The 60,948-nt window shown below is 39.7% G+C and overlaps 2 protein-coding genes across 11 annotated transcripts; both read left to right on the top strand.

Annotated features, from left to right (window-relative positions):
• Positions 1-16,358: 16,358 nt before the first annotated feature.
• On the top strand, positions 16,359-51,968 carry LOC126920782 (zwei Ig domain protein zig-8-like). 10 transcript variants are annotated; one of them, XM_050731530.1, is made up of 7 exons: positions 16,359-16,756; positions 17,510-17,700; positions 35,900-36,010; positions 41,149-41,291; positions 49,000-49,155; positions 49,224-49,557; positions 49,796-51,968. In XM_050731530.1, the coding sequence occupies exons 3-7, from the start codon at positions 35,935-35,937 to the stop codon at positions 49,939-49,941; spliced, it is 855 nt and encodes a 284-aa protein (XP_050587487.1). In that variant the 5' UTR covers positions 16,359-16,756; positions 17,510-17,700; positions 35,900-35,934; the 3' UTR covers positions 49,942-51,968. The 10 variants fall into 10 exon arrangements, with proteins under 10 accessions (XP_050587487.1, XP_050587488.1, XP_050587489.1 ...); XM_050731531.1 differs by having other exon boundaries at positions 16,359-16,754; positions 17,533-17,700; XM_050731532.1 differs by having other exon boundaries at positions 16,359-16,737.
• Positions 51,969-57,737: 5,769 nt separating this feature from the next.
• Positions 57,738-60,112, top strand: LOC126920425 (2',5'-phosphodiesterase 12-like). Its single transcript, XM_050730762.1, has 6 exons — positions 57,738-58,743; positions 58,811-58,950; positions 59,029-59,315; positions 59,391-59,543; positions 59,624-59,744; positions 59,819-60,112. Exons 1-6 carry the CDS (start codon positions 57,914-57,916, stop codon positions 60,079-60,081), a joined length of 1,794 nt encoding a protein of 597 aa, XP_050586719.1. The 5' UTR covers positions 57,738-57,913; the 3' UTR covers positions 60,082-60,112.
• Positions 60,113-60,948: the final 836 nt, after the last annotated feature.

Here is a 60,948-nt window from a genome sequence, read left to right on the forward strand (position 1 = left end):
CATTATAAATATCGTAGAAAAGAAATTTTGTAATAATATATTCTTCTGTTTGACGGATAATCACAATTACATGGATAATGTCTACGTCATCAACAAAATAAGGATTCTACTTCGCGGTGTTACTTCTAGCAAGCTACATTACAAATTATTCATTTATTCCGAGTGATCCGATAGTTTGTCGACCGACGTCGATAAAAATATACCGAATTTCCCTCGTGTAAGATTTGGTACGGTTTCAAACATCGATCGGATAGTATCTCGGCCGCGGTAAATCGTTACCTGCAAGAACGAATGCAGTGTAATTTTTCTTGAATCCGCAATTCTCGAGGATTTCCCGCAAGATCGTTATATTATTCGACGAGAGATTACGATATAATTCCCCGTCATGAGTGGCCGAGTTGGCAAACAGCAACATTCCCGATTACCTGTAATCTGCGTGTCGGTGTGGCCACTCCGTGTATTCGGAAATGAGACGAGCCGATTATCCCGAATAATTACAGCCGTTACGTGCATCCGTTTTATTAAGGTAATACGTACACGTACACGTACACGTACACGTTCACGTATATCGATACGTTTAATTTTCTTGATATTTGACGTAATGAATATTCATTAAGCGATATGAGTTAGAAACTATTCCAACGAGTAATCGCACGTTTTAAAACTATTCGAGTCACGAAAAACTATTTTAATTGAATTTAGAATAACCAAAAAAGAGTTTACATGATAAGTAGATTAAGTACTGATCGCAAGAGGCAACCACAAGTCAACCTTAAGCTACAGAGGAGCTTAGCAAGAGGATTACGAATAATAAATAAAATAAGTAATTTAATTTAATTTAATGCAGGTAGAGAAAATAGGAAATTCGTGTAAAGAACTTTTACCGATCTTCTGTTGGTTCTTAAAATGTGGAAAAATTTAGCGAGTAAAGAGTTGGACCGTGCACATTGACCGCGAATCATAGTGTAAATCAAGGGAAGGCATTAAACGTGATCAGACAGAGGTGCTTGTTCGAGGTGCTATAAGAATCGCCGTAAGTTGCAGGGCGGTGCGATAAGGGGGTCGTAAAAGCGTTCATGGAACGAAAGAGCGGTTATCGGGCACGAATTTTATCACGTCACTCTTGACGCTTTCAAGAGGAACGAAATTCTAGCTGCTACCACGAAAGTAGCTGCCACTTAAAGCGTCGACAAGTACTGACCAAAACGTCTCTGATACAATAGCATCCTTGATCGTCTCTTCTGTTCGTCGGCTTTCCGTAATTTGACGATAGCAATTAATTCCAACACCGACGGAAAATCCCGGAATAACACGTGAAATTGGTGGTGCCGCGGATAATTGATCAGCGCAGGTCGACACACATTAGTCGGAAGCTCGTAACACTTTCCGGCAAACTCGTAGCCAAGAATCTCACGCAACTTAACGTTATCGCGTTTCAGCGTTTCGGGTCCTCCAATTAGAAGGCTCGTAATTAATCGGTAACATTCGTAGACCGTGTCGAGAGAATACTTTGCCACAAGTTTCTCGTAAACAAGACAGATACGTGTTCGCCCAACGAGGTACAAGGATCGGGGCAAGTGCCGAATTAATTGAAAAGGTATAAAAATAGACAATCGAAAATGATCGTCGATACGGCAAAGATACTACGCGTTTGCACGAATTCGAATTTACGAACCGATGTTACAGCTTTATATGAAATCCACAACACAGGTGGATTCTTTGAACAGCATGTTTCCTGCTGATCATGAATATAATATGACCATTAGCGAACAGCGTTAATTTCGACGAGAGCAAATTGTAAAATGTAGCAACCAAGGTCTATTAAGCGATTAAACGAACGTTTCGTTTGCTCTCGTTCTGAAATAACGATTAATGTGATATAAATTTCTGTACAAATTGCGCTATCAGAGCACTTTAATATTTCTAACGATTACGCGTGGTTGATGACCGCGCGATACGACGTATGGATCCGGCTTTACATTTTCATTTACCCCGTTTTCATTTGATTTCCAGCGACCTCGAAACCGTGTCACTATCGTCGTTAACATTGCATTTCTTTCGGCTCTAATTAACATCAATGCGTTCCCGTTATCCTGCTACGAGGCGAAACGAACCCCGTACTATTATGAATCGCGCGCGCCTGCAACAACGGTTTTATTATTCTACAAATAAACAAATATTGGCAAAACGCAGCTGTTCTTTCAGTAGTTCGGTGTATCTCGTGATTTCGCATTAAACAAACCAGTGTTTCGTTTACTCGTTTAGGGAAACTCTGAAAACAGGTTCGTATGGTTGATAAACCGATGCGCCGCGAGAATCACGATACGACCTCGACCAAGTCTTTTCCCTTCAAAAGTTCACGATAACTGAACGATCGAGTTTCGGTTGGTTAGGCGAACGCGAGATAGAGTCGCAGATTGTCGCGTCACAAGTACCGTTCGACCACTTGCACATTTATCGGGTGTATTGAAACGACGACCAACTCGAGAGCGATAGATCGATCGAATCGTTCAGAAAATATCGTGTACACGGGGTTGCGAAGGTCATTGCTAAGGGACAAAGGGCTTTTCCCGGTGTTCGGGCTAACCGGCAGCGACACAAAAGGACTGCACACTCGTGGCCTGTGATTTATGATCCATTGGTGCGAAATAAATGCTTCGCGATACAATATTCCAGTGTGCGAAGACCGTGTCTATTCTACCTGTACAACACGTAAAAGAAACGATAAGCCGAGTTTGCAATTTTTCTCAATTTTTTGTCACGGTTATTATAGGAAGTACACGAACCGTGAACGATCTTTCATTATTTTCTCTGTTTGCTTTCGAACGCATTGTTGTCGCGCCACCAACCGTTACAGTTTCGTAAATGAAGAAGAAAAGGAAGAAAATTTATTCCTTCGAGCATCGATGAAAAAGCCGATGTTTTTTTCCAACGGTGTCTCGCCAGCGCAACGATGCCGCTAACACGCTGAAAATTACCATAAGCTTGCCGGAAGGGAAAGCATAGTAAACCGCGAGAGAAATCGATAAACCGCTACCATGAGATGGACGAGCGAAAATGATCGAACGACGACCGTTCTAGCTTTACAGGAAGAGACGATAGGATAAACTCTTAGGAGATCAAGGGATAGGAACAATTTCCTGAGGGGCTTCACGAGTCGGAAGTAGCGCCGGAGTCTTGATTCTCCCTCTTCGCCGAAGCACCGTCGAAAACTAACCGCACACCGAGCCTTTCTAACTTTCCTTATCTTTCCGTTTTATTCGCCTTTTAAAGAACACGCAGAAGAATATATTAAATCAATTCTGTAATTAATACAAATGTTTCTTTCCTCTTGTTTCCACCTATTTCCTCTTCTCTTTCTCTCTCCCTCTATCTATCTCTCTCTTCGACAGCTCACTGCCTCCGCGTTTAAACATTTTGCTTTTGGAGTTACAAACGTTCGACGAACGAGATTAGATACGATTTCCAGAATAAACAACATACTGACACACTTCGTCTTATTCGCCTAGTCTCTGAATTCTGCTTGCGAACTTCTTTGCGATTGTTGGCACAAAATTATTTACCGTCCGAACAAACGGTCTCGTTAATCTTTGGGACAACATTGGGAAAATTGCAATAAGAAGCATATACGAGAAACGTGTACCACCCCATTTCTCTCGACTGTTCCACGCAATTATCGTATTTACATAAATAACGATGCTGTGTTTGTTCGTATCGATGTGTCGTAACGGATTTCTATCCGCACGTCCGCAGTTATTTTCGTATTATTGGAATATCAAACCCGATCGGACAACAAACGATCAATTCGATTTCATGAAAAATCTCGAGCAACCACGCCGCGGCTACTTTACACGAACGTGTTACATATTTTAATGTTGATATTTCGACGTAACACGCTGATCTGTGGATACGAGTTTTAACGAAGGGGGAGAGAGAGACTGTCGTTTACGCAGTGATAAAGTTGAAACAGGCAATGAAATTTCTAAATGCATTTCATCCGAGAGACGTAAGTACGCGTAGTAAAAATTTTGCTGCAACAGTTCACGACTCGACTGCGTAACGATAAACCTACCGGAACGTTAGCCCCATCGATTCCGGAACAACGTTACGTACATACGTCTATGTTCGTGAAATCGTTGCCCACTTCGTTGCTCGATTTCGGAACTGTTTGATCCACTCCGATCAATCGATGGGACGACGGAGAAATTGGACGAGAATCAATTAATCAGCATTCATTACGACTATGATGGGCTGATGCGAAGACAAAGAGAACACATTCGGGCAACACAAGAGAAATTACTAAGATTCGAGCTAGATCGAAATTGTTCCGTTATCACGGGAGGGTCTACGAACTGCGGCGTCGGAAGGTCCTAGCATGATCCTCGGAATCTAAGCAAACGCGTTACATTCGATGCATATGCATCGACCACTTTCGGCTGACCTGGCTGCATAAATTCTAATTGGATCGACCTCGATATACGGAAACGGCTTGTAAACCGTCCAAGAGACCGAACCTTTCCACGACTAAATCGTAGAATCCTTCGCCCCAACCACCACCGTCCCGTATCTTCAGAATGTTCCTTCCTGCAGCTAGCTGTCTGCCTTTCCATTTACTCGTACTACTGCGTTTGACTTGTTAGCGCGATTGCTTGATTTACACTCATGCCAATTCAATTTCATTTCGCGTTCATCGACGATTCAACCCCGAGCCGAGCCTTTCTTTTTCGCAGCCAGTATTTTTAGCCAAAGGGAACGATAACGCATCAGAGAGGAAGAGAAACAGAAAGTAAAATCGCAAAGTTTATCTTACGAGTTTATGCGCGTTGAAAATTTCAAACGATAAAATTCAAACGAACATACCGTACTATCCCTGTTACTTTTCTTTTTCTATACTTGCGAAAGGTGGTCGCCTGTGCATTGTACATATTCACAATAACACCTAACAATGCTTTTGTTGTTCAACAAATAGTTTAATAAAAGTTCGCGATATCTGGCCGACTAGCCTTGCTCGGTTCGTTATCTCGCGTCAGTCATTCCCAATCGTCAGTTTTGTTGCAAAACTGACGATTGTTCAAGCTCCAAAAACGTTGATACAATGAATGAAAAGCTTGCGTTATCCCCATCCAGATATTGTTTCTTTTTTCTCCTTTTTTTTTTTTTTTGTACAAGATTGCTTTTGACAAACTCTACACTGCAATATAGATAGACTACGAATGAAATTATTCGTATAATTGATGAAGTTACTTCGATATAAAATAACGTTGCAGCAGCGTGTTAACTATTTCGACGAAAAATGAACAAGCGTTTCGTTTGCCTTACATTTTCGACGACGGACAACGTGGTAAGAGAAAGAAAGAGGAAATGAATCAGGATGGCAATTTATCAAGGTTGTACGTCATCGGGCATTAATTAGCCGAGGAAACGCGAGCTCCTTTTTATGACGTGCTTGGTATCAGTTTCCAGTTTCTTTTTTCGGTTCTCGCTTTCATCAGCGACCGTTCTTTTGCATCACGCTTGCTGTTTTGTGCGACCAAATTTATAGACTATCGACGTTCCCGGTTAATATTAACGGCCACCAACTTCTATTCCGATATATATTCACTTATACTACATATAAATGCATGCAACGAGACTGTAGCGAGTGTAGCCGCTCCTTTGCATCAAGGATTTCTCGCTGTTCAGCTACGATTTAGATTCAAGCGTAATCTGACGCAGCAACCAGAGCGAAGGCAAACCTGAAATCTGTTTCCAGAAAATCTGAAACAGAGGAACGCAGACGAAACTACGAAATCATACTTTGCAACTTTATTCGTGGCTTTCTACGTATCGCGTTACCACGGCCGCGTTTCCTTATAGCTCCGTTAATGTGGCGTTTAACCCTCGACAGGATATTGCATTTTTTTGATAAAAACTTTTGATCGCCTACTTAGTAAATTTAAGACACGATGGCGCAGTGGTAAACGACAGTTTTTATTTCAACGGAAACTTTGTACCACTGGTAGCGGTAATCGACCCTCGAATATTGCCAGAAGGAGGTAGGAAATTCAAACGAGATTAATAATCGAGCGGTACAGAGAACGATGAACGGTGAAACTTATAAAAGTTATTAAGACCAAGGAGCAGAGGAAGAGGAGAAAGTAGAGAATTTGTAAACCGGTTGAATTTTCAGCTCGGGGACGAAATGCCGTAACGGCGATCCGCGAGGACTTCCCCGTAATTAAAAACTTCTGAGAAAGTATTTCTCTCAGCAGACAAGCAACGATTTCTTCGACCTGTCGTAGGCTAACGTTCGTTTGTACTGCACCGTCAATCGAATGGTAGGTTAGCGGTCCTGCGCAGTCGAGTCATGTAACCGTGAAATTCTATTTACACGAGATGCAACGATTGCTCGACGACTCGACGGTTCTTGTATCGTAAACACCCGCGCCTTTGCAACGAGCACAGCTTTACAAGATTATTCGCTCCTCTAACATGTTGTTCATCTTACCAAGAATACAGGTGTCTCGTAGCGATAAAATTACCCTTTTCTCTAACGCAGAAAAATCGCGAGTATGATTAAAAAGTCGACGAATACATACATACACGTATATATGTCGGAGATGAAAGGGACCTTTCTTTTGGAATTTTTGGGAAGATCCCCAATGCTTTAATCTAGACTATTTATTATAGCTGTACTTAAATAATGACACTTAGAAGTAGTTGTTATGATTCAATCCGATTATGTTTGCCCGAGATTTGTGACAGTGACGCAACTGGTCGCTGAACATAGCCACGGTCACGGGATGGGCGTTTTTACCTAACAGAGTTAGTAAGTGCCAATGTTATGGGACACACGTTGTTTTAGCAATCAAACCCCGGGCAGGAGCAATGTCGCCGCTAAGCGGGTCTGCCTAGCAACGGCGGCTAGAATTTTCTTGGTATCCCCGACCAATATGCAACGAACAAACGCGATCGTAAAGAGAGGAACGTTTCCATCAGTCTTTTATTCTTGCGATCATCTTGGAGAGTTTTCACATCGTCTTTACATTCAGTATTATACCGAGCGTCACAGCAAACGTTACTTTGTGCTTCAAAATATATGCTACGTTTAACAAAGAGTTACCCCGTTGACCGTGGATTCGTTATCGAACCTAAGAACATTGCCATTAACATCTCGAGTGTCTAATCACCACGGTTATTTGTCAAACTCTGTAAAAATCATATTTATACCAGTAAATATAATCTCTGTCATACAACAACGATAGCTAGTCCGAATGAAGATTCGTTACACGCCCCTAAATCTAACGCTAATCCGACATATATATGTACGTGGATCAACAGTCTATGTCTCCAATCAACAGTACCGTCTTTCTACGAAACCGTGCAATCTGACGAAATCGATGGTTGCTACAAAGAATCAGCGGTAACAGCCTGTCAAATGATGTCAAATGACCGTCTAGCTCGTAATAAGAAGACCGAACGACTCGACAGTTGATAGCGAAGGAAATACAAGAGAAGAAAGAATAAGCCAGTTAAAAATTCTGACGACAATTCGAGCTAGCAAGAGAGTTAAAAAGGAGCTAAAAGACGAAAAGGGAGAAGGATTAACAGCGAAAACGTGGGTTCGTTTGAGACTAGATGGTTCGCAAGAAAAATGAGGACGCAGTTTAGACAAAGAAGAAAATATTGATCGCAGAATCCGTCCAGAGAGGAAGAAGGAAGATTCGTTGATGTTGAAGATAGAGTAAGTCGGTACGTGAACCGAATAAAAGTCAACGTTGAAAATATGCTTCGCTCTCAAATACAGTCCTACCCCGTCGACCCGACCTATCCAGTTCTGATGTGGGATCTTTATTTCATGTTTTCACGATCATACTCCGATCTACTCGCTATCTAACTTCGATAACGTATGCCAACAGACACCGCGTTAAGATCGATACGCTTACCAAATCGATATTTTAGGCAAAATTTATACGATGCCAAAATTATACCCGATGAGAAAAATATTTTCCTACAAGGTGACTGTCGTTGACGAAAGTTGCGTCCGCAAATGTCTGAAAACGGTCGGGTTGAACGTAACGAAGCGATTCTTCCTCGGAACGGCACAACGCGACGTTCTTTCCAGAATAGGGTAATCTCGTCGACAACTGGCAAAGGCACGGCCAAGGATGCAAGAGAAGGGCTTGTGTGGAGCACGAATTTTTACCTGCTATGTATGTATCTGTTATCGTTGCGACAAGAGTCGGTAAAAGGCTCTACAATGCTCGACGGAAGAGAGAGAAGAAGACGGGTAGAGTAGAAATGGAAGAACGAAGAAAAGAAAACGAACTATTCAAGGAATAAACGAGTGAAATCTGACGCGATGGCCAGAGAATCGAAAGAGAGACTGTGGCTTTGAGAAAGGCGTCGAATCGAGTTCAGTGGATACACACCGCTAGTGTCGGACCCATTCGACAGGATCTGTATCAACGTTATCAGATATATTGTTTCGCGCCTGACGAAAGAACCGGTACGAAAGAAGAATATATATATACAATATAGAGTAACTTTTACGGTAGCGATTCATCCTGAGAGCAACACAGGAAGATGGAACAAAAACCGAGCTACCAGATTTCGTCGTGCCTCTCGTCTTTTTACGATAAACGACTCCGAGAGAAGGATGAGCGTGAATAGCGACCAAGAATAATACGAAAATACATGGTGAAAAGTGGGTATATATACACGAAAACAAGATACACGGAAATAACAAAGAATTCCCCATGGATGGATAAGAAACTGCGCGACATTAACGATGCATAAAGCGCAAACGTTTTCTGAATAAAAGTCAGAGGAGGGACCTTAAGGTGAGGTGAAAAGCTTCGTATTGGGGTGCATGCTAAATTTACAAGTCGTTACGTCGTTGAGAAGCACGTGCGACGATTTGCATGAATCGGAATGGAATCTGTTTCTCACGATGCCAACGAAGAACGTCTGTGGAGCGCGCGTGATCCAGCAGCTATGTCCTTAGGAATTTTCTAGTTGCGAAACAACCGACCTGACAAAGCTAGACACACGGAATAAAGAAGGAGGAAACAAGAAGGAAAGAAGGAGAAAAGAAGGGAAGAGTTCGACCGAGGAAACGGCGAGGAATCGTATAACTGGATGATTCGTGTTACTGGCAAAGCACAGTCCTCATATATCCTTCGTACAATCAGTCAACGTTGCGCGATTCCGCTTTCGACCGCAACTTCTCATTACGAGAACACGCGCTTCGAAAAATCGCGCCTGCGTAATTCGATCCAATTTGTCAGCAACTCGTTTTTCCCTTTGAACATTTTAACTTCAATAACGATTTAACGCTATGAAAGTAATAGGAGGAAACGATGCACGTGGAACGCGTGAGAAGAGACAAATCTTTCCCATATACGTAATTGCAAAAAAGAAATAGAAATCCGTGGAAAGCGAATGCGTCTCCTTGATGTAGGATATATCTCGCTAATCGTCGTTTCAACGCGTAAGAATCAGAAGCGAAAATCAAAAGGGGAAATAAGTCGTTGAAACACTGAACGTTTAATGTTAAGAAATGTGACGACTCGTGATTTCGTTAAATTTCCACGTGGTGTTTCACCTTCTGCTGTCAGCCCCAAATACGCATAGTATGCGCGAAAAATTCCACGGCCTATTTAATATGTAGGTAACGTATAAAACAAACGAGGTCGACGGATAGGCCCGATGGCAGCAAAAGATCTAATGAACTTGATACATCAACTTTCGGAGAAAGAAAAATACAAGATTAAAAATATCTATTTCACGAGTCAGTTCATCAGGAAAACTGATTATTCATCGTCCGACTTTCCTATTTCTAACTCCTCGACCAACCGTCACACGTTCCGGCGTGGTATCCTCTACCTTTCAGCATTTATCGTCCACGCTCGTTTGTCGCCATAAAAAGCATCATTAACGCGGACTGTTTCTTTCCTTTATTCTTCTTTTCCACTTCTCACCGCTTAACGTTTTCCAACTCCGACTCCGCCTATCCTGTTTGACCAGCCATTGTTCCGATTTTTTCGCTAGCTCTTCTTTGTGACGAGTTTTCGTAAGTTCGTTTTGTCGTGGTAGTGCAGAACCGCTTGGAACCCGCGGATATAAATTTTGCGAAGAAAAACGTCGCTACGCCGACAACGGCGTCAGAGAAATATTAGAACGCGACTCCATTTTATTGCTACTGCGCGATGAAAGCCGGTGCTGGCTCTTGCTGCTGTGTAATATGAATCTAGTCACCCCACAACCGGACAACTCGTAATTTTACGATACGCTTATTTCGCACCATTCGCCGTGCCGGTCTTCCGATTATCGATTTGAATTTATTGTTCCACTGGTTCCAACGCTTCCGGCCAGACAATCTTTCTCTTTCGACCCTCGCTCTTCTACGTTCGCTTCTGCTCTAACCGATATATAAGCTTAATATTGCGTATAAAAAAAAGTATACTTCATTGTCTCCCTTCCGATATCAAGAAAAGTTATAAGTTTCCGATATCCGAGATCAAGAAATCTGGCACGTGAAAGAAATACCTATGGAATTAATAGAAACCTGAAAACGTAAGAGCTCGAAACTGTAATTACAGCTACGTGAAATATACTTTTACCTTGATCCTGCCTCTCTTCGAAATCGTACACAAATTACACGATAGATATCATTTGCAATTCCGCAGGGTCAGTACGTGCGAAAAAACAAATAAGGCAAATCGGTCAACGGATACTTAACTTTACGCTTGTTAAAATGTTTTATTCGAGATATTCTATTTCCTGAAAAGTGTTATACGAAAATTCTGTTAAAGAAAGAAAAACTTAACAGAATAAAAGATTAAAAGATATAAGAATAGAATCGATAGGAAGCATCGCAGGTATTGACAGATTGTTCGAGTCCGCTTCGACATTCAACGTTCCCATCGAACAACTGTCCAATTAGCAACTCGCCGCAGAGAGAAGCTCTATCGATCGGCTAACAAAAAATTAATTTCCACAACAAAGGGTACGGGATTTGCTTTGCAGGGAACTTGGGCGTAAACAGCCGAGCGCGAACCATGAGAGGATGAGGCTCGAACGCAACGGTCAAAGGAGATCTCGGGATTAGAATCACATTTTATGCTAATAGAAACGCGACGAGCCTTGTCATTGCCGACTATTTTACGCAACTTAAGCAAATATAATTGTTATCGTTAACTAGCGCAAATAAGCTAACAATAACAATGATAATTCACCAACTGCATCGCTAATTGACATGCAATACGTCTATACGTAGGTCATTCATAGGTTTCACGTATGTGGCGATGGTGCAGAATTTATCCGCGCAATATGCGCACTCAGTATACCACCGCATATTAGAGCAATACACGACGCACAGTCCTAGTTCCTATCAAACAAATGATTGTAATTTCAAAACTACTTTTATGATTCTTCTACCTGGCGAGCCATGTCTGGGGGACCTTTTTTCTCAAAATTTTCGACTCGAACGTAGGAAACGCGAAATCTCCAGCTTCGCCTACCTTTCTCTACGTGACACGTTTGTAAGTACGCGTGGTAGATGCAAGTCAGCCAAGAGGTTCGCGCGAGGAAGCATTTCCGAAATTGCTAAGCTGGCATTTGCTAAGGGCGCGAGGCGATTCTTCTCTTGCGTACAAATCGCGATGAAATCCCGATAGAAAACACCATAGAAATCTCGAGAAACGGAAACACAGAAGGAAAGATGAAAAACTTGCGAACGAGCCAACAATACAATAGAAAAGGAAAAAATCAATCAAAGAGACTCAACGATCGTCAGATATAGAAAAAGCATCGAGTATCACGATATTTACAGGATTCTTAGAAAAAGAATCAAGCGAAAATTTGAGAAGTCGGATACGTTGGTAATAATTTGATAAAGCAGTTGACACGGAGTTGAAGCAAAGGTAATTTGATATCGAAAACGAGAGCTAACTGCGAAGAATGGAAACACGAGAAACTCTTCGAATAAATAGTCTCCGCATGACGATTACGATTATCTATCTGTGTATATACGTGTAACCATTTTCATCGTAAAAAACGCCATTATGCAACATGTGTCGTCTTCCAACGCGATCATCTTCCACCGTCATCCATCTACAGTCAACATTCGTACACATACGTTTAATCCTTGAATTGCATCGGTTCTCAAGGGACGTTCTTATGCCGCGAAGATGCATCGTCTCCCACGAGAGACTAGTTTTTCATAGACAAAACTGGAGTTAGCGGTATATCTCGATGAACTGTTCCGAGACACTTGTGACACATAATTTATCACGATTAACGTTCGTTCCTGGCATCGTATCTATGGTAATATTTCGTATCGTTGCCGTACGCACAATATCGACGCAAATACTTTTACAAGTTTGCAGCGTGTGTATTCCTTGGAAACTTAAGAAAACGCACGATCCCAGTGGAATTTCACGTTTCACAAACCCGCAGAAAGTTTCACGATCAACCCATGTATACTTGGATCTTTTCGTTCGTTAGCCAAGTTCGCTCTCTCGCGTCCAATTCACAGTTTCTTCGCTCGACCGAAAAACTTTACGCCTCCAACGTTGGTTTTCTCTTCGCCAACGAGAAACTACCTTCGTACGAAAATATGAAAAGAGGATCGAGCAGTTTTATGACTTCACGATCTAAGCATCGAACAATATTGTACCGCGTGCTCGTATCAATCGGTTTACGAAAAACACTCAAGACGGAAAGATCATTTGCGATTTTCATTTCCTTTGCCAATGCCACATCTAGCCCTTTCGGTTTCTCCTTTTATCAGGATTTCCAATACGGGACCTTTCGGTACATTTCATCGGTGGAACAACTTCGTTATTCACCCGCATTCTTCATTCGTAGAGTAACCAAAGAAATTCACCTTTGGAACGACTATCCGGACCAAAAGGCGTACTTTAAACGAGTCGCTTAGGATTCGTTTCTCTATTCCTTTCTTCATTTTTTTTTAAACTCCTGTCTTTATGCTCGAAAGAGGTTGTTCGAAAGATTCATCGAAAAGCGGTTTGTTAACAAATGACTGAAACGGACCACTTTTCCTTTGCTGTAGTATGACAATTTCGTCGTAGGTAACCATGGGAAATAAGTGTAGCGATAATAAAAATTCATTAAATATTCATTGATCAATTGTTACACGATTTCGGGTATCGTTTAAAGAGGTGTCGTCTTCATCAAGAATGACGTTCAACCAAATCGAAAAGGATTAGTCGCGTTAAACCGATAACCGACACAATCATATTTTCCATCACGATGTTTGCCCTTCCCTTGTTAAACGGTTGTAGACAATCCAGAGGATTTAATCAAATTACAAGGGATACTCGACGCGCAAACAACGGCATAAACTAACACAGACGATCCTGCCAACATCGATCGATACGATTATATATCACCGTTTCTGTAACCAGAAGAAATATGTAGGTACACGTACATATACATACAGACACATATATACTACTTGATGCGATCAGAGAGGCGTAAGTTTGGTTGGTCGACAATTGCCGTCTGGCACGACTGTTAATTTATAACTGTCTGCAAGAGGAATCGTATTCGAACGGAAAGATAAAAGAAGAACCTGTTACGCGCACGTTGAAACGTACATATGTCACCGCATCAGCAGCAATATCGAGTTACGAATGATTTCCAATTTATTCGTTAGCTAATAAATACTTCCAGACACGATCAATCTCGTAAGAAATTTACGAGCTTTCGTGTAACCTTGAACATCCAATTCCCATACGTTGAAAGACATCGAAAAACAATCGAAGAAACTACGTATACTTCTCTAACAAGATTTCGACGTTTTCTTCGAGATTACAAAAATCCCTCCGATACTTAACGTCTAAGCGATTCGATCGTTGAAATGGCCGCTCTACAGATTTCGAAGCTTCGAGGAAGATCGTATTGTGTTTCTCTCGTTTCGAAAAAGAGGGTTCGAAAAACATCGGGATGCATACAATTTCCCTTGGAAGGCGTTTCAATGTGGCAACTTGGCTGCCTGCGATTCAATCGTAACGTTGATAGAACGTGATCTACATTCCTAGAGACGATCAACGAAATGTACTTTCGATAATGTGCGCGAGTCCTGCAAATGCATGCGACGAGTTGCAAAACTTTAGTTCGCCGGCGCATACGTCGGGCAGAAGTTACGACTGCCGCTTTGAGGAGACTCCACACTTTCAATCGTTTCACTGAGTACTTAGGAGTAACGAACGCATTTTCATAACCACGTCATCGACTCAGGACGGCAAGAAGCAGCGAAGCGACAAACGTAAATTGGAAGGTACATAAAACGTTCTTTTATCGAACATGCGTGCAAACGTGGATTTTCACTCGCGTTAAACGAATTAGCTTATAACGTTTTTACGATAAATAGAAAAGCTATCATTTTAATAACGTTCGAGGTCCTCTGTAAGTTTGTTATCAAGTAACAAAATACGCCACACGTAGATTAAACTTTGCAAATCATTTTCGTCGCCAGCGAGATCTACCACTTTAACGTAAAGCGATTATTACTTTTAATGCGTTGTTTCACTACAGCGTAAAAGTAGTACGAACTTCGTAACGAAGTTAACAGTGTACCTATTATTGAGAGTAAACGTTCGAAAAGCTAATTCGTTTACGGTCTTTTATCAACTGTGTTTCTACTATTAAGTTACTTTGCCTGGCTATTCCGCTCTTTGTTTAATCTTATTCGTGTTATATTGCCTCAATCGCGCGACTGCTACTCATAGTGCTTGCATAAAACAGTTTATCCCGTTAATCTAAGTAAATAAACTAAATTAAACGAAAATTAAATTAACTTTTTATCATTTTTACGTAACATGTGTACGTGAAAGCGTCCGTGTAAAAATCAATGTTCGACAGGATATCGATTGCGTGCTTCAATGACGTTTCACTTTTTACAAATTCGTTAATTGTTATATGTTTTCTCGCGATGCTTATCCACGTACAACCGCAACGGTGATAAAATAAATAAAGTGCGTAGGTATACGCATAAATCAATAACTGCGAAAGTTGTAAAAAAATGGCTGCTCGTTGAAAATAACGGTCACCGTAAGCGAGACGTCGAAAGCGAAAAACGTGGAATCGTAAGACGTAAAATTCCGACAGCAATTCGCTGGCACGTTGGAAACATTATCCGTAGAGAACGAGCAGAATAATAAGCGAGGCCGAAAATGGGGGTGCGATAGGTAGGCGTCGACAGGCCGCAAACATAAGACGTTCAGAGTTGGTGAAAATGGGAAAGTCGGTATGCTCTCGATAAACTGCATCCTACAGAAATTTCCGAATCTTAATTGCGAGTAAATGGTGTGTAACGACGTGAAATATTGGCCAGAAAAAGATGCTGACTCTTATTACGGTCGGACGAGGAGCGAACCGCTTAATCCGGTAACTTCTCTCTTTGCGTTTCCACACCTGGCGGAAAACGCTGACCCGTCATTTTCACTGCCAATCTGTCACACGCGGATCCAGCACCTAATAAGACTAAGAAAAGAAATATGTATCTTTGCCTATAGTCGCCTTTTCCATCTCCATTTGCGTTCTTTATTAATAGATATGCCGCGTTCCCTCCGTATTTTATCTTCTAAATTTCGTTCGTCCGTGCTCTTCGTTTTGATTTTTCTTCCATCACCGTAGGCACATCGTATCTACATCGTGTCCACTCGAAGACATTCAAGGCGAATACTGTGAAATTACTAACGACGACTGATTGAACTTGGATATTATTAATCGCTGACAAACGATAACGATCAACGAAAGGAGGCTAAAAGATCGGGTAAGGATTTTTATCGTGTTTCGGACTATTTCATCCCAATTAAGGACCGCGGCCTCGTTAGCGCGAAACGAACCACGACTTAATTTTAATCTCAAACAACGATCAAACCAAACATCGGCCATGGTCGTTCGTCTTATCCGCTCGACGTTTCGCTCATCTTGTAATTTCGTTTGGTAACTTCCGATGAAACTTTCCCGATTGTGGCACCAACCCCTTTTCTCTAATTGATGGTTCAAACATCTATCACACGTTCTTGTTGATACAAGCGGACACGAGTTTACGATATAACGAAGAAAGAAAGCTACGCCTCAGGTATGATGAAGAAACAAACCGAATAATCATGGTGACGATAGCGGTACCGATGCTAATACTTGCGGTAAAAGCAATGACGATGTTACGAAGCCACAGTGTTAAACTGTTTCTCCTGTTGTAGGATTTGCATTTCCGTGCAAGGGAATCCTTGTGCAGCGATATGGTAGACAGTAATCTGGATGCATCGGCGAAGCGTGATGCGCGCGGCACGGTCGTAACGCGTCGAGGTGTGTTGGCCACGAACGGGCGCAGGCGTCGTGCCCAGGTACGTTCGTCAGTCGTCGGCCGAACTTGAAACGCACGGTTTCGTGTTCTCGTCGCGGAGCAATTACGACTGTCCTCGCGCCAAAACGTCGACACACCTACATACCTCTACCCTTTCACTATCTGGCGCTTCCGGGTGCATCGATCAATCGTTTGCTATTCACGTGTCATCGTACGGCATCCAAAGCGTCTTCGCTGAATTGTTTAATTTTCGCGTGTCCGCTGCCTCTCCGATCGGAAGTTCGTTTCTCGTTGCTCGTGATCGGTCTGTGTTTCGGATTTGCAGCAAATTTGTCGTACGTACGTACAAAGTTCCCGTGCACTACGACACGCGTAAACTAAAACAACGTGATTACGAGTAGCTCGTGTGAACCTCGGTATACGCTTGCAAGTCGTGTCTGTGTCGTTATGATCTTTTATTTTTCTTTGTACACTTTTATTCAATGTCCTTCGAGGACGACGCATACCATCCGATAATCTATTCAAGACCATCGGATTTCATCCTCGCATGCCGTTTTGCATACACGTATATCGTCACATAAATTTTTGTGCCCGTTCGAAACTCAATCGAGAACAATGTCTGTAGGTCGAAAGAATTTCATTCCCTTTGCAATTTCATTGCTTTCACGATCCATTTGCCTCTTCCGATCCATCGACCAATCATTGCGTCAGAAAATATATGCGTTAAGCTATTTGACTGTTCGTGAAATAGTAGCATTTACGATACTCGTATCTCAAAATTCCATTTCTAATCGTAGCAGATATACTGGTGCGAGGCTTTTCAAGTGAATTTAGTTTACTATTACTGGATTCCATTCTCTTTACAATGGTCTTAAATACGACACGCGTTTCGTTGCTGCCTCGTAAATGCATTTATATCCGTAATCAGAGACTAATTGAATCTCTTGTACAGAGTGCAACCGAATCTGCATAGGCGTTGCTAGTTTCAGTGAAATTAATCGGATCATAACTATCGTACAACGCGCGGACACGTTTTCTCGTAGATAAGAAACGTTCTCGTTTTAATCAAATGCTGTTGCTTTCTTTTTACTACATCTAAATTATTATACATCACGAACCTACGCTTATCCCTCTTCTTTCCTTCGTCTAGATTATTTTATTTGTGCATTATTCTCTTTCCTTTCGTAGTAGCGATAATTTTACGTTTCTAGAATCAAATGCAAGAAATATTCGGTTGCATTTGGGGAGCTAATAAGACGTTAGATGCATAAAAGTTTCGTACGGAATTTGCTCCAACGAACGAAAAACACAGGTTGCAACACATGCGAAGAATGATGCTTGTTCGAAGTACGGCTCACGATTTCGTCGAACGATAAGTGGTAAGAGCTTCTATCGGACATAGTCCAAAATTTATTGTATGTACAAACTTGCTTAACTGATTTTGCTCCATCGATTCCGTATCTTTCGATTTCTGTCCTACATCTCCTCTGTATACGCAGACTGGCAAAATAAATCTACGATTTTCTCCTCGACGATCGAAAATTCGCCTCAGAAAATTATTACCAAGTCCAAAATCTTAAAGGATTGTATTTAATCTAGAAAAACGCGAATTTTGGACCATAATTAGCTTCGAAATGCAGTCCCTCCAACACTCGAGTTACCGCATCGGCGGCTTTGCACCGCTAGTTACCTCCTTCGACATTATGACACCGCAATTACACGAACAGTAAACTTTATACCACAAATTACAACGACGCAGAGATAGACGAGGCAACTTTGACGCCATAGCTGTGCAGCCGGAGATAGCTAGGTACATAGAACGTTTATATCAATTTCTTCCCAAGGCGTACCTAATCCATAACGATTCGATCTCGCTGAATTGATCGCTTTCGCTGTAATCCATCGAACGATGCAATGTTAGTAATGATGGAATTTTAAATGATTCTAAATGATATTCGTTTTCGCAGTCTTGAATACATCACTTTTAATTCACCTCGAATGAATCGAGATTTAAAATATAACTCGACGGATTTTACATTTTATCATTTTAACAGTGCTGCACGGATAAATCGCAAATGAAAAACAAAGAAAGTAGCACGACCTATGATAACAAGGAACCGAACAATCCAACGCTCGAGAGAACTCTACTAAAGAAAAATTAACGCGTGACTGTATTTTATTTTACTTGGTGTGTGAAGCGAGCGTAAAATACGCCACATTTTCCGACACAAGAGTGTCGTATAATTTAATAACGCAGACCCAATGTTCCTTACGTGCCTGGATTTCTATTCTATTCTATATACATAAGTTCTCTCGACGACGAACGGTAAACTTCCACCAGACAGCGAGTTCTACGACGAATAGTTCTACTCAACGTTTCATTATTTTAAAGACTGTTAAACTGATATACGTATATATATATATATATATAACTTGTGGTGGCGATGCAATCGCAATTCTTGGCGATGAGAAGTTTTCAATAAAGCTTTAGCGATGAAAAATCTATACAACGTGCGCCAAGTGAGATTCTTTTGTTAGAATGTATCGTTGAAATTCGGTTAAGATGTCATCGTTGCTTTTCGTGCATTATTTATTCCCTAATCCCATTGAATGTTTGACGTTCAAGATAAAAGCGCAAGCAAAAACATCCAGCAAGCTCGACAGCTGCGTTTAGACCCGTGGCTTTGTTTCCTCCTGCTCGGAAAAAGAGGACGATCCTCTTCTAATCGCAGCAAGCAAACCGTCCGTCATTCTCATGCTCGACTGAATTGCGGCCGGGGAAAAACTGAAAACCGAGGTTCGGCTCAAGAAAGGGAAACAAAACCGACCGTAATCTATGAAATCCCGAGGATCTTTGCCAACGATGCGTTTTATTAGAATCGTTTACTTACGAGATCGCCAAGATTTAGTCCAAGAATACTTACGATACTCGCAGTCGCAATTGATTCGAAAAAGAGAAACGCTTTTGAATTCGCCTTTTAAATATTAAATATGGAAAGCACGTGTAAATCTATAATAATGTCAAGAGGCAGCCGTCCGAATAAGCGATCTTTTCCTCTTTTCCTTTAACGCACAATTCTTTCTTACTACATTTATTTATTTATTTATTTATTTAATAGAAAATTTAAATAAATTGAAACTATCTGTTTGCGCTGTTCGACGAACAAAGTACAATTGTGTATTGTACTTTTCATATTGTTCTAACAGGAGTTTCCCTGAAAAAAAAAAGAATTGGAAATGAATCGTGCATTCGTGTTTCGTGCAACAATACGTGATCGATTGTCGGAAAATAAGATAGCTTCGGATAGCATCGAATTGAAACGCTCGACCGAACAGTTTCCGCGCGATTATCGTATCGCGTGGACCGTCAATTTCCCAAGCTATACGAGACTACGTTCTCCGGTCGCGTTCAACAGAAAAATACGGAACGGATTCGGTGTTTCGTTTCATTTCAGGGTGTTAATAAATCACCATGTAGAATCGCCTTTTCGCGATTTCGTCTCTCCAACGATAAGATGTAGGAACGAATAAAAGAAAACGAAGAATAATAAGAATTCGAAATAACATATACGACTAAACCAAGACCGGTTTAAAACGTCATCGATCGTCGATCATATCATTGAGTATTCGCGCTTCGATAAACGCATATATAGCGTGATAATTGGCAGACCATAGGACGACAAACCAACGCAAAGCCGGTGAACGAAACTCGCGGCGCGTTCTTTACGAGAGAACGGAGAGGAAATTCGCGAAGAAACGAGAAAATGTTGAAATGAAGAGAAAACAAGTATACGTAAAGGAACAAAAGCAGAGCACGATGCGACTGACTCCTCGTTGACGCCGCATTTTCGCCTGTATCGGCTAGCTAAAATGCAAAAGAGTGAAGCTCGTAGAGAAAGAACAGGCAGGAAAAGCTCGAAGGAAGTGGATATTTCGCCTGGAGAAAATTTGAATAAAATCAGCGGGATAGTAGTTTCCTCTTTGGTCTTTCTCTTTCTTTCGTGCCTGTTCCGCCCACCACTACCGACTTCCTGTCTTCCTTCCACCTCCCTTTGCGCTCGCTAAAGAAATGCAAGTTTAGCGCTGAAAACTCGTAAAAAGCCTTGGCCAGGCCGAGCTACCGCAAGCTCTTCGTTGTCACAGCACCTGCGGTCCGAATATCGACTCTCCTTCCCTTTTTCCTTGATATTCAACTGTTCACGCAGCCAGACTTTGCCTTTACTTTTTCTTCATTCCCACCATGGCAGCGCTTTGCAAATTCCGCTGATCATTCCGACCGCTGAACTGATCTAGAAAGGGCTAAAGAAAAACTTTTCGCAGTCGTTTTCGTCGTCGTTTGGTCGAATCAGTGCCCAGTCCCTTGATTGAAATATTAATCACGATGCATTGTACGTACATGATACGTATTTATACGTCAGCTCGATAATGAAATTGCAATTATCAAGTTCGTAACAACGTTACCCAATTCAACTGTCAAAAGGAAGAAGAAGTTTCCTTATATAGTGCTCCCTCGAATAACCCGAGGGTTAAGTACATCGACTAACTGCGTAGAGCGAAATTCGCGTAGTTCCGGAGTCCACCTCCTCCTCCTCTACCTTCAACCAACCAAAAACCTGAAGTAGATACTCACACACATATATACACAAGTTTATATTTTTCCAATGCATGTGCTTATGCCTGTATATTCACTATTTGTATCCTTCACTATACATGTGTACCGTATGTAAGACGATTTGATGCCAACTGTTTTTCTGAAATTGCTGCTGTTGCATCGAGCAGCAACGTCGAATTCAAACAATTGACAAACTGTTTGAAAAAATAGAAGATACGAATTCATTTGTTTTTGCGCGTGCATACAATGAAACTGAGACTATGCAGCTCGCAGTGTCACCGTTTCTTGTATACGCGGGCAATTTGCGAGGAATTAGTTCGCACGAACGCATTTACATTCGTTCTTCTTAGCCTCTGCTAGTCGCCATGATAAAGTAAAGATATGTTAAATAAATTGATGCAAAATAAATGTAAAAAAAAAAATGAAATTTCTCAACGAAAAGACCCGCATGTAATGGAAACCGCCTTGTTCTGAGGATCACTGTCTTTCCTATTTTATCCGGGAAACTGTAGTCGTAAGAGAAGAATTCGTGCGGAGCAAATATTTTCGCCTACTTCTAAAGCGAAGCCATAGTCTCTGTTACACACGTCCTCGCAAAATCAGTTTTTCCGCAATCGTTTCGTCTCATTTTTCCAGTATTCTTATTCCCTTTGATGTCAAACGTGGCACTTTCTTATCTATTTTCGATTTTCCGCTTTTTACTGTTTTCGTTACATCCGATAGCGTTCTATGCACGAAACGAATCCTATTGTACAGATGCATGTACATGAAAATGTTATCGTCTCCACGCGCGACTAAAAACACGACTAAACATGATGACACGAGGAAGGCAGGATATTAACAGCGAGCAAAGTGACCGAGATTGATTAACCTTCGAATTAAGCATTGTCGTTTAACAAGCTTGTACCACATTGCCAGTTTCGACTGTCGATTTTCCGGCTAATTCTGTACGGCACCGTACAAGGTAATTCCAACCGAGTTGAGTAAAGACTTTTGGCCCTGCTCCTTCATTTGCGAAAACCTGCCAGAATTACGTAGTAGAACGACTACCTATCGTACAGTTTTCAACAGGCGCGTGCAACGATCATTTTCTCCGGAATATTCCTTATCTGTCCAATATCCAAGTGGAATATTTCATTTCCTTGGGTTTTGTACTTCCGTTCTCGATTCAGCTCAGCCATCGTTTAAGTCACCCTCTCGATAACCACGTATACGAGATCGTATTCTACACGCGGTCCGAATCATTCTCCAAGCACTTCTGTCCTCCGCACTCGCCATTCGGAGCAAGAAATCTGCAAAAAAATTGCCGCATTCTACCACGGATTTCGTTATTCGACCAAATGCACCTTGCCAAAACGATCTTTGAAATAGGAAACTAGTTTTATCGAAAATTTTCTTTCCCCTGCGATTTTTCTCTTCGCTGCGCAATCGCATTTACATATTTATCGTGAGCGACACGTTTCGAACCGATGTCAAAACATTTCAAAGACAGCGTTGTGCCTTCCATCGAAATCGCAATTGTAACACAATATCTACGGGTGTAAACGCTATCCCACCATGTAACTCGACTAATTAAAACGAAATACAACACCGATATTAACAACAGTTCGAGCGAAACGAAAGATCGGTCAACGTTATACGATCGCTTTAATTCTACTTGCTATGGACAGCGATCGATTAAAATAGAAAGACGACGTGATACGAGGTCCGTGAGACAACAGAGAAGCGATATCGTGTCAATACATTTTTCTACTACAAACATCGGGCGAAAATTAAAATATCTAAACGCTCGATAGTCGTGCCGATAAATTCGATGGATCAGTCACAAGTGGAATAAAATCGAGTCGAGTCGAGTCGAGTCAATAGGTTCGTGTTTCCCCCTCGAACTCATCGATCTCGACTGCGAGATCCTTCCTTATCTGGCACGAACTCGATAATAACGTCGGATCCGTATAAACGACATTAAAGCAAAGAATCCGTAGGAACGTATCAACCCCTCCGATCTGACGGTGCTGCCATTCCGAGGGATTGTACGTTCGGAGAGGGTCAGCTGGTATGCGTACGCAAAATTGCGCACAATCCGTTTTAACTCCGAGCAAGAGAGATCAGTATCTCGGTTCTATTATCAGAAATAGCATCTACAATGGGAATCGGTGCTTCGATGGCCAGTCAGCTCACCTAAAACACGACAAGGGAGCGCTGCATCGATAACAGGTAGTACATCGGTCTTACGTGAAAAGATTTCATTTAAAGATAATGACTATTGTGGACTGATATGTCTTATCAACCAGAAATCCTGCAGCTCGGAACAACGGGAGTGTTTTGGAGCTTTTCAAAATTTTCACCAGCAAGGTGTTCGCATGCTTCAAAAAAATCCCTGCTGGCTATAAACGGTACTGGCGAAAAAAAAACAATTTCTAAAATGGGCTTCGATGCAAGCGAAACGATCTAAATATTTCAGTTTCATTTTTCTCGACGATCCCGATCTTTAAAATCGTAAAACGCGTTATACGAAACTGACCATTACGTAAAGCCAAAGAGCACCGGCTGCTGCTGCCAAAAAAAGGATTAGAAACGAGGAAAAATATTTTGTTTTATGCTATCGATTTTCGGTTCGCGCGATGAGCTAAAAAAATAACAACTTGCAGCATCGCATTGCTTTCGCGTTTTTACGTCGACGGATGGTCTCGGCAAAGAGCATTCAAACTCGCTCTACTGAAGTCCGATAAACGAGAAGTACCTTGTCGGCAGATGGTTGGACAGGGGAGCGCGATTCAGAGCGAAAAACAATAGACAAATTGAAACGTTTAATAAACCACGTGAAACCTCGGCCACTAACTTCGTTTACTGCAACCTGACACGAAACAATCTATGTATCTGTTACCTGTTACCAACAAGAATTTCACCACGATACTCCAACCAGTTTGAATCCTGTTCGTTCGATCGATTAAATTGATCATCCAGAAGCTAAAACGTTTGATCAATTTCGTGGGCTTTTTGTCATTCGCAGACTATGTATTAATAGAATTAATGTTACCTTGTCAGAGAAAAACGGGAAATAAACATCTGCCAAATACAATAGCGTCATACCGATTATTCATAATTTGTTTTAACGAAAACATGTTCGCGGTTTTTACAAAATTTCAAAAGAGGCCGAGCTATTAACGAGACATTATCCGTCGCACTGGAAATAATTTTGACGGGAATTAGACATTCTTGAACATCTCGTCGTTCGCATTTTACGTCACGCCGAATTTTCGAATAACAATGCTGCGCGAACATCGTCAGCCCGGTCCTCTGTTGCGGAAGTAACGTCAAAATGCAGATGACCGAATATCACGCCGCTAATTGCGCTCTTTTCACTGGCAAAATTCCGGTAGCGCATGGTTCGACGGAACGAAGGTGAAAATAACGATGGTCGAATGAAACGAACAACCGCGAATCCAGGCAATTATAATCGATGCATAGTGGTATGCCATAGCTCGCAACGATCGGTGAGTAGCGAACAGCTAGTAGTGGATTAATTGAATCGACCGTAAATTGCAATCGACGAAGTTGCAGGGAAATTTGCAGGGTGCGCGCGATATGTCACATATCCGCGTCTCGTAATACCCGCGCAACTACGTACGTGAAATACCACGACCCTATATTCGGAACTTATTTGAACGTAGACGTGGACAGATGCGTGCTTATCGAGTCGTCCACTGGATCATCGTATAATAACCAACCGCGTCAAGACAAATATGCGGTGAGCAAGTTTTGACGCGAGCTACTGCGCCCATATTTGTGTTCGATTTTACCTCCTGTTGTAACCGCAGACTTCCGCTTTTCACGTCGCACGTCCATATACCGATTGATCTATCAGCGTTACTATCCCATTACCGATGGTCTATTTTTCTTCCCATCCTGAGAATCCGTTTCTTCTCGACTGCTATATACAATATACATATATATCTGATTGCAATAACGAGTTTAAAAGCCGATTTCTCATTCTCTTCGATTAAACACTGATCAGCCTGGCATCGAGAAATCATGATTTTCATTCAGCCTTCTCCTGTCCGGGAGAGCTTCGAACATGCTTCTTCGAAAGTAGATAGCAGGCAAAGTCTGCTACCCATTGACAGTACCTGCTTCGAAGTTTTCTCTATTCGTTACGTCGAATGTGACGTCGTCCCTTAAATTATGTTCGATTGATCGTCTATTTCTAGTTGAACCATTGGTGTCGGCATAAAGTTTTCAGTGGCCAAAGACAAACAGGCAAAGCCCTGTGCAAGTCCAGTGGAACTCAACACCTGCCCCTAGCGACAAATTATCGTCCTCCGTTAGCGGAACGATTTAATACTCGATTTAGGGAAGGACCGTTACTTGGGCGCAACCCGCCATTAGCCCGACCGACCGTGGCCGAACTTTATGGTACCAACGACGATGAATAATGGCGCTGCAGAAAATCGTTAGCTTGCCATTAACGGACGTCTCGGTAGGAAATCCTGCTGGTAAACACTCGTAAACCAGACATTCGGGATCTTGATAATGGATATCGGATCGCGGACCCATCGAACATATGTAAAGTTCTCTGTCGAATCGTTTCGACGATCGTCTGATCTTATGGTCGATTACTATATATTCCGTTCGATTCGATAAATCCTGCGATCAAACACCAAGTTATACACATGCACATACATGCTACGTACCTACATTCATGGAGTATACGACGCTCTTAAATTATTCTGAATTCTGATACCCATTATACCCATTATATCAGCCATATATTTGATAGCGGCGAAAATAGCAACGATCACAAATACCGTAATGTCGACAAACTTTCATCAATAATCTGTAAACAACAGAAAAGGCAAAGTTCTGATAAAAAAGAAGAAGCTTTGGAAGAAAGCAACGATCACGTTCAGCGGTGGAATTTTCGATATCGAAGGTAGAAAGTTTCGCACAGAGTGCAAACCGCAACAAGAAGGGGACAAAGCGAAGGCAGAAGGAAGAAAGGAATGAAAAAAACGGCAGCGAAGAAAGCAATCGTCCCGTAAATCAGTTAGAAACGGTAGAAGAAAATGTCGGAACGCAGGTAGCTTCCTTCCGGCACGTGCGGCCGGGAAAAATTTTCAAGCGAGCTTTCGGCTTCGAACGATTCGTCGTAAGTTCAATCAAGAAAATTGCAACGAATCCAATTTGATGATTGGCGACCATTTTTATTGTTCTTATCTCGCTTACCTATATCACGTTCTAGCCAAGCGATTTCGCGATAAACCAAATTTATTCCTTTTGCCTTTCCCGACATGCCTGAACGAATACGCAACGATAAAACTAACGTAAAGCAGAGAATTTAAACTATGTGGCTAGGGAAAACGAAATCTGAGGCGAGAGAAAATCGTAGTAAATACGAAGCTTTCGAACAAACTAAGAATCATAGGTGCCGATGAAACGCCGGAAAAAGAGTGTCGACTATTTTCTGAAATAAGAATAAACATTTTTTAATACGCGCGCAATACAAATGGACTTGGAATATATTGGACTTTGCAATTTTTGAAAGAATAAAAAAATATCAGTAAAAGAGGCGCAAGAGGAAAGAGATAACGAAACGAGATTAATCGATATACATCGTAAACGATGTTTTTACTAACTTTATAATTTTAGAGAGTTCAGTACGAATTTAACATTTTCATATTTTTAGCCATCTGCGTCAGAATAAATATACGATTTATTATTCAACCTGTGCGCCGTACACGCAACTAGCTCTCATTTTTCTGACTTTCATAAGAGACGGAAGCTTTATTCCTCTAAAATATGTTTAAACTGAAGCTTCGCAAAAATTTCACGACGTCATGCATACTTGCGAGCGATAATTTACCGAATGTACAAAAATATTGGCATTGTTGATATAATGCACGACAACCTAGTGTTTTTAATTTCGTATTAGATTCGCCGCTACCGTAATAATTTTGCAGCGTGGTTTTACTTAATCATAATAAGCACGATGCGTTGCACTGCCAGCGGCAGAATTCCCGGGCCAATTTACGGCATGTTTCCTCCGAATAACCTGTATTTGTTGTGTCTTTTCTTCCTGTATGCCCTCCTCTCCCTCCCCCCCCCCCCTCTCGCTTTGTTTCGTTTTTCAAATCCGTTGTACTTCCCGTGTTTTCTGCTTTTTCGCAATAATTATGCTTCGCGAACCAACAATTTTTGCGTACTCCTAAACTCTAATACTTATCGAAAAATAAATACATCTTTCTTTCTTCCTCTTTCGATTTGAATTAAATTTCGATGATTATCAATCGCAGGTTGCGTTTTGAAGTTCAACAAATTCCGGCCACTCTTTGTACATTCACAAGTTCTCGTTCACAAGTTTCTATATGTAATTCTAATCGTGATTAAGTTTTACCCTGTCTCGTTCCCTCGTTACGGCAAGAATCACTAGAAATTCTCTTTTAAATCGGGTTCAAGATCTGAACAATCTACTTATCGCTTTCTTGGCGTTATGTGTTTACGTAACAGAATTACAGCGTGTCTGCGAATACATACGAACCATTGAAAAATAAACGAAATGGTCGCATGGTTTAAAGTTGAGAACAGCGCAACGACTATCGTCAGTACCATTATTGCGGCAAGAAAGAAACAGAGTTTAGCGGAGCATGCGTAAAGAGCGTAAAAATCAGTAGAAAACATTGGCAAACGATGGTAAGACTCGTCGCGGAGGACCGGAACGCGGAGAGTTCAAGCGTTTACATGAGCGTTATCTTCATCGAGATTTATTGATCGATGCACTCTACTTCCGCGACCCATCCTACTCACATGGGATTCCAACCATGTTTCTCTCTCTTCCTGTACTTTACTCTCTACCCTTATATCTGCTCTCTTCGTATCTATTCGACTCTATCTCCTCTTCCTCCCTCGTACCTGTTTCTCTCGCGGGTCGGGTATTCGATTGGGGTCAGGCACTTGGATTTCACACGATCTATAATGCAGGCCTTTCGAATGGGATAGAGATAGAATAGCAAAGAGGCTACAATGAGCACATGCTCGAAAAATGGCAATGGAATACGCGGCGTGAAGGAAACTACACCCTGAAGTTCTAAAGCGTAGCATAAGATCCGACGGGCACGGAAATCCAAGGGAAAGCGTCGGCGCGCCGCGCCACAGCCTATCAAACCGCTCGAAAGATTTCAAGTTCGCTTTCATACATAAATGTTTTACTTCGTCGTATAATCGAAAGACGACTCGTTAACTGAGACTTTAGTTACCTGGTTAATGACTGCAAAAGCAACAAAAATGGATCATCGTCGACAGAAGCTCGAAAAAGATATCGCGTAAAGAACGTGTAGCATCGTGACTAAGGTCGTGCAATCGAACTGATGATGTTTCACCTACGATTCGGTTTTGATTCCAGTTTCCATTCCAATCCAACTATATATATGCAGATAGCTACGTTCTCACTTCCTTTTCAACGAATTCGACTTGCTTTTCTTTGGCCGTGTTACGTCTATTATGAGCATTTTCTCCAAACTACGTGCTCAAGTATATACGCTAATGGGAGGTTTTAATACGTTTAGGGGAGATACATCGTGCAATGTAACTTTGAAAATGTCGCACAGTTTAGAACGGGACCGAGTTTACCCCAGCTCCGTAATCCCAGCGGCCGTTCCCTAATACGTCGGTCGAAGCCGACCGCAACACCAGACGTCGAGTTTGGCATTACAAGCACTAAATCCCGTCAAACCTATCAGCTCTTGGTTCCACATTCTCCTCCATCCTCTAACTACGTTCCTATATCCGCGTCTCCTCTTTTGTTCATACGCACGTGAAATCCCTCCAATTCCAACATTTTTCGCGAATCTCTTTCTTTTTTATTCTCGACTCCGACTAATATCTCTAATAGTAACCATTGCAAATATTTGGCAGAAATATTAGAGTTACAAGAAAATGATAAATAATAAATCTGAATATTTTCATAGTTTCGTTATTTCATATTTCGTTAGTTTCAATATTTCATAGTTTACTAAATCGAATTGAATCGATTCGCGCGTACTAGGAGAACGCGGGAGTTTGATTAGCCAGTGGATAACGAACAAGGGGTTTCACGTCGGATTCTGTGCCATGATTCATCAGCCTTTCAAGAATGATGAAGAGAGGTACGCGCTCTACCCTATTCCCCTCTCTCGTCTCGAAGTCCCTTCTTCGATCGGACGAAAGAACGGGCGAGAGAAAGGACACGGAAAAGGGAAAAGAGAATCAAGGAAAACACCGTACGCTTGGCTTAAGCCAAGAATTCGTCTCTTCTTTGGACGTCTTTCATTCTCTCGTCCATTCGTCGGTGCTGCAATCTCGAGAGCTCTCCTTACCACGTTTGACATTGATAGGGTACGCGTACAACCTTTCACTCTTCCATGTCCCAAGGAATTTAAGGAGAGAAAAAGTCGATGGAGCAGGGAAAAAGAATAGTAAGGAACGGCATCTTTCGCGTGGCATCGCTTGTCGAATAAAATGCTGCTTTTTTCCTAGGACATATTGGAGCCCGACGAGACCTTACGCGAGTATGCAAGTGTTAAGAAACAAGTAGGAGGACTGGAAATAAATCCGACTTTACGAAAAGAAGAATAAATATGAGAGAAATAACGTATTTGGTAGCAAGTTCGTCGATGGTTATGTTTCGCATATTTCTTCATACGCGTAAAAATCGTTTGTTACTTTTTTAATCGTAGCACATCCGATATTGATATCGCCATATCATAATTTTTAATTAATCAACGTATATTTATACGTTCCGTATATACGAAGTTGTGGATAAAAAAATTGTGATAACGAGGAGTCCTTAGCGATGAAATAATTAACGATCGTAGCAAGAGTTGCATCCACGAAGCAATGTGTTTCAATTGATCAGCATGTCAATTGATCGCCAAACTAATCCAGAACGTACACAAATCAAAAAATAAACGTCGATGATCGGCCATGCGAAACGTCACTTGGTGTACTTTACATACTACTTACAGATTGCATGGATGATCGTTGCAGTTCGTAAGTCCATTAATTTTTTTCCTTTTTTTTTTACAACCTTCAACCGAGTATACGAGCAAAAAAGCTCGCAGCATCGATTCTCCATGCGGAACTCGATTCTATCGACATCGGAAACGGTCAACGATTATTCGCCGATGTATTCAGCGATTTGAAAGTCGTCGAACTTAAACTACTTCATTTTGTTACTTTTACTACATATTTCCCCGATTCTCTGGTTTTGTTTTCATTTCACCATCTTCCTGTTTCTACAGTGTCTAATGCGTCCTTGCGCAAATGGAGGGGAACGAAGAGACGGAAGAAACGATAAAACTTGAACGACGAAAGTTTTCTCAGTACAATACAATGCAATGCGATAGGATACGATACGGTACGATACGGTACGATACAGTATGGTACGATACGATACGATACGGTACAGTACAGTACGATACGGTACGATACGATAAGATGGAAAAATTAGAAGTGGAAGACTGCTCAAGTGGAAGTCAGCTCATATTGCTTTTCCAAAACGATGCTGAACGAAAGTGAGTCATAAAAAATTTCAATCATTTCATAACGTGATTACACTGGTATCGAAGGTAATGACAAATTACAGTGACCACGAATGAAGGATCAATAAAGTGCTTATGTACCAATTGTACATTTCGTCGAAATTGCTACGTGAATGCTGCTACTTGATTCGTTCTATTCGTCAATACACCATGACGTACCGACCACAGTGCGCCTTCATAGGTACTATAAACTCAGTATTTGGGTCAAGAATCGAAGAAATGCTTGCACATGGGAAAAAAGTCGATATCGACGAAAAAGATATCGAAACGATCGCTAAGTCGCGTACAAAGGAGTGAAGAAAACACGACGGAGGGAATAGAATCATCATTTTGGAACGATGGTCTGATAAAGATCGATTTACTATATACTTTTGCTATACAATATGGAGCATCACGTAACAGCAACGTCACGTACCGGTCGGTGGCGGATAGTGTGAACTGTCTCGTTTAAAACGCATGTTTCAATGTTCTGTTGTGCCGGTGCCATGAGTAACGCAATGTATCAGAACGGAACCGATCCGCTACACTATACATATAGGAACAGTTCTATCTTATTAACTGCAAAAATGTTTGTCGCAACGGGACCGTACCGTAACAGTGCTGTATCAGAACGGAGATATAAATCCGCCTTAATCCGTTCCAATGAAAAGATGTATTACTTTTTTTTTATTTGCACGAATTTTACAATCAATCCTCATTGAGAATTAAAAGTAAATTTTTCTAACGTGGTACTATGTCGTGTTTAATAAATGTTTATCGTGTGTTTGATTCTAGTTGAATCTGGTGCTTAAATCTAAAGGATAATGTCCTTTTAGCCTGCGGATCTGATCCGATGTGTCAAGTAATTGAGTAACTAGTGAGTTTTGGTGGTTGTTAACTCTTATGTTATATCTGTTACTGAATTTGGATATTTCTTCTTTGACTGTGAGTATCTTGAGGTCGCGATGTATTGTTTCGTTGGTAACATACCAAGGTGCATCTATTAAGGATCTTAGGGTTTTCGATTAGAAGACGTATTACGATCGTATACTTCATCGTGCCAGTTGTATTTCATTTATTGCATGACTGATTTCACAGAAATGGGAATCTCTCACGTTCCAACACTCTTGACGATGTTAAATTATATTATATTTGCATGACAGAGAAAGATGATGACTGTAACTTTATAGACAAATTATGCGGAAGTATCAATTTGATTTATTTATATTAAAAAATTACCTCTTGTACGTGAAATTGTCAGTTCCCTGTCATGTCACAACTACAAAAACAATCATATTACATAACTCACGCTCAGTGGACGAATCTGAACTTATTTTCGAGTATGCCATCTGTGTAATTATTTTTAAAAAATCAATACCGTTACGTTTCATAACAGGTGGACATTTTTGGTTAACTAAAATTGTACATTTGTTGATAATCATTTGTTGCAATCAATTAGCTTTTCAGTTCCCTAGTTCGTATTATATTCCAAGTTTACTGATTTTTAACATTTAACCTCAGAATGCATACTTTACACAAAATGATACAGGACTGAGAAAAGTATCTTAGGAGCTTGATAAAAGTGTCCGTCGGTTATATTTATGTTACATAGATACCTTGCATCTTTTAACTATTTCTTTGCGACGAAATTTGTGAGAAAATGTTTGTTCTTTTTCAACTAAAAAGTTTTAAATACAACTTTATTAAACTTTTAAATAAACTTTAAGAAACTTTTAATAAAATCTCAGTCTCCTGCAGATGGCCTTTGAAAAAATACCGATAAAATCATATAGTTATTTATTTGTCCGTTTCTGTAAAAATACCAACATGTCCTCTACCATACCCCAAACTTGTTACAATTCATAAATTAAGTGGAAAGCAGTGTGAACAGCAAAATCACTGACAAATAATTCCCATTTCTATAGAATCGCTAATACGTATAATCAAGGAAGCATTTAGTACGATTATATAATTGATTCGAGCGTCGTGACATTTAATTGTTCAATCGCATAGTATATACATAAATCGTAAAGTGTATCTTGGTATTAACAAGGTTTACGTGGCATGAAATCATAGCAGAACCCTCCATAACAACTCGTTGACACACGAAGGGTTCCGACCGACTAAATGAAGAGGTCTGAATCATGAATCGGAGGTGTGGCGAGGAAACATGGCGCGAACAAGCATCCTCTTTCGTTATGACGTGCCAATAAATTCTACGTGGCAAGGGTTGCCGTTCGTTCGTTGCCTTGACATCGACAGCTCGTTACACCGTCAAGACGGTCGGCTTACGGCGTTGTACGTATACATAATTCAGGTATCCCTATGTGCGGTTTCTCCGCCATGAGCAGACGTTTTCAGTCACAGGGGCTTCTCTCTGTGCAACTGCCACCCAAGGAAAGCCAATTTTCTCTTTACGTTTCTGCCTTGTTCATCTTGCGCCTTATCAACCTAACACCCTTATCCTTTTTAATTCTGAAATTGACTTTGTAGACTTGAAAAATTATTTTTAGAAGACATCGAACAAATCGCAGCAAAGCGAATGAAACCTCGCCGTTTTCGATCAGGTGCGTTATATGAAATTAAACGAGCGGTAAATGTGCTAAGATCGTTCGCAATCTGTCAAACTCTGGTGGGTACGTATCTTCGACGCACGAGCGAAGGAAATTTAAAAGAAGAAAAAACCCCTTCCACGCGTCAAGGTATGGCAACGAACGAAAAGAAATAAAATGAAACGGAGCGAAACGAAATGAAATTAAATGAAACGAAAGGAGAAGAAACGATGTCGAGTGTATGTGGAACATTATAGAATCCCGCATAGTACCAGCCATGGCTAGAACGTATCGCCGTTAATATATCGATGGAAATTGCGATCGATAATTCGACTCGTTCCGCACAAATCACGATTCTACGTAAAGCCGCTTTTTTCACGAGAGAAATTGTGAAAGGTTAAATATTACATGGACGATACATCGTGTGCAACGAACCGAATCATAGTGTCTATCCGATTTACACAAAGCCACGGGCTATGAACCTCCATTACACAGATTTTATTTGTCTTTGCTTTCCGTTAAGTTTATCGCGCAGCGAGGCAATTAAAAAGTCGATCACCGGTCTCCTCTGTTACTATTATATATTGTACTTGCAAGCAAACACAATTATTCGGACGAAAGAATTCAACTGGTTTCTCCATCTATATATTTCAACTCGTGGATTAATTTATATTACGTTTTCGATCATAAGACATCGGAGAAATGATATTGATTCAATATTCTCTACTTTCGCATGGAAAAACTGTAAACGTAGGCGTGCGATCAACAACAAAAAGGAAGATGAATCAATGAAATTCGCCAACAAGTGTCTGACAAAGAATATTAATTGCCCTAGCGTGATTGCTCCTTAGGGGCCTTTACAACCACTTCAATCTTCTTCCTTACTTTATTCGTCCTTTACATTGGAGTTCTTCTCGTAAACGTAACAGCACGTTTCACCAAAAAGGCCACGTACCCCCTCGAACCTTCTTTTTTTTTTTGTCTCTACGCTAGCGACGAAAAGAGCGACAAACGCAAGAAAGAAAACTACGTGACCCGCGATGAAAGTGCCACATTTATATTTTCTTCTCTCGAGGATTTCGAGCTTCTGCTTTCTACGCTGACACTAATTTACCCGTTCCTCGTTTCTCTTGCTTCTTTCGAGCTCGCCGTGAAACTCCCTCTTGTATAGCAATACTGTTCAAAGAAACTGAGTGTTTCACGTCCTCCCGTCTCTGACATTTTTCAAACCGATCAGGTATTCGATGAAATATAAAATATGATCCAAATCGAAGGAATTATGTCGTCATTAGCGTAACAAGTAACCGTAAATAATTAGAAAAATAGAATACACGAATGTATCGCTGGTACAAAGCCCAAACTCTATACAGTCTTGAATTCCTGTACACATAGTTGAAGGAGACGTTGATATAAGCGAGCCATCTTTGAAACTTACTTCTAACTTAAGAAAAGCTTATTTAAATGAAAGCGTGGCAGAGCCACTCTCGACCCATCTCCTCTTCCCTCTATTTATACCCGCAAACACCAACCGGTTGCTTTCATCTCGTAGATTACGCAATTGTATTCAACATAGCTGCAAGGTAAAGCACCGTCTAATTAAGTGGCAAAATTACGAGCTCGTGCGCGAACTTGCTAAACCAACTGGACGCACGTTGTACCGAGCCAGGTTCGATAGTGTGAAATCCGTACACATATTGCCATCACCTCGGAACGGTACGAAGAAAATTCATTTTACCTCTAGCATCGGAAACATCGAATCAATCATGTAGTAATGAACTCTTAATCGGTCGAAAACATTCATCCTGGACATATCATCCGTATGCGTCTCGACACAGGCTGTCATCAGTATGAAACATTTTAATTACGCTCACCGTTCAAAGGGGCCGCGTACACGCGAACACAACATTACATCACGTTAATGTATGTATCTGCAGAAATAAATATTCATATGCGCGCCGGTCTACACGAATTACAATCAGATCTCGTATGAAACGCGTAACGCAATTCTCATTGTCAGTTTTATTTTACGATTGTTTCGTTATCGATTTGCATCGAACACGGTTATGAATTCGTTAACCTGCAATTATCTGCACGCGATTGCTACTTCAGTAGATGAATTACAGATAAAACGTCCTAGAATCGATTCGTATTAGAGACACAATCTCCAGCCATGATCGAAAAGTGGACAAAAAAAGAAGGGGGTCGATGGACGAACATGGAGAAAACGAAGACGCATTGGCGTTCGATTAACAGTGCCACAGCGCAGCGGGAGGAAAGGGAAAATGATCGGTCGACTAGGTTCGCGATGTGTTTGGTATGTGGGCCGTAGCGAAGCTTGGTCAAAACCTGTACACGTAGGCGAGTAGCCAATGCTTCGTCCTTTACCTGGATTATACGAGATACTCGATACATCGCCGCGAAATCCCGGACACATTTTCCGAACCAACGAGCTTTTGCCATGCTATAGGCTTCAACGATGAATGCGTGTACGGTAGATGTATGAGAATCGCAATCATCGATCGGCGTTAACAACGTACAGGTACTCTTGCTCGCGATAAGGCTTTACGATCCAGGCTACGCATATCGCGGATTAATTAGAAATTTCATTACAACATGTTCGTTCTATTGTTCTACTACAAAAACAGGCACTCATTATACGAGATACGTACACTTCATTCGGCAATCTGAGAGATTCTTCTTTATTGTTAATTAACTGTCCGTCATCGTTGGAAAAGTGGAAAAGATGGATCGATGTCTCTTTTTTCTCGTTTTACTTAACGATCGCGGCAAGCAACTGATGAAACGGATAATATCGAACGAATCGTCTACTATATATATCTATTTACTCATTTTTCTATTGTAGGCGAACTCGTGGATGACCGCACGATGTACACGTGAATGGAAACTATGATGGACGCATTTCGATTGATCCTCCTGTTGCTAGCATCGTCGCGCTACTTCCTACATCCAATCGGTAAGTGAAGCTTTTGTTTGTATATTCGTCGATTCGAATGTTAAACCGCACCGGTGTAGTATCGGTGTTGCTCTTTGGTCTGCTCTGGTCTAACTTAGCCAGGACAATTCCTGCAAGGAGAGGGTAAAAAAAAGAAAAAAACGGTGACCATTACTAGCGGTTTCAACAGCGACGATTTTCCGTGTTTCCTTTCCCTCTGGTTTCCCAGAGCTGCAACCCGTCTAAAGGAACAGGCCTTAATCACGAAGAAGAGGAACAGAGGAGCAGACTTGCCCTCAAAAGTGGTCGGCTATCTTCATCCAGAGGAAACACTGGCAGCGGTACCGGCGAACTTTCTCAATTAGTGCTCCAGCCCGATCGACCAGGACCTCATTCGTATTCACGATGAACCCGGGTCCACAGATATAGTAGACCGATAGCTTCGTTCTCTTCTACTCCTCCATCTTTCCGTCTCGACACTTTCTCTGTCTTTCTTTTCTTCCTTTTCCTCTACTTTCTCTTGCCACGTATTTTTTTCGCTTAACGAAATTTCGAATTTTTAAACAATCCGTCTCTCTGTGCCCACGTGCAGAACCTACAATTTCGAAACTTTTCATCGAAAAGCCAAAATTCCAAGCTAACGAAGATTATCTCGTCATTCTGCTAATTGGTCTCAATCGCTGGCACATTGACAAACGAAATCCGTTAAACCTCCCTCACGGAGGAGGATTCACCGAGCTTACACTTTTATCGCGCCATTACTCACAGCTTTAATGTCTGTGAAAACTTTGATCAGTCTTGTCACGGATTTTTGATGTGCCACCGCTTGCAAAGCGTAGCTTGCTTTAGTCAACGGCCGAAAGCAAGCATAAACGGTAAAATATGTTTGTTCGACATCTTGCAGCGTGTTTAACGAGAAATACGTTTAACGAAGATAAAGATATCGCTTGTGCCGAAACGGAAACGAGTTACTTCATCTCAGAAACGGGCTTATTCTTTGCCGTAATGATGTAGATAAATCTCACGAAATAATTTTGTGAGCACGACGTTAACGTGAAAACTTGTGTTCTTCTTTCGAAACGTGCGTCGTAAAACTAGGTGAAAGATAGGGTCGTGAGCCGTCAACGAATAATAAAGTAACAAAGCTTTTGGAAACACGCGAGAATCACCAGGTTCTTGTACCGTCACGCAAACAAGGTAAAGTTTCTTTCCGAGTTCGATTCCCATAGTTGGTGAGAAAAACTATATATCGTAAAATGGTCGCCAGCAATTCTACGGTTCGTAAGAAGAAAGAGCAGAGACTGAGGCAAAGTAAGCAACTGTCGGATCTTTTAACCTGTTCGTACACAAAAAAAGCCAGCTGGAATTTTACCTTAGCACGCTTTATTAAGCAACAAATTACAAAACCAAATTAAAGTACACACACATACTCGCATGAAAGAGAGAAAAAAGGAACGTCGAAACGAAAAACACATAAAGGAAGAGAGAACTCGACGAGCACATCTACCACGTGTTCGCACACTCAATCGACATCATGCTCGTGCGCTGCACGCTATTCAACTAACTCACTGGGCAGTGTTGTCACACTAACATTACTCGGCGGAAACAATAGCACCACATTCAAACACCGTACCGTCACATAACGATAACGTAACCGGTAATCGTGAGCAAATTTAGTTTGCGAGTTCGCGAGACTAAATTACGTTCCTCTTATTGCGATTCGCATTACTTCTCTATCATTCGTCCTATGTACTTTGCGAACCATGCAACAAAGAAGGTGCTCGAATCGCAGTTATTTTCGCCGAAGGAAAATTTTCATACGAGAAAAGGCTTGAAGAACGGAGGAAGAAACGTCGTTCCTCCTTGAAGATCTTCTTCGTAACACAGTGACGAATTTTTTCGTTCCTCGAGGACCAAGAATTTCCTTTAATAAGAAATGACGAACCTGCTTACGAAAGAAAATATTCCTCTACGCTCTTTACGACCTTATTCGATATGTGCAAGGCTAAAGTTAGAACTAACCACGCCGACGGATTTGCAAGGTCACGCAAAAATTGTACACCAGATAGAAATTTATTCAATCTGCCGATAATAAAGTTTCTCTCCGCTAAAAGTTACGTGGCGGATGAACGTTTACGTCGGTTATATTTGAAAGAAGTAGATGATTGAAAAGTATCGAACGGCTCTGTGCAAGAAATTCCTTGAGAAAAAAATCAACGCTATGAAAAGTAAGCGACTACTCTTCTCTTATTCCTTATCGAAAAAAAATAATTTCTTGTTTTTAGCCCCGAGGTCCACAAAGACTTGTTTGCATCGTTATTGGCTACTTTCTAGTACCAAAGCTAGAGATTTTTCCTCCACGTTGCAGAAATGACACAATTTTTCGTTATTTTCCTAAGACTCGAGTTTTTAGTCGGCTTCCAGCCGACTCTTATATTCGCGGCTGTAAGAAAAAAATAATAGAAAAGATGGAACGTTCCGTTGCTTCAAAATTTATTTAGAAACGTTTGTTCCTCTCTTGAAAGCTGCTGTAAATTTGACGAACGTGGAAATCGATAAATGATCGAACAGATGAAATGAAACGCAAATTTGCGCTATTTAAACCGAGTCAAAGGGGTCGACCAGCAAACGTTCGATACCGGGATGTGGTGAAGAAAAATAGTCGTTTGCAACGTAGTATGTTTACCCGCGTCCATATTTGATCACCGACTGTTGGTGTCGTTGACCGCGTCTTTCGCGAAGTTCATGTACATCTTTATCCCAAACCTTTTTTTTACGCTACATCGAGAAAAAGCGATTGCTCGTCTCGATTTGTATTGATTCGTATATTGACGCGATCGACGAAAATAAACAAAACTAAATAGGTAAAAACACTTTGCAGAAATATACTTGCATTCCTTCGAACTAAATACCACCGTTAATGTCGTCAGCAATTGTGTTAACTGGTTGACAAGTTTTACTACAATCGTCAACGATGACGTTGACGAGACGTGTCTGCAGGCGTTGTGGCTTCTTGATCCACAAGGTACATACATATGTATATCACACGTTAGCAAGCTGCCTTGCGCAATGCAACCGACAGAAAGAGCCGTACCTTCACGAATGCAATACTCGCCACCGCGCCAGTCCCGTCACTTTAAGCTATTCTACCTATTATCAACGTTACTGCGCGTGATACGTCGCTACGTGATGTTACGCTACATATATAATATTTTATTACGAAGATGCAAAGAATCGTAAAATTCAATGAGGCGGAACACGTCGATCGAGTAGTTGCGATCATAATTTTACGAAGATTTGAGTTTGTGCAAAAGGATGAAATCTAAGACGGTCATCTTAAATCCATATTGTTTGTCTGCGTGTTTATTCTCTTCGCAATAACTGTAAAGCAAGCCGTATTTTGCGGGATAGCGTAAAGAAATTGCCTCGTTCGACCGACCATGCTACGCCGCACGGAATGATTTAAACGGTAGTTTCCTTGATTCTGCGCTGCAGGAACAAACGTAGCTCGAATTTTACTCGATATAGAATTTTACATCGTTCTTCCAATCGTCCGATGGTATAACCAAATTTCGGAGTCCCACGTTCTACGTTTGATTTGGTTGCGATTCACGAAATATGGATACAAGCTGTTGGACGTTCGCCATTTCAGATTCCTTCTTTCATGCAAGAAAGACTATATCGTAATTCCATCTTCTCGGAGTCAAAAAATCGTCGCTTTAATCAAGAGACAGAGGAGAAGAGTGGTTTGCAGCCCCTTTGCGAACGTTGCAGCTGAGCAGATAAGCCGAGCTAACCCCGAGTTACCAGCTTCCCTCTTTGCCGCTGCAAATTAGCAGGCACGGCCGAGACCGAGAGGAGCGTACAATTTTAAGGCACTCGCTCTAATAGGTAATGCAATTTAAGAAGCTCGTCAACCAGGATGGCGGCGGGATCGTAGGCAGATGGCCAGTGAGAAAGACGACCGAGATCTATCCTTACACTGGTGTACGTAGAGTGAATCTTAAATTCTGTGGCTACTGCTCCGCTTCGTTTTCGTCTGCATACCTGAGTGAATAACTTCGGTAATTACCATCGACCCAGTTGCAACTAACGTTCGAGTCAACGTTTCGAATTGCGTTTGATCGGGAAATTCGAAGCGACAACTTTTGATACCATCTCACGTCAATTACAGCTTTCACCTTGGTATTCGACCTAACTCGAGAGTCAAGTCTTCGTATATGTTAGCGAAGAAATCTTGTGTACTCGTTCACGAGCCGTTGCACACCTTCTCTAAGCGTCGATCCGCACGGCAAAGGAGTAATTGAACGATAAAGGATAAACGATAGAGAGAAGTTTCTCGTAGAAGATCTCTAGTTTGGCACAGTTTTATGGCTCGTTCGATCAACATCCGGCGCAACGGCTTCCGCGGTCCTCGTGAACGCTGGACGATATTTTCAAGCAATGAAATGTCTTGAGTTTTCGGCTTGGCTCCAAGTCGTTATATGTACATTATTCGATAAGCAGACTTTCAACCCATGAAAAATGCCGTCGAGCTGCGAAGGAGGTCGTGCGCTCAACGTGTAACTTTCGCAGCTATAATACGCTGGAACAGCATCGTTAGTCTTAAACCAGCGAAAAAGAAAAGAAGCTAGTGCGAATCGAGACATTATGATTTGAACAAAACTGTAAAGACGTGAAAAAAATAAAGGAAAGATAAAAGTTTAACGACCAGAGTTTCACGTAGAGTAGAAGAAAAAGAAAAATATAGAAAGTTTTCGCTTCGACCTACGTAAAACTTTCCCAATATGACGTTACAAAATGTCGTTCCTTTGAAATTCATTTCCTCGATGAACGTTCGTTAAGCGTTGTTGAGTGTGCCGCTGGACGAGAGAGCGAAGGAAACGCGACTTCTTTGTATTTGCGCGTCTTTCCATATCGACAAAACATATCACACCAGTGTTCGTTGAAAAGGTAAAGTAGCTTCGACAAAGTAGTTATTTAGCTTGTAGCTCGTCTCGGAATACGCAAAAGAGAAAACTTCCACAACCATACATATACGTGGATATACCTCTCTACATATACGATATCGCTATGTTAATTTCCTCTGCCTGTTTTCCAAGCAACCCGGATCGAAATAACCGAGATATACGGTATAGAATGATTTTCGATATTTCTAGATGGTGCTATACGGAGTGAGAAGCCAACCAACGAGGAAGAAAGGAATAACATCCTCTCTTCGGTACCTGTATCTGTCAAGGATGTCCTGGCGCAGACCGGCGGAAACGCTTTGCTTCCCTGTAGATTCACTAGTCCCGGAATAGTGAGTACACCACATATGTATACAAGCAAATATATGCGTTCTGGATGATGTATACAAGGAAGGTGGCTCGTGTAGGTACAAGTGGAATTGGCCGTGTATGCACAAGCTGCAAGCCGGCCTGTATGCAGGTATTATACATAGGTCGATGAACACCAAGGAAGTATGCGCAACGTACATAAGCATGCATGCCATTGTGTAAAGCGGGCACATCGATAAACAACGATGCTGCGGATTACACGCACGCTACACGAGACATTGCGCGTTTCGTGGAAACATGCGACGCCTCGCGGTACTCGCTTACCAAAATATCGCACGCGTCTCCTTTCGTTTTGAACACCTTCGAATACGAACCGTCTTGCAACGAACCTACTACTACAAAAGGTATTAGCTTCACGGAAGCACGAATAATGTTCGCTGTGGTATGGCCAAAAGACTTTGCCAGAGAAACTTCCAAACACCGTTTGTTCGCGCCCTAAACATTTTACTCGTATAGTATTCGAAGTCGCGCGTAAACTCCGCCACTGAGTTTCACCGGTGAACATCAATTATTTATCGAAACACTGTGTAAAGCGACGAGCACGCTATTTTAAATTCGGTACATTTCAGCACTGTAAACCCAATGCACGCGTATTCCTCTCGTTACACCGTCTTTCTCACGAGGTATGCTCGTTAATAAATGATCGGAGCAACGTGCTGCCGTATGCAAGCCTCGGGCTCAGGTCACTCACTCACTCGCTCGCTATAGTAAAGAGCGGAAAACGGGAAACGGAAAACGTCTCTCGAAGAGGAGGACAAAACCTGCTCGTTTGACGCAACGGGCAGAGCTGGCTGCTCGTTGCGCGACCGAGCAACGCCGAAAGACCGGCAAACAGCCGGATGGAAAAGAGAACGTCCAACAGGATAGAAACCTGTCCCCTTCCACCTTGTAATTCTCCCGGTTTTAATGTTGCAAGGATCGACGCGCCAAGAACTGCAGTTTCCTACCTATGCCCAGCTACGCTCCCTTGATTCGTACGCACCCACACGCGGACAAGTTAGCCACGAAAATTTGTATTTCCCGCGAGTACCTACAACGAGAGCGTGATTAAAATTCATGTTGCATTATTCACGGTATAGATGTACGGCATCGCTCTACTGTGAAGTAATTTTCTTCCCGCTATAAAGAAATGCTTCATCAGCTCTTTGAGAAACTAGCTTTCAACAGAGGCAGCACTTTGAATAGCAACGTGTAACTTTCTTCCTTCCTTTCAAATTACGTACTAAACAATAGCCATTCATCTGTTTCCGCGTTTTTACATTTCCGAACCTATATACAATACATGCGTTCGAGAAAAATATATAGAAATATCTATATATAAATCGATAACAAGTGGAAAATGTTCAGTGTTTTCATAATGCTTTTCTTCGCGCTTGAGAACACACGATGATTATCAGTGTTGGACTATTTCATTTCCGAGAGAAAATGTACCAGAAAATCGCATTTCCTTTGTCCTTTTAAGCTACCGGATGTCACGACTAAGCTTCGACCGTGTCGCGCGTGGACCATTACTATTTAGGAAAGACAGACAGGATTGATTCTCTGTTGTACGAATAACGGAAGAGGATTCCTAAACTCACCAACGATATATTATCCTGCATACCGAGCTAGGAAATCGATACTCATTCCTAGCAAGTATTTGTTCTCCTTTTTCGATACGATTCTCGATTCCTCGTGGATAGCCGAGACACGCTTGAACGGGAATGGGACAAGCGACGAGAATGATCCAAAAGATAATAGATAGATAAGTGGATAGATAGAAAGAAAACGTACTAAATCCGCTTTTGACATAAGTTCTTATAAAGGTACGAGACCAAAGACACAGACGTCAAAGAAACGGTATTACCTTTGGCATCGCGAGAAAGAAATATTGTTTCGGACATTTCTTAAAAAGTAGCCTGTCGTGTTCGAATCCGGTCTGCACGAATCCTGGCTGTTGTAACTGGAAATGTATAGCGCGTGTTCGCCTACAAAAGGACACCTAACGTTGGCCAAAGATCGATTCGCACTCGACTAGAATTTCAATTCCAATCGCCAAGGAATGTCGTCGAATGCGAATACCGATACGACACAAACAGCTAAAGAAACGCGATCGGGCGTGTCGCGCGCAGTGCGGTAGATGCTACTGTGATTACGATCCAAAAACAAGATGCTACGGAATACTAAGTAATAGATAGATTTAGCTTTTAGCCTAACATACGATGGTATTCGAAATTTATGATAAAGATAGAATCGTTGGATCCCTTTTGACAATCATGAAAATCGTTTGCAAAATAATAGTAATTAATTGGTTGGTTTAAATTAAAAATTATTTTATTCGTCGACTAACCGATGATGCGATGTAAAATACTTTGGTTCGGGTATCGATACAGTCACATAAAAAGGACACTATTGTTTGTGGTATCGATACGACTACGTACGCAGCGCACGATAAGAAACATTAGTATATTCAACTACTGCGCCAAGTATAAATTCCACGATAGCCAGGAGCAATATGAATATTTAGGAAATCAGTACACGTGCGTTCGAAATCGAGAAGGAAATCCCACCGGGAGTCAGCAAGTTCTCCAATTTTCCGGTTCGAATATCGAATTGTCTCTGGAATGCTGTAGGAAGTTCGTCTTAGTAGTAGTGGCCACCGCATATTCCTTTAATTTTTTTCTCCTCGGCACGCTAATCGATCGAGAGAGCAATCGGTAAATTTCTTCTGCGATTTCGCTAACGAAAAATCATCTGGACAAGTATAATTTTCAATCGACTTGCGAGCGATAGACGATCAATTTAGGGGAGAGGAGGAAATATTAACGGGCATGGATTTGAATAATTACCAAGAAATTTATGAATTCCGCTCGACTGTGCGACGAACGATCGTTCGTTCAACGTGCTTCGTAATTATCTTTAATGGACGATAATTTCAGGTTGACGCGATGGGTGGGTCATTTCGAAATTTTTATCGCGTCGTCTACACTCGTATCGCGATTGAAACTTACTTATGACAGATATGAACTCTAACAGCGGTCTCGAACTGTAAAAAACCAACCGTTTTTACCATTTTCTCTTTTCACTTCAAAAGACAGACTTGTCGTAATATTTTTCGTAACACTAATCAACGTTAAAATGCAAATTAACGGAAACAAGATCGACCAACACACGGCCCTTGTATGATTCGATCACGGAAATAACGTCGGCGCGTTGATGGAAAGCGACGAATATATCCCGTTTGTCTTGTTATCCCATGCTCGATACATGTGTACATGGTTTGATACGCAAATTAACGGATGATTCGAATATCAGCCTAATGTGCATAATTATTTCCTGAACAACAGCTCGTTATCCACGTTTCCAAATACGATGGATCGACGCATACCGCGTATTTAACCTACGTGTTATCGAGTCGACTTAAGAGGATTTCGTGTTAAAGAAGAAGAAAGAACAAACAATGAAAAGATACAATCGAACTTTTCGAAAAATATCGGGAACATCGTTGTCATCGTAGCATCGCGATAGGATTGTAAAGCATTTAAGTTCGATGAGAATATCGCGTATCGTGAAAATCCTGATTACGTGTATCGGGGAAAAGGGAAAAACGAGGGAAGAAGACAAGAACGATAGCTTCTACTTTCTCCAACCGATTCGAGACCGTACCAGATGGCGGCAATATGGTGGCGCACGGAATAGTACGGCTACCGATTTTCTCATAAACCGGCAAACTTTTGTACGAGTTTTTCGAGGAAAGAAGAAAACAGATGCCGCTTCGTAAGGACCAAGCTGTCAAGGAAAAAGTTCGTAGGTTAAAAGTCCATTAAAAACGCAACTGTCTGGAGAAGGAGCGAAAAATTGCACTCGCCTTCGAAGTATCAAGCGTTGCGAAGACTTTTAATGAACAAAGGTAATGAAAGAACGACGACCGTCCCTTTCGAGTATCGACAACAAAAATTTTGTTTGTACAACTTTCGTTTTTACGTGTGTTCTATCGACGTTGTGCCAGACAAAATGAACCTTCCTTTGTCTCGGTTTCTTCTTTTCTTTATGCCGTTGCTTCCTCTTGTTTCATCGAAGAAAGCCCATTGGGAGAAACTACGTACACCTAGGTACGTTATGCGCCATAAATACAAAGAAATAAATGCATAATTAATTTGTTCCATTGCGTTATAAATATTCGTTTACGTAGAATAGGCGAACCGACAGAACGAATGGAAACACAGGAAAATATATAGATAAATAGAAAATGCAGTATTGAATGTACAAAGTGCAGTTAGGCGAAAGTCTATTTTTGTCGATTGTTTAACAATAAGCAATGACAATAAAAGATACCGTGTCGATTTTAACATCGTGTGTCAAAAAACGACTTGTTTTCCTTAGCGATATCTTTTCTTATCTCGTATCTCAAGAAAAGCAACGCCTGTCCAAATAATCACTAAAATTGACGTATCAAAGAACATAAGTCACGGACGATCGTCACGATGGAATATTGCGAGAAATCATAAACTGGAAAAGCGGCAATCGATACGTCAACGAGTAAGCTGCTACCCAGCAGAAGCCCGATCCTTTCTTCAATCTTTTATTCATAACGCACAGGCGTCAAGCTACTTCATCTCTTGATACCCTTCTTTTTTCTTCCACGCTACCAACTACGTATTTCCAAGCTTGTGTTTTTCTGCTCGGACGTGTTACTTTGCATGCACGAAGACCGGGCATGAAGATCGGCTAGCGTCCCTTATGCGGCATGACACGAATATCCTACATTTTATTCCATATAAACAGGCAGGTAAATTCCGGTAAATCTACTCGGTGCAAGATTAAACTACATACAATGAATAAGAAATCACGTAAAAATGCGTCTCACCTAAATTGTCCCGTGCTATGCGCTCCACGTGTAATTCGTAAGAGGAATCTCAATATTTTTAGTGATTTCTGAAATAACAAATCTTTTGATTTTAGTTAAACATCCCATTCGGTGTTCGCTAGTTGCAATAGTCAAATTATGGATGCTATAGATCATCTACATGACAAATTGTAATTGCCTGCGATAAACAAGTAATAGATGCATGTCCCGTATTAATTGTGTACAAACTATACTGTGCATAATCACAGCTACTGATTCGTTCCACGAATAGGAAGAGTTTATCGCAAATAGACGCTATCATGATCCGTAGTAAAGTTAATTCGTGGTTTTGCTGAAAAACTGAAATGCACTTGCAAGTTTCAACATTTTTGACCACAAATCTTCGCTCACGTTTTAAGCATCTCGTTCCCAACAACTCTTAGAATTCCTTAAATCGCCGTTAAGTCGTATGATCGTACAGGTTTACGAGACTTCTCGACTTTTACGATTTACGTAATACTTACGCGTGCTCGCCGCTTTACAACCCGGTTAATACGATACTTCGTATTAGTTAATTGCTACCGCCTAGACACGCTGGTTAATAATATTCATGAGAAACGGGCAGCGTTCGGTTTATGTTTGGTGTACAAATATATCCTAAGGCTTTGCGACTGTTACGTTTCCTTTGTAACTAAAAGCAGCTTCGCTACGACAGGAACCCTTGGCAAGCAGGTGGGTATTCATTTTAGTAGCAATAAACTTTCTCGAAACTCGAAAGCTGCTGTATATGTCTCATAAGATGAAATAGAATAGCGTCGTTCGGAACGGACAATACAATTACAAAACGATCCGCACGCTATCCTACGTAAACGGAGCTTTCGCTTCTTTCGATTCGTCTCATAACTACGACTATTTCATTGTGTTGTAGGATCTTTCCTTTTTTAAAATCGTGGCAACGTAAGATGAATCGAGGATTTCGGTAAAGCAAGTAAACCGAGACGACAGCCGAAATTCAATAAATTTATCGCGATCACGAGACGTTCTTCCGAGGGGACATTAATTAAACGACGCTGCCCGGCCCGGAGATGTTATCATACTACTGCGTCCACACGTGTGGAGAAAAGCCTGATTAATGGAACTTGGCTGACCGGAAAAATGATCGTTTCCTTTCTTTTTTTTTTTTTTATCGCCAGCGTAAAACAAAGATTTGATTAAAACTACGTTTCATATTCTATCGTCATACAGTCTATCTTTATCGACCGATCGAGAACCGATTACAATTATTATAAAGACGAGTACAAATGTAATCGAGCAATGAATTTTTTCGAGAAATTTCTATGACAATTTTTAAGGAGCAAGCTGTAGAATCATGGGACTAACGAGGAACGTAAAGATCAGATGTTGATTCGTAATACATCGCGGAAGTTCGTTATTCGACTCATTTATGCTCGAGTGTTCTTGTCGATCCTCACAGATTCGCATTAGAAAATCGTGAAATCTAGTTGCTGTGAACGTCGAGCATACTCAACGTAGGACAATTAAGGCACAAAACTGGCCAGCCTCTTCAGTGTCGGTTTACGTTGACTACGCAGTCAATTACGAGCTTCAGTAACTTCGAGAATTATCAGAAACCAATTTTGCCAAAATTCAATAGGAATTTGTCCGACTAACAGAATCCGCAACTCTATCGGCGAAACTATACGATTCTATCGTTTGAATCAACTCATCGTAATTACAATAACCCGTAAGGTCGTCGATTGGGCTTGCTTCGATCGTTGAATTACTCCAATAAGAGATGACACCTTAGTACGACAGCGTCTGTCGAACACATCAAGTAAAGTATAAATGAATGTGAGATTGAAAATGCGTGACTTGCTGTACCACAAATTGTATCGTTGGAATGAAATATTGCGCTTACATTTTCTTACATTCGTCTACCATCCACTAGATTATTGTCAAAAAGATTTCATATCTGACGTGCAATGCTCTCTCAGCGATATCTTCCTTTTTTATTTCACGTGTTCCGCGACCTATTAAAAAATTCTCCACGGTATAACGAAATCATAAAAGGGGTCGAATTTATACGTTCGTGGTGTCTTAACAAATGACTTGACAAAGGCCCGATAAAATAAGAATTCGAAACCATGGTCAGGGGCGTATATCCTATTGTTAACTGTGATTCAGTCTCCGCTGAAAAAGATAGAATGTTACGGCGTACTGCAACTGTAACTGTTGAGGTGCATCGATCGGTGATTCTGCTTGATACTGTAATTTAAGACATCGCTATATCCTAAAGGCCATTGTATATTTCCGTAATATTCTTAGCTCAGTTGCCGTTTGTGTGGAAGAACGACGTTCGTGCATTTTCTAAATCGTCTTTGCTATCAACGCAAGAATAACGGCTGTCACCAGACGAAAATAGCATTACGGATGGATAAGCTGGATGACGATGTTTCGTACTCACTGAGAAGAGGAAAGGATTTCTTATTAAAGCTACTTTTCTTCATTTTTGATGTGCCATTAATATGACAAAAGGGGCAGTCTGCTGAAATGAGTACTATTATTTGTTAGCTGGAAAATACGAAAGATCGAAAGCCCCATTAAAGATACAACAATTTTTTTTAACCGTTTGGAATCGTAAAAATGTTAAACGTAGCACGCAGATTATTTATCTCCAACTTCCAAATATTTTTAACAAATATGCAAGTTATACAATGTGTTATAAAATTTATTTATTTATGCAAGTTATAAAATTGCACTTGCGAATTCGCAACTTGCGCATAATCGATTTGCATATTCGATTTGCATATTCGAAATCCAGGTGACTGGAAAATTTCTCATTTCAGGTAACTTGGATCAGGAGAAAAGACAGGCAATTATTGACGCTGGGTACAGACACTCATGTCATCGACACGCGATTCATGGTTATTTCAAACAGCCCAGATTGGACTCTGCTAATTAAAAACGTCCAACGCGAAGATGCTGGACTTTACGAGTGTCAGGTGATAATTTAACATATAGCGATATTTAAACGAATCGAAACAATTCGAAGCGTGTTTTATCGAGACAGATTCAAACGGAGCCGGTCCAACAACGATTCATTCGTCTAAGCATCACGGAGGCGTACTCCATGATTCCCGGAGGACCAGACCTTCACATCAAACAAGGATCTAGTCTTCGACTGGAATGTCAGCTGATAGCATCGACGGAGGCACCGAGTTTCATCTTTTGGTATCGCGAAGGTCGCATGATCAACTACGACGATGAACCAGGGGTTAAAGTGGAGGCTACGAAAAACGGTTCGATTCTCGTGGTTGACAAAGTGAAACTTTCTCATGGTGCTAATTACACTTGTTGGCCCAGCAATGCCAGGCCAGCATATATCATGATACACGTAATCGAAGGTTGGTTATCTATATTTTTTTCTTTTCTCCATATTCCGTTTCTTTTCCTTTCGCGAATACAGGATTTATGTACCTATACATACACATCTAAATCGTTTGCAAAATCTTTTGTTTCAAATGTACTTCTCCTTCGGCTCATTTAATTTTACTACGTTTAATTTTCGACATAACTTATTTGCTCACTGTTTATTCTAGTCGAAGAAATGTTATTTTCTCACTGTTCTATTTCTGTTTATAGAAGAGGAAAAACCAGCAGCTATGCATGGCGGTGATCGGCGAAACGCTACATCGAAAGCGTCCATCAATGTCATGTTGATTTTTCTGACTTTCCTCGGTATACGCACCTCGAATCGACTTCATCCGCGGCAAACCTGTGTCACGTGACTAGCCTACCGTGCCAACTTTGTCACCGAATTGATGCCTGCTGCGGAATTCCAAATAATTTCGATGCCATTTTCGTATATCTCTTCTTACTTTACACTTTACAACGTTACTCGTGCTCGACTTACATACATTTAACGTCGTCGGTAATTTGCTGCAACGGAACTCGCTAATTTCATCTGACGCTTTCTAACATCCTAAGATGTTAACTTAAAATAAGAATAACGCGGTGCAGCAAATTCATCGTAAAATTTCGAAACAATATCGGCAAGTGCGCCGTCACTTCGCTAGATTTCGACTTGCATCGGTTAATCTACGGTTTAACTATAGTACAATACTCGAGACCGCTATGTCGACGGTTAAATTTTCGAAATTCGATATTCTTAAATCTCCGTTCCAATAAATGTTGAATGTCAACTACGTAACGCATCTACAACGCTGCGTATAAGATGCAACAATTTTCGTGAAATGTGCGACCAGACATAAACTCAAGCAATATTAAATCAAGTATTACATTCATTTGAATCACATCCTTTAAATATTTTTATCGTCATAAACGTACAAAGAATGATCTTCAGCTCGATGCATTTACCATTTCTCTTTTCCTAAAACGAGCATGGACTTTTGTCCGAGTTCTATTCGTACGCATGAAATAATAAACCATCGAGTCAAAAGAAATAACTATCCTTTTTTTTCTATTTTTTTTTTTAGTTGCCTGCAAACAAACGAGACTCGCCAGAAATTTCAGTAATGAAGAAAAAAACGCGCGAAACGTTTTATCGATGTGAAATATGAATCCACAGATACAGGTAACGCATTTAATGCTCGTTTCCATTTTGCCGTATGTCGTGTGTTTTCTATCGTAATTAATCGTGAATAAAAATGAAAGCTATTTCGCGAATTGTCGTCGAATAGAAAAGTTCACATTCATTCGTAAAAGAGTCGATGTAACGTGGCAGCGACACTCTGCTAAACAGTTGAAAAGACATTTGCGAGTTCAGATAAATTTAATCCATTAAAAGTGTCGTGCAATGTCGCTTTATACTGTTTGCCGTTTGAACGCGTACAAAAGTGAACTTAATAAATTCTAAAGGCAAAGCCACGCTTTCGCGTTTCACCAACAGTTTCGTGAATTAACAACGTTTAAACGAGCCAAATCACATAGAGCTACGAATGCCCATCATGATCTCAAATTCTTTTCAATGCTCTTTACGCTCGTGAATTCACAACGATTTTATCTTTTTTCGAACGAACACGATCACACTCCGAAACCGCATGAATAATTCAATCTCGTTGCGTGTAAAATTCCAATGAAACAGAAAAACATTTAAAGTTATTTAAAACACGGCCAAACAAGGATTTCCTTGTCTTATAGTTGTCAATTTTATAGTCTGACACGATCTTCTTTAGAAAAGTATCGTTCGTCAGGTGCTTCGTCGAAGGAAAAAGAAAAATCCATCCTATAGACATAGTCTAATACTCGTTATTATTTCCTGCTAACATTCGAAATAATCACTTGGTGTATTAATATGTGATCAATGTACATACGCGTGTATGCTAACTACAATATCTACTCTAAACCGTGCACACGATGAGTCTGTGTATCAAGAACATTTTTCGCAAAATACAAGAATATTGCCATATCTTTTTACAGAGAACGATGCATTACGCGTGTTTTATCGGATAGCAATGCCATGTACATTTTTATTCACTTTTGTATGCTGAATGATTTATCAATGGCTTCTCGTTGGAACGTTGAAGTTTTCCATTAGCTCCTTATGTATAGCGTTATGGAACACGTAAGCACCATTTCCGTGCGCGAAAACTTATTAATTAACGTTCATATACTTGATTCGTTTTACGATAGTAGATGTATCGAGTGATTTTAACATGAACGTTTGAGACTCTTTTTCGTCGACTTACCAGAGACATACGAATTGTAAAAGTAGACTCGCAAAATAAAACAAGACGTCAGATTTTCATCTCCACGATATTATAACATACAAAATAAATTGGACATTTTGAATCAATCGAGAAATGATTATTTTAGGAAAGAAACGCATCTCCGATGGAGGTAAATTCAAACATAAATCGCTTTAATATCGTCACGAATTCCCCGTATCACTGTGATTCTATCTGCAGGAATTTTGCATCCAAGCCGTGGAATGTAATAATCCTCGTTGCACCCAGGATAACGTATAGCAAAGATGTATGTATCTTCCGTCGAGAACACACTTAATCGGATATTACGAAGTAAGTACTTGCAAAATGTTTAATGGGGAAATTATCACCAATGAAAATATTAATCCTTCGAGAATGCCGATAGAAATTCGTACGTAACGTAGTTAGAGTTTCATTGTAACGATCCTTCGCAACGATTATCTTCGTCGATCGCCAAATTGTCGAACTGATCGTGAAGCAAAGGTAAGTACTATGGCTTGGTACGTGTACAAAATTTGAAATTCCCAACGATCCGTTAGTCACGTTTCGAACATCTAATCGATTTGTGACTTTACCGAGCAAACGCCAATAACCGCAGCTTATTCCGTATAATATTAATCAAAACTCAACAGAGAATATGTACTCGTATTATCTAATTTAGTAGTATTACACAAGATATATAGAATGAATTCGCATCGCCAAATTGCACTATGAATGAACTCCGAGCAATAATATATTTCGAATATGTCAAACTTGTCCAAAACATATCGAACGAATATGTAATATATGAACTCTCCGTTAGATTTCATTAAATTACGCTGCACTGACAAGAAATTTATTTCAGTTCTTGGGAAATGATTTTCCTTTTATTTCTGACTTCTATGTTACCTTGAACTTCTTACATATATATCTTATTGCTAAATTAAAGGTATCGGTTAGAACGTGTAAATTCACAACTGGAATAAAACGAACGAAATTTTGTGTATCTTCTCTTTCCAATTTTTATACAAACTACTAAGTATTTTTATGATAATCAATATTTTCACTCGAATAAACCAAGAAACTGCGTCTGATCTTCATTTTGATCTGCACATGTTTTCGTGCGAACGAGTTACAAAAAGGTCAATATAGATGTAGGTCTCTGAATAGAGAAGATTCCTTTTCTTCTTCTATTTTCTACTGCGTTTTCTCATAATAGCATATTTGGCTTCCAAACTTCATTTCTACTTTTCTTTATAGAAGAAAAGACAAAAAGAGTTTCCCACTATAAATACACGTACAGAAAGAAACACGATAAGTTAGCGCTTAGCTGCTGGTACGTTCAGTTACGTAGCATAGAAGTTTGAAGTACGGAAACGAAAAAACGGTGACGTTGAAGCATATTTTCTACCATGAAAAATACTGAAAGCGTAAGTAAAGTGAATGAATCGCGTACAGTTATTTTCTTCGTTGTCAGATTTCCAAGTTACTCGAATGGATCCTTTCATTTCGCCAATTTCTTTGAAGATGAAAAATTACCTTCGATATAGTACGGAAAGAAAATGTGAAAATACATTTGTTTTACTCGAATTGCATCGTAATATCAATTCGGTTGCGATATATCTAAACAACAAGGTGCTACGAAAAGACGTTTTTATGACTTTGTTGGCTGCAGTTATTCGAACCGCAGAGTTTTAATTGAAACTACTATACGAATATAGTATAATGAAACGTACACAATCAAGCTAATTGAAAAGCCACACGATGACAAAATAGTTCGAAGCAACAAACCGTAATAAACGAACTAGGTTCGGGTTTTGCACTTGGCACAAGTACACTTACAATGAAAACTAGATGAAATGTGGTGTTGCTATGAAGCAAATCTGCCACCGCTGTGCTTAATCCATTCTGCTTTCCATCGATCTCCTCACCTCCCTTTTGCATCGTCCATGACAATCGTGACCAAAGCCAGTTATATAACAAAAGCAAAAAAAAGAAAGTACGATGCCAGATAAACATAAAAACATGCTTGGTTGAAAATTTCCTCTGCTTTTGTAATGTCCGAGTGGACAGATTGAAAGCTGTAAAAAAAAAAAAGTAGATCATATTAAAACCGTATCTATTGAGATAAAAGCAACCGACTTCGATAAATTAACGTTTTTCTCAAGATTTGATAAGAAACTCTAGAATTAATTACTGAAATGGAAGTGTTTGAAAGCGTTGACGAAATATTGGTAGGATAGGTCGATAGTTGAAAATAAACTAATCGGTGAGCGACCTTTGGCAACGCTAGCATCGAATAAAGATACAAGACAGAAGATACGACTACGTACACGTTGGTACTCGAAGAGTAAGGGTCGTGAATATCGGTTTCCAATATTCGGCCCGGGATATCTATATTCGTAGGAGTTAATTCAAAATATCGTGAATAGTGTAGCATCTTGCAAGATTGGACATTCCTTTCTATACGTATACTTCAAGGGCATACACCTAATACATACGTCGCAATGTTACGTTACCACCCGGTTGCCACCATCGTCACCACAAATCCGTAAGATCCGTATAATCCTGTAAAAGCGAATGATAACGGTATCGCTACTATGTAAACCACCGATTGAATTCTGGATTATCGACAATTCTCAACACCTATCTTCCCGGCTTTTAACGTAATGCCAACCTTAAATAAAGATACGCACGATTGCAAAGAAAAACAAATTGAAACTTAGAGCGACGAGAATATCGTTCTATCGACATCTGATATACTGAATCGACATACTAAATCATGTACATTCATATACTTTTATCGTTACAACTTTGAGAAGTCTCAAATATCAAAACCCTCCTATATCAATTACCAGCAAAATAAATATCTTAAAAACAGGAAAAAGCAAATTTCTACAATAACCGACTGATAATCACTCATATCATTACATACGATAAAACACTCGAATCCAAGTTAACCATCATAAATAAGTGATTCACTATAACGGTTGTAACTGATCAATGTGCGCTAATAATATAATATTTCAATACGATTAAGGGTGAATATATAACATATAGCACGAGCCATCACCTAACGACAACGTCACGATCAACGACCGATCGATGACGGATTAAATGTAGTAATTTGCAACAGGCGAAAAATTGTCGTCCGGTATCGATCAATTATTTAATTAATAAAATTTTTGATCTAAATGATTAATAATGTAAAAAAATATTTATTCAAATCCTATCTTTACATGTACACAAATAAAATAATTAATATTTTCTCGATCTGTGCACCCAATGTGTGCCCAACCTTCACATTCGTCATTTTTGGAACATTGAAAACAACAACAGTCTGTCTTTGGATCATTTTATTTTTAAGAAGTAGTTCCGGGCAATCACTTTCCTGCTAACTGTTTTAAAATTTCAGACATTTTTCTGCGGCAAAACTTTGAAGAAAGATTACAGAAATATCTCTTAATTTAATTTCAGTTCCCAACAGATTGAACTTAAAAAGATCAAAAATATTTTGCCTGGGCTGGTCGATGGCTGATTAGATGGTAATGGACGACAGTTGGATGGTCGCAACAGGATAACAAATTATTAATTAATAATTAAATTTTTCATACCACAATTAAGTAAAGAAGTATTGAGAAATAATTGAATAGTAATTTGAAAATTTTCTACTAAATCTAAATATGCAAAATTATGATGATTACATCGATTAGACAATTAGACTAGACAAAACTTGATAAAACTAGATCGATAATTTCTCTCTTGAATTTTCATCTTACTATTTGGAATACCTACTTTATCATCGCATTCTAAGTTTTTAATATGCTGTGAATAAAACAATGACACACAAAAGTATGAAGCTGCTGCAAAAGATGTTCTTCCGGAACAGTAATAATCTAAAACAGAAAAATCTTGAGAAGATGTTGCGAAGATCTTGCGAACCGAGAGAATAGAAGGGAATTTATGAAACTATAAACGAATCAAATAAAAAGAATAGGAGAGATCCCATAAAATTATGAAACAAAAAGAAATTAAAAACAAGTGCTTTCCCATCTTACTTCGTATAATCGCAAACTGTAAAAGTTTATTTTTACCGAAGTTCCAAACTTTCGATAAGAGGTGATTAAGACAATAAAAGTTAAGATAAATAAAAACTCAGACGTTGAAAAATACTGGCAGTTAATAAACTGGGGAACACAGAATCGCAGCCTTACCAATAACACAAGTTTTGACAAGATTTTACCTATTCTACCTTATCCATAGAACGTGGAGTTTCATAACTGATCATCGGAAAGAACTTGGTCGCTCCGATGATACCAACCGTTATCTTAGAATTACAATATGACTATGTCTAATAATTGTTCATTCTAACGCAGAATTATATGCAACGTATATATTATCATAAAATAAACTTCAAAGAATACAATGACAACTTTTTAAGCTTTTGAGAATGATATTTTACTCAAAATGAACTACAAGGTAAAAACCTACGTCATCTCTATTCATACAGAAACTATTTAATAAAGCTAACTACAATCGCGAGCCAATCAGCTCGTATTACTTCTTACATAATTAATGATTGTATTACGTACTGTAATGCGATTAGTAATCATATATGAAATAATACTGATTGCCCGAGTTTCACCGGTGTGGAGATTGCTGCGGAAGCCCTCCCAATACACGATCCCACCCACCCTCCTTTTACGCACAACAATTTATTCATTTAAAACATCAATTTATAAAAACAAAATTCTCCCCCGGCGTACGTTTGTAAAACGACCAATCCCTTGATTGTTATGCGAAATAAACAACGAAAAGGGTTTTAAGGAATACCGACGCGAAAGGCTAATTCTGAAAATAAAAATAAACTAAATCTTAAAACAACTGTGTAATTCAATATCAGACGCTATTTCTACCCATCTATTTTCTATTTATCCACCTTACTACAGTTAATCCTTGATTGATATTTTTTGGATTGGAAGTGAATCAGAATAGATTAGAATAAAATTGTTTAATTTTAGAGAATTTTATTTCTATCTATATTTTGCATTTTACGTGATAAAGATGTTTTATTGTGTAAAATATGGTATACAAATAAATGGTTAATATGTTAAATTGTTAGCAGTTAAATATGATTTTCACCAATTGAGAATTGATGATACATGCATTAAGTACTAGCACACTTATATAAACAAACACTAACAATACTTTTCTGTTTTACGTCGGAAAATCCTCATGGATACCCCACCGCTGTCTGGGAGAATCGACGGGATAGTGTCGGACTCTTACCGACTAAAACTCCCACGGTGGCCTACGTAACTACTAAGAGATGGTTACGTTCTGAACTTCGCCACTAAACAACAATTCAATGACCGCAAAATTCAAAGGAGCTTCTGAAAAATCATACATACATTTATTCTATATTTTATTAGTAATTTCATAGAAAACTTTAATTTTAATTCAAGCCGGTACTATATTGAATCGATAGCGCAACATGTAATATATTCCTATGTCCATGATTCATAAGTGATCTCTAAAAACATGGGATACGAAAAAGCATTGCATGTCACGTATATCTTGTATCTTGGCTAAGGTATCACAGATGTGGAAAGCCGTTGTATCGTTGGTTGTATGCCTGCATGTATGTAACACAAACAGTCCTGTACCTTCTCCATGATGTAAGATTTATTCTGCACAGATTATGGTACAGACGAGCTATATATTATACATATGTACATATTAATTATGTTACACATTATAGACTTCCTTTGCCACTTTAATGTCATTCCCAACATTACCGATGTAATATATAACTAATGTAATCAACCATTAATAACATATATTTAATAAACTTGCATTCATATCATGACGACAGATGGCACTTTAATAGTTTCGAACACACAATAGTTTTCTGGCAGTAAGAAAATAATTTCGGCAAGTAGCTTTTACTGCTCAAACGTATATTCATCGTTTTTAAGATTTATATTACAAATTCTTCACAAAAAAGCATAGATTTTCTATATATAAAAATATATAAAAATTATGTTTCTGTAAAATGTCAATTTTAAATCGTATTTTGCATTTAAGGTACCTAACCCCTCTTTTACCTATTTCAACAATTCATCAACAATTTTTAAAAAATTACTCACAAATAGTGACACGATTAAACATGAATGAAGCTATTTTATTTCACGAAGAGGGAAGTAAGAACTTTAAGATGTCGTTACGTTACATCAAACCCGAATTAAACTTCGATAGACAATTCAATTTTCACAGACAAGTGGACGAATCCATAAATAATTTTGTTCAAAGAATAGATAAGAATATTAATATACATTTAAAGGAAAAAATTTATCGAAGATTGAAAAAGCAGAAAAAGTGTGTAATACCCATAGAAAGCTTAGAAAGAGACAATGGAAATAATGTAAAATTTTTAAGAAATGACTCTGTCCTTAATGGTGATCTCACATGTCAAACAATCTTAAACAATTCATCGGACATAAAATTAGTCATTTTTGATGAGGAATATATATTAAAGCAAAATGTACCTTCCATTATCAAAATAGAACTACCATCGAGCATTTTAATTGATTTTCCAGTTTATCCCTCTAAATTTAAAGGAACAAATATAGACAAATCAAAATCAATTTTTAACTGGTATAAAAATGAAAGGAATAAGTGGATACCTGTAGGAGAAGGATTTTTATATGTTCCAAGTTCTTCTGATTTAGGATGCAGATTGAAATTATCATGTATTCCAAAGAATAATATAGAATCTGGACCTTTAACAGAGATTGTATCAAATAATACTGTACAAGTTGGACCTGGCTTGTGTCTTTTTAATATCAGACATGCTTTTACTAAAGATAAATTGTCAGGTAAAAGGTAAGTTTTAAGTGGAAATATAATTTAATTACATTCGTTTAACATAATTGTTAAACTGAAATTTTAGTTTCAGAGTAACTTCATACAATATATTAGCAAATGTATATTCAGAAACTTCTGTCTCTAAGGAAACTTTATATCCATACTGCCCACATTATGCTTTATCTATGGATTATAGAAAATTACTAATTCTTAAAGAATTAATAGGTATTTTTTTAACTAGATTATATCAATGTTTTAAATTGAAAATAAAAAGATATAAATGGTATTGTCAAATTTCTACAGGATACAATAGTGACATAATATGTCTTCAAGAAGTAGATAGTTCAGTATATGAAAATGATTTGCAAAGGTCTTTAAGTATATTAAACTATAGTAGTATATATAATTTAAAGAATGATTTACGGGAAGGTCTCGCAATATTTTATAATCAGGACAGGTTTGATCAATTGTCCTGTGATTACAAGGTTATTTCTCAAGGCATACATTTAGATGAATTTAATACTGTTTGGACGCAAATTCAGAACAGCCGCGTAAAGCAAACATTCTTAAACAGAAATACGATTATTCAGGTACTAGAATAATTACACTTTATAATTAAATATGATTTATTAATAATTATTTATGATATATATAATGCATTATAGATAGTAACACTTCGATCTAAAGAAAATCCTGAAATTTTAATTGTTGGTAATACACATTTATATTTCCGTGCAACAGCCGATCATATACGTTTGTTACAAGCATATTGCGGTTTATCATATTTACGCACATTTGCCAAAAAAGTGAAAGAGGAGGTACCTGCAAAAATTTAATCAAATGAAAATTGTGGAATGAAAATATTTAATGTAATTAATGATGTATTAAAAACTTACAGAATCCCGAATGCAACGTTAGTATTTTATACTGTGGTGACTTCAACAGTGTCCCAGAAAGTGGCGTTTATCAATTAATAACTCAAAATTACATACCAGAAGATCATGCCGATTGGAAATCTGGTTAGTTTTATGGTTTTTATATAATAATTTCTATAAACTTTGATTTATACTAATCATATTCTATTATATCATAGATGCTGAAGAACATGTACAAAATGTATCTATTAAACATAACATGAACTTGTCTAGTGCATGTGGTACTCCAGAATACACAAATTACACAGCTACCTTTTCTGGTTGTTTAGATTATATATTTTATCAAACGGATTATTTAACAGTTGAACAAGTTATACCATTGCCGAGTAAAGCAGAACTTAGTGCATATACGGGTCTTCCATCTATAGTGTCACCAAGTGATCATATATCATTGTGTGTTGATTTGAAATGGTCAAAATAAAAATATATATTGTAGTATCGTGAAAAAAAAAGTCTGATTAGAGATCGATCGAATCATAAAAACAGTGTCGTTTGTCCTTCAGTTGTTAGTTTATATCGGAAAAAAGCCTATGTGCCTAAGGTCACCTAGTTCTTGCAGAGCGTGGGCATGGTGAGATTAAGGAAAGGAAAAAGAACGCTAGAGGAGAAGGACGATTTGGGTTCAAAGAGCGTTGACCGAGAAATCAGAGTGTGTCAATGGAGAAGTGAGAATGAGTCGAGATAGTGCGTGCTAAAAAAGTTATTCAACGTCAAAGTAAAAATTTTCGAATTTTTTACATTTTTCTTGAAAACGGTAAGTTTTATCGAAAATATAGCCCATATAAAAATTGCAAATCATAAAATTATCTACAAAAATGTTTCTCATACTTTTTTCCCTAAGAATCGCCATTCCTAAGATATCGCTATTCTAAATGTTGGAAGAGTTACATTCTACATGATATGCACACAAATACCACATATATATACATAGTCAGCCACTTAATGTAAATAAAAATGCCTATTTGTATCTCATATGTTTAAACCATACAATTTTGAGAATATACACTCAAAAGAAACCTCATAGGTGGTGTGGAAATGTGTGCATATCATGTAGAATGCAACTCCTTCAACTTTTAGAATGGTAATATCTTAGGAATGGTGATTCTTAGCAAAAATAGTATGAGGAACATTTTTGTAGATAATTTTATGATCTACAATTTTTGTCTGGGTTATATTTTCAATAAAACTTTACTTTGACGTAGTATAACTTTTTTAGCACGCATGGAATCAATAGGGATTTTTGGCACTTTATTTTTACAGGTGTGCCCAAGGTCTCTACCAAAATTTA

The sequence above is a fragment of the Bombus affinis genome, chromosome 9, assembly GCF_024516045.1.
Source record: "Bombus affinis isolate iyBomAffi1 chromosome 9, iyBomAffi1.2, whole genome shotgun sequence".
In the NCBI taxonomy this organism is placed as follows: domain Eukaryota; kingdom Metazoa; phylum Arthropoda; class Insecta; order Hymenoptera; family Apidae; genus Bombus; species Bombus affinis.

What these genes read in the sequence shown, in the direction of transcription:
- LOC126920782 (XM_050731530.1), top strand. Translation starts at nt 35,935, where the DNA reads ATGGAAACTATGATGGACGCATTTCGATTGATCCTCCTGTTGCTAGCA. An exon ending in CTGGACTTTACGAGTGTCAG is followed by an intron (nt 49,156 to 49,223) that starts GTGATAATTTAA and finishes TTATCGAGACAG; the next exon opens with ATTCAAACGGAGCCGGTCCA. An exon ending in CATGATACACGTAATCGAAG is followed by an intron (nt 49,558 to 49,795) that starts GTTGGTTATCTA and finishes TTCTGTTTATAG; the next exon opens with AAGAGGAAAAACCAGCAGCT.
- LOC126920425 (XM_050730762.1), top strand. Translation starts at nt 57,914, where the DNA reads ATGTCAATTTTAAATCGTATTTTGCATTTAAGGTACCTAACCCCTCTT. An exon ending in GATAAATTGTCAGGTAAAAG is followed by an intron (nt 58,744 to 58,810) that starts GTAAGTTTTAAG and finishes CTGAAATTTTAG; the next exon opens with TTTCAGAGTAACTTCATACA. An exon ending in ACAGAAATACGATTATTCAG is followed by an intron (nt 59,316 to 59,390) that starts GTACTAGAATAA and finishes AATGCATTATAG; the next exon opens with ATAGTAACACTTCGATCTAA.